This window comes from Grampus griseus, assembly GCF_964374135.1.
Source record: "Grampus griseus genome assembly, chromosome: 8".
Taxonomy (NCBI): domain Eukaryota; kingdom Metazoa; phylum Chordata; class Mammalia; order Artiodactyla; family Delphinidae; genus Grampus; species Grampus griseus.
In genome coordinates this window covers 109,932,657-109,993,604 of record NC_139002.1, presented here as the reverse complement: position 1 = coordinate 109,993,604, position 60,948 = coordinate 109,932,657, and the positions used below count along the sequence as shown (strand labels likewise).

At 64.5% G+C, this 60,948-nt stretch overlaps 4 protein-coding genes across 12 annotated transcripts in view; 2 read left to right on the top strand and 2 right to left on the bottom strand.

Moving 5' to 3' along the window:
- Positions 1–305: 305 nt before the first annotated feature.
- On the bottom strand, positions 306–1,803 carry POLR2L (RNA polymerase II, I and III subunit L). The gene is made up of 2 exons (XM_082661357.1): positions 1,645–1,803; positions 306–577 (listed from the first exon to the last, which is right to left on the bottom strand). The coding sequence occupies exons 1-2, from the start codon at positions 1,737–1,739 to the stop codon at positions 469–471; spliced, it is 204 nt and encodes a 67-aa protein (XP_082517483.1). The 5' UTR covers positions 1,740–1,803; the 3' UTR covers positions 306–468.
- Positions 1,804–1,902: 99 nt separating this feature from the next.
- Positions 1,903–21,806, top strand: TSPAN4 (tetraspanin 4; the record flags this gene model as incomplete). Of its 6 annotated transcripts, none has more annotated exons than XM_082661346.1 (9): positions 1,903–2,060; positions 6,673–6,768; positions 10,086–10,165; positions 17,691–17,882; positions 19,146–19,220; positions 20,115–20,216; positions 20,314–20,445; positions 20,516–20,599; positions 21,347–21,806. In XM_082661346.1, the coding sequence occupies 7 exons, from the start codon at positions 10,103–10,105 to the stop codon at positions 21,413–21,415; spliced, it is 717 nt and encodes a 238-aa protein (XP_082517472.1). In that variant the 3' UTR covers positions 21,416–21,806. The 6 variants fall into 6 exon arrangements, with proteins under 6 accessions (XP_082517472.1, XP_082517473.1, XP_082517471.1 ...); XM_082661347.1 differs by lacking the exon at positions 1,903–2,060 and adding an exon at positions 2,103–2,393; XM_082661345.1 differs by lacking the exon at positions 1,903–2,060 and adding an exon at positions 3,295–3,367.
- A 2,242-nt stretch (positions 21,807–24,048) lies between these two features.
- On the bottom strand, positions 24,049–47,024 carry CHID1 (chitinase domain containing 1). Of its 3 annotated transcripts, none has more exons than XM_082659989.1 (13): positions 46,929–47,024; positions 44,179–44,332; positions 43,521–43,670; positions 43,130–43,262; positions 42,530–42,574; positions 41,648–41,754; positions 41,173–41,234; positions 38,248–38,340; positions 33,060–33,161; positions 32,374–32,529; positions 24,596–24,676; positions 24,377–24,419; positions 24,049–24,221 (listed from the first exon to the last, which is right to left on the bottom strand). In XM_082659989.1, exons 2-13 carry the CDS (start codon positions 44,287–44,289, stop codon positions 24,123–24,125), a joined length of 1,182 nt encoding a protein of 393 aa, XP_082516115.1. In that variant the 5' UTR covers positions 44,290–44,332; positions 46,929–47,024; the 3' UTR covers positions 24,049–24,122. The 3 variants fall into 3 exon arrangements, with proteins under 3 accessions (XP_082516115.1, XP_082516116.1, XP_082516117.1); XM_082659990.1 differs by having other exon boundaries at positions 46,902–46,935; XM_082659991.1 differs by lacking the exon at positions 46,929–47,024 and adding an exon at positions 46,817–46,840.
- Positions 47,025–55,519: 8,495 nt separating this feature from the next.
- The window catches only part of AP2A2 (adaptor related protein complex 2 subunit alpha 2), a 63,572-nt gene continuing 58,143 nt past the window's right edge, over positions 55,520–60,948 (top strand). For both annotated transcript variants that reach the window (XM_082660455.1, XM_082660454.1), the window contains exon 1: positions 55,520–55,716. In XM_082660455.1, coding sequence (XP_082516581.1) covers positions 55,650–55,716 — 67 coding nt within the window. In that variant the 5' untranslated portion in view covers positions 55,520–55,649. The remainder of the gene's footprint in view (positions 55,717–60,948) is intronic.

The following is a 60,948-nucleotide window of genomic DNA, read 5'->3' as shown; positions in this document are numbered from 1 at the left end:
CAGGACAGAGGCCTCCGAGAGGCAGCGCTCCGCTGGTTCACAGGGTGGCATGTCAGTGCCTGGGGCACCGAGAACCCATCCAGCCCAGCCGGAGCGCCCCCGTGCCCCCAGCCCAAGCACTCCCGACATCTGTGCCTTGTGTGGAGCCGAGTGCGAGCCCTGGAGGAAAGCAGCCCCCGGCTGAGCGCCTCCCTGCGGATGGCCCTCCCCCCTCCCAGGCCGTGAGGGCCGCACCCACCCCAAGCGGCCTCATGCTCGAGGCAGGACACAGGAGCGGGCAGCGGGGAGCCTCACAGAGCCAGGCCAACTGTCAGGACCTCCTTGTGGTCCTCAAAACCATTTACTGGACGGTTCTTTCCAGAGAGGGAGACCCATGCCGACAGGGCCACGGGTGGGCGGGCCTTGCTTCCAGCTCCCCACACCTCCAGGGAACGAGCCGTGGGCGAGACGCGGCCTGCCGGGCAGGGGTCACTTCTCCAGGGGTGCGTAGTTGAGCAGCTTCTCGATCAGGTCCACGTGGGCCAGCAGCATGCGGCGGCAGCAGTAGCGCTTCAGGCCCAGCGCATCCAGAGCGTCCCTGAGGGCGAGGAGAAAGCTGGCTGCAGCCTGTTTGTCCTGGCAGATGGAGGACCTTGCCCCGGCTGGAGCAAGCCCTGCTCAGCTGCCACGGGCTCTGCTCCCCATGTCGGGGAGGGAGACACCTCTCTCATTTCCCAGAGACGCCGCCCGTCACCCTCAAGGCCTCTGGTGTGCAGACGATGCGGTGGCTTGGGAAAGGGGAGGCCAGGTCGGGTGGCCCCTGCTTGGGGCATCCTGGGGAGGGGTCCCGTGCAGGCTGCCAGCATTCACTTGAACTCTGGTCATTTCAGCAGCCTCCTCGGAACTTGGCGCAAATACTAAGGCCATCTATCGCTTCCCCGTTCATCCGACACACTTGCACTAAGAGCCTACGCCTCCCTGGCACATCCCGGGACCCAGAGGTTCAAATGTGATGAGGATGGGGCTGTCCACACAGGGGCCCAAGGTCAGACTCTAGTCCAGGGTAGAGACTCTGACAGGCACGGTGGTAACTGCAGTGCTAAGGGGTAAGTAAGCACAGAAGAGGGACCCCCACAATAGCCTGATGATGAGGCCTATGTGGTCAGGAAGCTTGTCCTATGTCCTAAATAAGCCAGTGAGTCTGCAGTACACGGGGGTGGGCCTAACAGCGGGGAGATGTTAGGGAGCAGGTGGACAGAGGCGGCTGAGGGCTTATTTGCCGTGGAGGTGGCGAGACTCGCCAGGATACCTAGGAGTCCCCAGACGGCAGCAGCTTGACGCCCGACTCCCTCCCCTCCCCAAACTAAGAGGTCGGGGCGGGGGGCGCTTTCCTGAGAACAGGTCCGGAGAACAGGGATGGAAAAGACTCCGAGACTGACAGCTCCCCCGCCCAGGGTCACCTGGAATCTGATGTGAGTAGCCCCCGCCCCCGCCCTGCAGACTGGGACCCCCCGACACCGGCCCGACACACCGACCCCGCGGGCCGGGACCCGGCCCCCCAGGCCCCTCAGGCCGGGACCCACCCGCCCTGCCCCGCAGGCTGGCGGCCCGGGGAGCGCTTCCCGACCAGGCTGGAGGCCCTCCCGGGCCGGCCCGGCGCCTCACCCCTCGGTGTACTCGGCCTGCAGCAGACCCAGGTAGGCCTCCCACTTGTTACCGACGATCTTGCCGCACGTGAAGCAGCGCACAGGGATGATCATGGCGGCACCGGAGCAGCCAGCGGCCAAACTCCTTGATCCTGCGGCGCTTCCGCCCTCGGCTCCGGCCCCGCCCCGGGCGCGCCCATGGCGCGGGGGGTGCCCGGCCGTCCGCCCGCCCTGGTGCCGTTGCCGTCCGCTTCCCTCCGCGACGAGTTTCCGAGGCCCGTGCGGCCGCGGCAGGAGCAGGCGGCGCCCCCCGCCTGCCACATTGGTACATCCCGGCCTACGGCGTCCGGGCGGGGCCGTAAGGGCCCGGCGGCGGCGTTCGCGTTTCTCGTGTCCGCATGACTGACAGCTGCGCGACGAGCTGACTGCCCGCAGGTATAGCGCCCCCAGCGGGGATGCAGTCCGGGTCCCGCTGCCCGCGCGCCCGAGCCGGGCCCAGGCCCAAGCCGAGCCGGCGCGAATTTCAGGCCCCGAGCGCAGAGCACGATACGAGTCTCAGCAACAAGTTGCGGGCCGGGCCGGGGCGCGGCGACCCCGCTGCGGGCGAGGAGAGCGGCTGACCGGCGGCCAGTGGGGACCAGGAAGGGGGGAGGGTCTCTCCACCTGGAGCCGCTGCCCGTGGACACCCGGGGGTCTTTGCGCTGAGTTTGGAGGACCCTCGGAGTCGCCGCCCAGCCCGATCGCCCGCACAGTAACGGTCCCGGCCCGGTAGTTGCCCGTATCCCTGATGGCGGGAGGGCGCGGTGCGAGTGACCCGGCGGGTGGCGGGCTCAGCCGGCCGCTCCAACCCCCAGCGCCGCTTCGGTCCGCTTCGCCCCTGTCCCTCCTGCCTTTTTCCCGGGGGAGGGGCTGCGAGGGGGTGCGGGATGGGGCTGGCTGCACCCGTCCCAGGCCAGGCTCTGATGAGTCGGGCGCCTGCGATCTGGGAGCGTCGGGTCTCTGAGGAGCGGAGGGTGGTCAGGGGGTCGTCGTGGAAGTGGTGTCCTTTGAGCTGAGCCTTGACAAGGGATCCCGAGTGTGTGTGAGGGAGCAGGACAGATACCGGCAAAGGGGACCCATGGGCTGAGGCCTGGAGGCTGTACTTGTGGGACAGAGTAGGTGTCGGAGCTGGAGGTGATGGAGCAGGGGCCATGAAGGATTTAAAGGGAGGGGAGGCTGTGTCTCTGGAAATGGCCTGGGGTGAGCCCCCTGATCCTGTGGCTGTGTGCCGTGAGAAGCAGGGAAGTCTCCCTGGAGGAGGTGAGCTTTGGGCTGAGAAAGGTAGATGTGTCTCACAGTGGCCCCTGTAACTTAGGCACCTATGCAAAGTCTGGGCACATTTGCTGGTCTGGGGCGTCTGGATTTCTGGTTGGGGTGGGTGGGGCCTGACAGTCCTCTCAGGGTGGGTGACAGAGTCTGGATTTAGTTGAGGGGCAGGGAGATGGGGGTCCCCAGTGTCCTGGAGAGGTTGATCAGAGCTTCTGCCCGCCTGAAGTCTGGGCCCTGACAGCCTCCCCAGGGACGTTTGCCATCCCCCACCCTGCCACGTGCGGAGCCACGAGCAGAGGCCACCTCCCTGCCCAATACCCCCCCTTCCCAGGCTGACGGGACACATCCTGTCCCCGGCGGGGGCAGGGGCCTTGAGTCACAGTGGCCTGGGGTTGGAGCTGGGCTCAGCTGTAGAGGCTGCCGCACCTGTGGAGGTGAGGGGAACAGGGATCTGGGATGCCATCTGGGTAGCTCTTCGGTAACGGGAGCGGGTGTGGGCAGAAGGCTTCCTGGAGGAGGGGCCCATGGTCCGCCTCATCCTGCTCTGGCCCCAGAAGTTGTTTACTCCCAGAGACTGAGGGGCCCGAGAGCCAAGTTGACATTCCTGGAATTCTGAGAGCTGTGTGTAGATTGGGGGGAGTCTCCTCCCTCCAGCTCCCTGATTTCCCGGGAGAGGCCGTGGGGAGCAGTGTGGCTGCCTGTGTGCAGGTCCCCTACACACATGTGCACAGAGGCCCCTTGGGGCACTTGACCCTCTGTCTCCACTCTGCCCTGGCTCAGGCCTGGCCAGGCTAGACCTAAGGACCAAGCGGAGCCTCAGAGGTCAGCCCTGCCCCCTGCTCAGCTGGCCCCCTCGTGTGTGTGTGTGGGGGGGGGCAGGCTGGGGCGTGGGCCTGGCTCTCCTCAGGGTGGGCAGGGGCAGGAGGGTGCCCCGGGAGCCCAACACACAGGGTCAGGGGGAGCGGGGCCAGGCCTGCCTGCAGGGGCAGTGGGGTGTGAGCACAGATGTGGCCCAGACCTCTGGGAAGGGCCGGAGGTGGGGCAGGGAGAGTGAGGCGCTTGTTTTCCGAGAATGGGGTGTCCTGCCCCCAGGGGCGGGGGCACAGGGAGGGAGGGCTGTGCTTACTTGTGGTTTGGAACCCAAGAGCCCTGTTTCCTGCTAGAGGAGGGTCACTTCAGGGCAGGCAGGGGACAAGGGGAAATCAGCGATTGAAGTTTTAGCTGCAGACAGCCTCTGGCCCTGAGTGTTGTCCTGGAAACAGGCTGGGAGTCAGCTGACCCTGGCCCCTGGTCCTGGATCACAGCCTCCGCTTCCCCATCTGTGAAGCGTGGGTGGAACCAGACACTGCCCAGCTGGAGGGTCCCCATACTGGCTGTGTGGGCCTGGGGGTCCCAGGCTCAGCCCGGAGCCCCGGCTGCCTTGGGTAGACTCGTGCTCACGCGGTGGGGTGAGCGGGGTGCTCGGACGCTTCCCCAGGGTCCGACGGGGTCACCCGCCTGCAGCATCTACGGTAACCCTCTGGGCCCCAGCCCCCGGGGTGGTATTCGAGAGTGGTGGTATTTGCAGGCATGCTTGAGGCTGAGCTGGCCCAGCCTAATGACCCTGTGGACAGGCTGGGCCCATGGCCTTTGGGAACGTGATCATGTGATTTTCTGCCAGCCTGGCCCCACATGGGGCTCCCCGAGGGCACCGCTCAGGAGGGGGCGGGTGGGGTGTCAGCGCTGAGGTGGGGCACGTACACTGTGGGCACCGGAGAAGGGTGCTCCCGGGGCCTGGGGGCGGCGGGAGCAGCAGGCTGGCAGGGGAGGGCCCTGAGCTTGGGGTTGGCCTCGGTGGGCCCAGGGAAAGCCTGGGGCCCCCCGCGGCCTCTTCCTCGGGGACCCCTCCCCTGGAGGGGGTGTCTCCCAGCCCCAGGGGCTGCAGCTTGGGTGGGGGGAGGCGGGAGGGGGTGCGGGCCTGGGTGGGCTCTGGGGCCTGCGGGGGTCGGAGTGGCAGCAGGAAGGCCGACACCGCGCGGCCTGTGCTGCCCGCTGGGGTGTATGCTCCGGGCCGGGCCCTGCTGCCGTCCACCCCCGGCCTCCAAGGCCTCCGGGGCAAGCTCTGTTCTGGCGTTCGGGGAGGTCCTTCTCTGAGTTAGACCCTGGTCTGGCCAGGTAGGCACCCACGACCTCTGTGTGGCTCGCGCTCCCCCAGGTCCCTGCCTGCCCCCGCCCTGGGGCCCCGGGGAATTCAGAAGGCCCAGCCTAGGGCTGGACGGCTGCGGGAGGGTCTGTCACGGGCTTCTCATTCAGCCCGCATCCTGACTGCCGGCTGCACGAGCCATTCCGGGGGACGCAGGCATGTCGGAACCTGTGCTCAAAGGAAGCCCAGAGCAGGGTGTGGGGCAAGGAGGCTTCCTGGAGGAGGAGGCTGGGCCTGTGGAGGGAGAGGGCCAGCCCGGTGCTGTCGGGCCCTGCACCCATACCCTGACTGCAGGCTTGTGGCTGGGCTGCCCAGGATGCGGCTGGGGGCCCCGGACTCATGGAGGGGCATTGTGGGGGCCAGGAGGCGGGGAGGTTATTCATGGAGGGTCCAGGGGTGCCTCTGGGGTGGGGGCCAGGAGGGGTGCTGGTGGAGCTGCCCAGTAGGGCCTGGCGCCCGGGTCTGGGGGTGCGGGGTGTGCAGACGCAGCCTCAGGCCTGGAGGGGTGGTGGGCTGCGATGCGTGGTCTTCTGCTTCTGTGCTGTGGCTATGGGCTTTGGGCCCCTCAGCTCCTGGGCAGGGTTCATCAAAGAACACGGGAGGGGCGCGTCCCTCCCACTCATTGCCCTTGATGTGTCACTGGGCCTGAAACCCCTCCACGGACGCGTCTTCCCCGGGCACAGCGGTTGCTGGGGGGGGTGGTCCCGGGCCCTGGGCCCACGTGCCTCCTCGCCCCACCGTGGTGGGTGCTGTTCGTTCCCCTAAATGAAGGGACAGGTCTCACGTTGCTGGGGCCTCCATCCGCTCAGCGGCTTCATGTCTGCCCCAGGTGTGGGTTTGAGTGGACTGGCTGGCAGTGGGCTGCCCACGAGGGCATGGCTGTGACGGGGTGGGCATGTGCCAGTGTGGCTGTCCCGTCCTGCCCCTGAGCCGCTGGAAAGACACCTGCTCCACCCCCAGGCTGCAAGGAGCCTCTGGTCTGAGGGGTGAGGTGTGATGGGCGGGGCGTGTGAGCTTGCCCCCCCCCCCCCGCCCCCGCAATCCCTGGCTGGTAGGGGAGGACAGAATCCCCCTTCCAGCGCCAACGGCAGATTCACGGCCCCATGTGAGTCATCGCCTGTTGGCTCCCTGGGGAGAGCGTAAGGCTGGTGGCTCATGGCATCTGTCTGCTGGGAACCCAGGAGGGCGTGGGGTGCAGGGCACCTCAGAATGAGTGGACAATGCCGGCGGGTCTCAGGGCTCCAGGACCGCTGGGGGCTGGACGGCCCTCAGTCCGTGTGTGTGTCCCCAACTCTGAACATGTGTCTTCTCTGTGTGCATGTCCGCATGTGGGTACTCTCGTGTCTGCCAGGGCATCTCAGAAGGCTGAGTGACCAGAGGGTGGGGATGCAGCCCCCCGGTCTGGGCCGCTGGTTGGTGCTCTGGCCCCCTGAGTCTGAGTGCACCACCACTCAGCCCCCACTGCCCCTGCAGGGACCTGGTCCTGAGTGGAGAGCCCCACAGAGGCTGGGAATGAGGTGCAGCACGGCCTCCATTCTGCCCGTCTTCCTTCCACAGAGCTCCGGCTTTGGCCTTGCTGACTGCTCACCTGCCGCCTGGCCAGCCTTCAGGGGCGCCGGGCACCGCCTACCTTCTTCCCTGCCGCAAACCCAGGTACGTCGCGGCCCGTGGGGCAGCGGGGGCAGTGCTGGGTGGCCTCCTGGTCTCCCCCACGCCTGGCCCAAGGGCCTTGCTGGCTGGATACTCTCCTGGTCCCGGGACAGACCGAGGCTGAGCCAGCCAGCTGTCACCCTCTCAGCATGTCTCACCGGGGTCCCCTTGCTGGAGGAACGGCTGGACTTTGAGGACAGGGTTCCTGGGGGCTGGGAAGCACCCCACTCGTGGCCTTGATGTGCTCACGTCCTCATTGCCATTGTCCCTGGCGTCCTTGGTGGTTTTCTGGTTTAATCTCAGCTCAGACTCACAGGCTCACTTGGGGTGATGGGTGCAGGTTTTAGAAACAGAGGGCTCGGCAGGAGTTCTGGGGGCGTTGGCCTGGTGTTGGCTGAGTGAGGCTGGGGAGAGGGCAGCCTGGGTGCCGGGCCCCATCGTGGGGACCCAGGCCATCCTTCCACCCCCGCCCTGAGCTGCAGTGTGATGAAGCAGAGGACGGGCAACGGGGGGAGGACCCCACCCTTGTCCTCAGAGGCCCTGCCTGTGACCAGGCTGGGGAGACAGACATGTCCTTCAGCCCTCGTCAGCTCTCCTGTGTCCAGTGTGCATCTGAGCGCAGGCCCTCTCGTGCGTTGCGACCCTCGGGGCCCTGAGTGTCCATCCCTGGCTTGGGTGCGTGGGGCTGCCTGAGCTGGGCCAAGGGAAAGACAGCAAGAGGCTGCTGGAGTTCCCCAGGATCTCCAGGGGTCACCGGCTGCCACTTGCTCTCTGGGCAGAGCTGCGGCCAGTGGTCTCTACGGGGCCCAGATGGGGGCCCTGCAAGGCTCACTTCTTCACTGGGCCCCTGGCGCGTGGGCACCGCTGTATCCCTTTCCAGGGGTCCAGACACGCCAAAGAATCCTTGGCGGAGGACAGGGTGGAGGGACTGTGGGAAGCCCCAGGCTGGCTGGCATGTGGGCAGGGCGGGGATGCTGGGGCTCTCCTGCCCCCACTCCCTACCAGGGCCAGCTGGGCTCAGGGAGGACCTTGCAAGGACACCGCCCTGGGGGCTTGAGCTGCAGTTCTCCTCAGAGCCCGCCGGGGCAGCGCAGGACTGGTGCAGTGGTCCTCAGGGCCCCGCAGGGCTGCCAGACCTCACTGGGCCCCCAGCCCAGCAGACATCCCCCAGACATGCTACCTCGGGCACCTCTCACTCTCTCAGTCTGTCACTTTGTCACTGACGGGCCTCCCCCCCCCCCACCTTCCTCCTCCTTCTTATTCCCCGACTTCTTTTCCTCTCTTCTCCCATCTGAGTTCTGCTGACCTTGGGCGAGTCCTTCCCTCTTTGGACTTTAGTTTTTGGGACCATCCGATGGTGTGGACGCCACCAGTGGGCGGCCTCAGTGACTGGGAAGACCCAGTCCAGGGTGCAGGCTACATCCAGGCCTGTGGCCACTCTCCCCCAAGCCTGGCTCCCCTGCTGAGCTGAGAGGCCCAGGGCAGATGGGGAGGAGGCATCTGGGCCCCATGCTGAGGTCCTCCCCACACGGCCCAGGGCCTCCACCAATGGGTGGGCTGTGGAGGCACAGCTGAGGGGAGTCTCCCCACCTCTGACTTCTAGGCTGCGCCTGGCGTGTGTCTGTCTAAACGGCAGCACGTGTGCACACCACACCGCCGGTGCAAGGGGCCTTGCAGCATCATGTGTCCCTGTCACCTGGCTTGTGTGGATGTGTCTGGGAGGGCCTGGTGCCAAATGAAGTTCAGGGCCTCTTGGTCAAAAATCACGGAGAGGGCTTCCGTGGTGGCGCAGTGGTTGAGGGTCCGCCTGCTGATGCAGGGGACGCAGGTTCGTGCCCCGGTCCGGGAGGATCCCACATGCCACGGAGCGGCTGGGCCCGTGAGCCATGGCCGCTGAGCCTGCACGTCCGGAGCCTGTGCTCCGCAACGGGAGAGGCCACGACAGTAAGAAGCTCCCGTACCACAAAAAAAAAAAAAAAAAAAAAAAAAAATCATGGAGAATTTCAAGACAGTGGCAGCAGAGCGTCAAACCAGAGAAGGGTCCTGTGTGACATGTGTCACGGGCACATGTCACATGCCGGTGAGGCCGGGCCTGCTCCCTGCCCAGGGAGATGGGACCATGGCAGGACAGGGGGGCCTGCGTGAGCTCTGGGCCTGGAGTGGGCCGCCAGCCTTGCATGCGGCCTGTCTCTGGGTGCCCAGTGATGACTCCTGCACTCCTGTGTGTCCGGCCCCTCCCTTTAAGTCTGAAAACCTCCCTTCATGCCTTACAGAGTGACCTACCCTCTGGGCACCCAGGGTGCCCCAGAGCACCCTCCCCGCTTGTTCTCCCTCGCCCTGGCCCCTCTGAGGGGCTTGTCCTTCAAACCTCAACTCTGCTGCCTCTCCCAGGACCGCCCACCAGGTTGGATCCCCCAGGCTGACCCCTGTCCTATGTGAGCTGCGGGAGCTTTGGGGTCCCCGCGCAGCGCTCGCTCAGCCCAGGGTGGGCCGCTGGAGAGTGTGCACCCCCGGTGGGTTCCAGCTGCGTTCCCCGCGCTACTTCGATCTGGGCCAGGGGCCCGGGCCGGAGATGCCGCTACTCGCCACCAGACAGCAACTGGGTCACCCCTTATTTGTATAGCGCGTTGCGTTTCGCTTGCGGTCGGAGGCCTCAGAGCCCGGCCGGCATTGGGGTCCCGGCGCGCTGCGGCTTCTGGGCAAGGCCCGGCCCTTCGCAACCGGGACTGAGAGCTGCTTGGACGCCCGCCCCCAGTTCCCTACCGCGCTTCCCGGGCCGGACGGGGAAGGGGAAGGGAGCGAGGGACGCAGGCGCGGGCCGAGGGCCGAGGGCGGCGCGGGGGCACCGTCCCGGGGCTGCGATTGGCCGGCGCGGGGCGGAGCGGTCGGATCTGAGGGGCGGGGCGGCGAGGCGTGGAGGGGGTCCGCGCGGGGGCGGGGCCTTCGAGGATTGGCAGGCGGGCGGGCGGGCGAGCGCGGGGCGGGGCCGGGGCCGGGGCCGGGGCTGCGGCGGGCCGGCCGGTGTCCCGGGCCCGCCGCGGGTCCGAGCGGAGCGGCGCGCCCGGTGCCACCGCGGGCCGGGGCGCGGAGCGTGGGGCGGCCCCGGCGGCTCCGCGCGATGCGCCGCTCGAGCACGGACGAGTCCACGTACCGGCGCAGCCCGTCGCCGCCGGGCAAGGAGCCGGGCTTCGCGCGCGGCGGCCCCTTCTTTGGCCTGCACGCCAACCCTGGCCCCAAGGCGGCCCAGGCGCGCTACACGTCGCCCAAGGGCAGCAAGTACGTGGTCTTCTACTTGGACCTGTCCTTCATCTTCCTCCTAGAGCTGAAGCGCTGCAGCATGGCGCGCGGCTGCCTGCAGGGCGTCAAGTACCTCATGTTCGCCTTCAACCTGCTCTTCTGGGTGAGTGGCGGCGGGGCCCCGGGGTCGCTGCTCGCGCTGGAATGGGGGGGGGACACCCGCGACGCGGACTGGGGGGTGTGCCTGGGGTCGCCGGGGGCCAGGGCTGGACCGGCCCCTGGGGAGGGTTTCCGGTGCCGCTGGGGTCCGCCGGGCCTCTGCCCTGTGGGCGGCCGCCCCGCGTCCTCTCCCCTCTCTGTCTCTTCCTGAGACCGGCCGTGTCCCGCACCTGCCGCAGGTCGGCGTGGGGCCCTGCGCCTGGCCTCTACCGGGTGTGAGCTCCTGTCCGTGCGCTGAGCCGCTGGTGCCTTCCTCTCCCGCCCCTTCCCTTCCTCCTCGTGGGCGCAGACCATGTCCTTTCTGCACTCGCCTCCCCTGCAGACCGGCCTTCCTGGCTCCAGGGACCGCAGTTGGGGAGGGGCTGGGCGGGGGGTAGGGGAGACGGCCCCCAGCCTCCCGAAGCAGGGAAGGGAGAGGGTGTATGTGGGTGAACCCTCCGGCTGGACCAGACGCTGGGCGGGATGAGGAGTCGGCGGGAGACCGGGGCTTTCATAACTTTCGCTGAGGTGGGTTGGGTTTGCTCAGAGGAGGTGCCTGTGTCCAGGGTAGAGGTATTGGTGCTACAGGGTGGCCCCCGTCCCCCCAAACCGGAGGACACAGTTGCCACCCAGACCCAAAGGGCAGGGAGGGTGTTGGGCTCGGGCTGTGGCAGGTGTCACACCTGAGCAACTAGAGCATGCCTGGCCAGGCCTGGGCCCCACTGGCTGGGTTGGGGGAGGGTTGGTGGAGAGCTGATGCCAAGGTCACTTTCTGCTCCCACCCTTCTGCCACAACTGGGAATGAGGGGGCGTGGCTTTCTCTCCTGCCTGGGCTCTGGACCCCAGAAGGAGGCTGTCAATTGTAAGCTCATTTGCATGAGGTCCAGTTAAGGCGAAATGCTCAGAAACCGGGCCGCATTTCTGCACATCCCTTCTCTCCTGGACTCTGGCCTGGGAAGTGGGAGGGTTGCTGGGACGGGTGGCCAGCCTGGGGGGCTCCTGCCCCAGTTGCCCCCTCCCGAGGCAGTCACCCGAAGAGTTGTTCTCTGCAAGGGGCTCCTGGGAGGGGCAAGGCCCGGGCCCAGAGCGGAGGAGCCCCCCGAGAGGCCAGGAGCCAGCAGCAGAGGTGGGTACAGCTGGAGCTGTGTCCAGGCATGTGCAGAGGTGACTGTTTTCTCTTGGCGGGGGACATTGACCAGATGCAGTGGGCACAAGCGTAGTGAGCAGTGAGCTGCTGGCAGGGTCAGTGTGCCTTAGGCAGTGTGACCAGAGCTGGCAGCCGTAGGTATGATGGTGGTGAGCAGTGAGGGTGGTGGACTGACTGGGGGATGGGCAGTGGGTGTGGGGGATGGTCCCAGGTGGTGGGCAGGACCTGCTTCTCCCCTTCCCTGACCTCCCCAGTGACCCGGGTACCTGTTTGCCCGGTAAACGAGAGGGGGCCCCTCGAGGGGGCCTGTGCTCTGAGAGCAGCCCACCCTTATGGGCCCCCAGGCCGAACTGTATCTGCCCTGTGAACCCTGAAGGAGCCTCCGTACCAGCTGCAGGGCGGACACACTCCACTGATTCCTGCCGTGGATGACGTCCTCATCGCAGGAAAGAACAATTCAGGAACCCCCTGGGATCCCCTCCTGGGCTAGAAAATCCAGTTCCCTTTTATTATCCAATTACACTCCCCAGCCAAGCAAACTGGGCCCCTGCCAGTGTGCTGTCTTGGTCTCTCCACACCCCACCTTTGTGCCCAGAGGGGTTCGAGGCCTGGGAGTCAGAGAGGGGGCCCATGGGAAACACGCCGAGGCCGGGGTGGTGAGCATGGTCGGGGGGCTGGCGGGACATCCATCCCCCGGGCCCTGTGCAGCTGTCAACTAGGCCCTTGCTGCTAGAGCACCCCTTCCCCCAGAGCCTGGCTCGTTTGCTGTCTGGGGGTGCAGAGTCCCCGCAGGAGGGGTAGGTTTCCCGCCCCCCCCATTTCCCACTTGGGAGGAACTGAGGGGAAGTGGGAGTGAGGATTCCAGCCCATGGACCTGCTTGGAGGTCAAGATGCAGTGACCTCCCCGTGGCTTCCTCCTGCCCCCCAGCCCGTGCTGGGCACCCCTTTCCTTCAGGAGTCACCTCAGAGCCCCCATTGTCCATAGGCAGATCCCCCGCAAGGCCCTGTCACTCACACCTGGCCCCATTGGGCACCTGCACGCCTGGCAGGTCTCTCTTCCCAGGCCTAAGCTCGCCTCCTCCAACGCCAGCCCGCCCCTCCCCCTCCGTCCCCAGTGCGGGGCAGCGCCCCCGGCTGAGGATGGGGGAGGGGCGGGCTCTGAAGTTAGTTGACTCTGTGCGCCCTGTTTGCGGGGTTTTCCCTGGGGGCTTCTGGATGGGGACTGGAAGGGCAGGGTTGAGGCCTCCAGCCTCAGGTACCACTGGCGCTGGAAAGCATCACCCATCTGTACTGGGGTGGATCTGCCTGGTCCTGCGTGGCCTGTGGGTCATTGGCCCATCTCGGGAGAGGAAACACGCCTGCCCGTTGTCACCAGGGACTGCAGCTCGGGTGCCCTGAGACAGGGAGCCAAGAAGGTGCCGGCGGGCAGCAGGGGGCGCCCAGGGGAGGAGAGGTCCCCGTGCCAACTGACCCCCAGACCTCCACCTGCCCTCCTGCGGCATCCAGGCCCTCACAGGGCAGGGACAGCTCCACTGGGGACACAGCTGCCCTCCTGCAGGCGTGCACAGGTGGTGGGCAGCTTAGGGCCAGGGTCCTTGAGTCAGGGGTGTCTCCTGGTGAGTAGGGCTGTGTGCGCCCCCTGGGGCGCTCTCCCTCCCCCTCTCCAGCTCTGGGTGGGTGCTCAGGGCTCCCCCAGGGGCAGTTTCTGTGGCCCCAGGGGCGGTCTTGTTGGTCTGGGGGCGGTCCTGGGCAGAGGCAGGGCTGGCTCTGAAAGGGGAAGGTGCTTCTGGGCCCCCCTGGCCGGGGGGCCGCACCCAAGCCTCAGCCGTGCAGCCCAGCCCGCACCTGCCCAGCTGAGGGCCCGGCTCCCTGCTTCCCTGGCAGGCGCGCCTCCTGGTCTTGCATCTGGGCCCCTCCCTGCTCCGCCTCCCCCTGCAGTGTGGCCAGGGTCTGTCTGTGTGGCTGGGCTGGGGGTTGAGCCCTGCCTGCCGCCCAGGCTTCTGGGCAAGTCCTGCCCTCCTGGGGTCCTCAGTTTCCCCAGCAGCACCACAGGGGGGCCTTGGTTTTCCCCTTTGATGAGCTACAGACCGAGGCCTGGTCTGCTGTCGCTGGCCTCTGGGCAAGACGCCGAGACCGGTGGAAGATGCTGGCAAAGGGCTGTGCAGGGCTGTGGGAACACCTCCCCCAGCCCCGCCGCAGTCGGGGAAACAGGCACGTGCAGGGTGCCCTGCCGGAGGTCCCGGCGCAGGCCGGGGGCCTGCAGACCTCAGACCCCGTGACTCCTCTTGGCCCCAGCCTTCTGGAGGTGCTGAGGGCGTCTGTGTGTTCTGGCTCCGGTTTCTTCCTGCAACAGGCTGGGGCAGGGCAGTGGGGGTCCTGCTGCCTGGGGACCCCGAGCCGGGGTGGGTGGGCAGCCCGAAGCGGGGGTCCTTGGCCGTCCTGGTCAGGTCCGGGGTCAGTATGCCACAAGATGTCGGTCCCGCGTGAGCATCCCTTTCTGAACCGTCCCGCTCCCATTAGGGCGTGGGTGGCAGCAGGTGGTCGGGGGCTCTGGGAGTTCTGTCTGGGGCAGAGAGGTGTGGCCTCAGCCACTAAGCGGGGCCGGGGGCAGGGGAGAGGCCTGGGGGCCCGGTCGCACCTCGCCATCGTAGGCCCTGCCCCCTGTCTGCTCCCCGGCTGCCCTGAGGCACCGCTCCTCCTCCTTGGACACCAGCCTCAGGGGGTCCCCGGTCAGTGGGGCCACCTACCTGATGGGCTGGAGCCTGGGGGGATGTGGGGCTTGCTGGAGCTTAAGGAAACTGATTACAGTCGTTGCATAGATGTCAGTGGGCAGCTTGAGGAGATGTCACCGGGGGAACGGCACCCAGCCAGGATGGTCCCTGAGCCCTTGCATTCAGTCCCCCCAGCCCCGGCCTTGGGCCCTTGCAGACGTCACTTCTGGCACAGGGGATACATTTTGCCATTCTTGAACTTCGTAGAGATGTGTTCTCCCCGTCTCCTGTGGCTGTTCTTGGCTGGGAGGGGCGTGTCACCCCACCATGCCCGGCCCCCACCCCAAGATTGTGCAGGCTGCCGGGGGAGGAGCTTCTGGACACAGGCTTGGCCCCTGTGGGCACCCAGCCCTCCACCCCGTTCCAAGGACCTGGCCAGCTGCCCGGCCATCTGCTACCCTGAGCCATGTGGCTGGAGGGGCAGCAGTGGAGGGCCGGCTGGTACCCTCCCCACATGGGCCTCACCAAGTGGCCCCACCTGTCAAGACCTAGGCCAGCCCCCAGAATGTGTGGACAAGAAGAGAGACAGCAGGAAGTGGGGAGGACATGCCAGGCAATGGGCTGGGTTCCGGTGGGGACAGGTGGGCAGGGTGTGCGCCCCAGGTGTGTGCGAGGGAGACAGGGAGGCCCCGGTGACCGCAGGGCTGGGACGGGGGACCCCGGTGGGCGGGCTGGGCTCGTCTCCCAGGCTGTCGTGGGCTTGGGGTCTGCTCCTGGGCCCCGCCTGGGCCTCTGTCTGGCCCAGGCAGCGATGAGTGGGGCTGGGGATGTGCAGCGTGGGACACGGGGAGGGTGGGGTGGCCCCACTGCTGACGTCCCGGCCACCGTGTCCTGGGAGGGACCTGGAGTGCCCAGCCTTCCCAGGGCTTCAGCCCCACTTGTCCTGAGTTGGATGTCCTGAGTTGGATGTCCTGAGTTGGATGTCCGGTCTGGGTCCAACAGGGCCCACCCCCCGTACTTGGAGGCTGCAATCTTCCTGCCAAAATGTTTAAAAGCTGCCTATGCAGATTTCAAAATCACAGGTAGTTTTATTAGCCACGCGCATGCGTCCCGTGAGTGCTGGGCTTCTGGTGACTGTGATGTGCTGGAACAAGGGGCGCCTGGGGCTTCGGGGCAGCGCGTCGGTGACGTGTGCGCGTGTTTGGGTGAAACTGTGTGATGGTGAGGGACGTGGGCTGTGTGTCCGCGTCACAGTGCGTGTGACGGCAGCACCTGGGTGAGAGCCGGCGGGTGTCTCTCCTGCCACCTCGGAGCTGGAGGTGAGGATGCTTTGTGGAGTCTTAATTGAAGAAATCTTGTTTCCACCGAGGCTGGGGGCAGCGCCCAGCCCCTCCAGGATACCCCCGACCCGGACGCCCCCCCCACCGCCTCCACAGTGACTTTGCCGTGGTATCCTCCCCGTGCCCTTCCACGCGTCCCCACGGGGCCAGGGAGCTCGGAGGGGCTCATTTTCCTGCTGACTGGAGCCATCCGCGCTGCCCTTGAAGGCAGAGCCAGCTGGGCAGCCCTTTGGTTTTAAATAACAATTCTCCTCTCTGCTCAGAGGCAGCCCCACCCACCCCGCTGGGTCTCTGGCCTGGGGGCTCAGCCCGGAGACGTGACCCTCCCAGAGGGGGCGCTGCTGGGCTCTGCAGGGGACGGACGTGTGTGGGCTGGGCGAGGGCCCAGGACAGCCTGGCCGGTCGCTGTTTCCTGCAGCCAGAGTGGCCCGACTTCAGCTCCCTCCAAGGGGAGGCTGCCCCCACGCTCGCCCTCCCTGGCCTCTGCCCCAGGGTCCCTCCCCTGCCCCAGTCCCGGCCAGAGGCCAGGGGAGCCCTCTGCCTGCGCAGGTCTGCAAGGGCCCCGCTGGCTGCTCCCAGCTCAGCCTTCCCCCCGGCGTCCTTGGAGAGCTCCCCGTTCCTCACCTGCAGGTCGGGTGGGAGGGTTGAGGGAGCCAGCACGTGTCCCAGCCTCTCTGTGTCCCATCACGGCACCCCCTGGGCAGGTGTGGGTGCCCAGAGGCGCTGGTGGCCAGCCTTGCTCCCTCATGGTGGCCTTGCCAGCGGCCAGCACCGTGGACAGCTCTGTCCCCGCACCGCTGGCCGGGGCCTGCCACACGGGGGTCATCCCCATCCCACAGGTGGGGGCACACACATCTCCGTACAGCCAGCAGACCCCACCATACCTGGGGCTGTGCCCCAGCCCAGCTCTGCGGTGAGGCTGGATCCTCGGGGCCGTCACCCGCTGCCAGTGCCCCCAGCCCGGCTGCTGGCCCCCCAACGCCCCCCACCCCACCCCCGGGCACACGCCCGGAGCTGCAGCCCCCACCCCGCCCGAGGAGGGCTCAGATGGGATGCGGGCCAGGGCACGAGAGCCCTGTCCTGTCTGGGATGCTTAGTGCTGCCACCCAGGCCCCACCCTCAGCCAGGAGCGTTCAGAGTGGGTGGTTTATAATTTTTAGACAGAAGCTCTTGTTTTTGGTGGAAGGTGCAAAGGGGGATGGGGTGGGGGTCAGAGAGGAGCCCTGTGTTTGCCCTAAGCTGACCAGACCCCCACTGGGGCTCTCCTGGCCGGCTTAGCCAGCTCCGGGCGAGGCCCAGAGGGACCTTAGACGCCAGCGGGAGGCCTGGGCCAGAGCCCCGGGCGCGCCCACCCCTCGGGGACCCCGCGGCTGCTGCTGCTGTTGGGCTGGGAGCTGCACCACCGCCCCCCGCCCCATAATTGCGGTCTCTTGCTGGCCCGGCTTCACGCACGGTGTGTGCTCCCCGGTGCGTTAGTGAGAGCGGAGCAGCGTCCCCCATCCCCACCCCTGTAGCCAGGGCTGCCTGCTGGTGGGGGTGGGGTGAGTGAGTACACGAGGGGAGGCCCACGGGGAGGTGGAAGCCTCCTCAGGCAGGGGTCTCAGGGCCCATCCGGCCTGAGTCTGGGGTGGGGGGTCCTTGCCAGGGTCAAGGCCAGATATCGAGGAGGCTTCTGGGCCCGGGGGGTGCGGGGCCCCATGTGATGCCCAGTTTTGAGTGGGGCAGGGCCCCCAGGGCTGCCAGCCCGTAGGCATCAGTTCCCAGGTGGTCTCCCAAAGCCCAGGATGCTGTAGGTCCAGGGGTTGGTCAGCCATGTGTGGGGGCCGCCTGCCCGCGGCCCAGCCTGGACACGTGCTCCCGTTTCATCTGGAGACGACCCAGAGGCTCAAGAGTCCCGGGGTCTGGAGCCATAGCGCCCTCGGCGCCCTGCTGGCTCGCCCCTGCCCCCCCCCTCCCCAGGCCAAGAGCCATCCCCGCATTCATCACCGCCTGCCCTTCTCTGCCTCTTCCTCCTGTCTCAATCGATTTTTGTAATAATGAGCAATTATGGAGTTCAATAAAAGCTCCAGTGGTCGAGGGGAGGGGGCCAGGGAGCGGGCCGGCAGGAGCTCCAGGGACTGCACCTCCTAGGGAAGAGCTGGGGCCGAGGGTGTGTGGGGGGGATCCAGCCCCCATAACAGGACGAGACTGGGAGGTCAGCAAGGCAGCGAGGGTGCCCGGGCTCGCCCACAGGGATCTGGTGGGCTGCTCACCTCCTGCCCCCCTGTCCCTTTCGCCCTGTCCTGGGCCCAGCTGGGAGGCTGCGGCATCCTCGGCGTCGGCATCTGGCTGGCGGCCACGCAGGGGAACTTCGCCACCCTGTCCTCCTCCTTCCCGTCCCTGTCAGCCGCCAACCTGCTTATTGTCACCGGCACCTTTGTGATGGCCATCGGCTTTGTGGGCTGCATCGGGGCCATCAAGGAGAACAAATGCCTTCTGCTCACTGTGAGTCCGGGGGAGGGGCACGCCGGGCGGGCCGCGGTGGGGGGGTGGTGGTGCTCGGGGGAGGCCTCCCCTGAGGGACACAGACACAGACACACACGTGTGCCGGGCAGGGCCCCTCCAGCCGATACTGGGCCTGTTTCCTCCAAGATCCCCTCTCCCACGACTCCCTCTCCAGCTCCTGTCCAGCCCTCTTGGCCCCCCAGGACCCTCAGCTTTGGAGATGGATTTAGAGGCGGGAATGTTAATCACAGATAATGGAGGAAAATGATCCCTGGGCCGGGCTCCCTACCTATCAGTGTGCCCAGCACAGAGGCCTCTGGCTGCCACCCAGGTCCTAAATCACCTGCTTCAAATGGGGCTTTCGTCACGGGTGGGGCCTCCAGAGGGTCTCAGAGGGCACGTCCCCATCTGTGCAGCTTCCGCAAGTGTCCAGCACGTGCCAGATGTTCCCGTCGGGGCTTGGACCCCTCGGAGCAGCGGGTAGGGTGTGGCTTCGGCCCCTTGGATGAAGGAGGAAGCTGGGGCGCGGGTGGGGCCCCGACCCTGGCCTTTCCCACGGGGTGACTTGGAGTTCGGAGGCTGGTGCCTGCTGGGGCAGTGTGGGCCCAGGTTGAGGGGGGACAAGATCGGGCACCCCAGGAGAGGACCGGGCCCGCTCCCCTGGCCCTGTCCCTTCTCCCCACTCTGTCCAGGGGCCCCATGGGGCCAGTGGGGCTTCGAAGAGCGGTGTGCCCCACTTACCCTGGCTTCTGGCCCTGCCCCCCGCCCTCCTTTCTGGGGGAGCGATGTGGCGGGAAAGGAGGTGCCGGCAGGCTCCACTGCTCAGCCTGGTTGTGGCGTCAGGGCTGTGCCTCTGTGGGTGCCCGAGTGGAGTCTCCCACTCTGTGAGCTGTCTGAGCAGTCAGGGGTCATGGCTCCTCCAGCTTGGTCCTCCCTGAGTGGGCACTGCCCCCCCCCCGGCTGCCCTTGGGGACGTGACCTGGGGGCTGGGAGGGGTCACTGCAGTTGGACCCACTCCCTGGATGGGGCCTCCCGGGGCGTCCCTCCACCCGGCTGCCCATCACAAGGACACAGGCGCGGGCCACACACACGTGCTTAAAGGTCAAGCGAGAGACGACGGCCCCTGGGATGGAGACGGGAGGGTTCCGAGAGAGGTGGCGCAGCGGCCAGGGGCCTGGCGGTCCCCAGGCTGCAGACCTGGCTGGGGGCGCCTGTCGCAGGTTGGGGGCTGGCCCGCTGAGGCTGTGGCCTCCCCACCCTCAGTTCTTCGTGCTGCTGCTGCTGGTGTTCCTGCTGGAGGCCTCCCTCGCCATCCTCTTCTTCGCCTACACCGACAAGGTACGGCTGCCTCTGCTTCGGGTGTGGGTGTGGGTGTTACCCCCCCCCCCACCCCCCAGCGAGGCCCAGGCGGCGTGGGCGGCGAGGAGGCAGGAGGGGCCGAGAACCCACGCCAGGGACGCCCAGCTCTGCGTGGACAGACACTGGGAGCCGGGCCGTGGGTTTGCTTCTAACTGCAGCCCCAGGAGGCCGGGCCTGGAGGCTCCAGAAGGGTGTCTGAGCTCCCAGGAGGCCCGGGCTGGGTCCCCCGCTGTCTCAGCTGCGTGTCAGCTGGAGGGGAAAAAGCTCCCATCCCCCACTCCCCTTCAGTTGCTCACTTACACAAGTGAGGGCTCATTTACGTGTGTTTGTTTTATCCTCTGGGTTATACTCCAAGACAGTTATTTTTTTGCTCATCCGGTTTGGCTTTGGCGGCTGGAGCTCTGTCGGCTCCCGCGTCCCTTACGTGCCTCTCAGAGCACCTCCCTCCTTTCTGGTGGTAGAAGACGCTCCAGGCCCATCTTGGGGGTTCCCTGCCCCAGCCCTGGAATCGGCCATTTCTCCAGGGAGCCTGGTTCCTTTATTGGAGAACGAATGCTCTTAGGAACCAAGATCCGGGCCCTCTCGGCTGGCAGCACGGAGCCGTGTGGGTTGTAACCGGTGTGCGCAGACACAGCCCCGAGGGTCTCTGTGCCCGTCCGTCTCCATCTGTACGTTAACTAACGTGTCTGACTTGGATCCCGTGCTCGGCACCACGGGAGGCCCAGGCAGACCTTGGGGCAAAGGCCAGAGCCTGGTGGCACTTCTGGGAGGAGGTGACCGCAGGGAGGGGGACAAAAGGCACAGGGGGCCGGGGCGGGCCGGGGTCGGGACGAGGCAGGTGGAGCTGGCCACAGGGGCCCTGCTGTCCTGCAGATCGACAGGTATGCACAGCAGGACCTGAAAAAGGGCCTACACCTGTATGGCACCCCCGGTAACGTGGGCCTCACCAACGCCTGGAGCATCATCCAGACAGACGTGAGTCGGGGCGTGGCCGGGCGTGTAGGCGGGGGGCGTGGCCGGGGCAGGGGCGTGTCCCCCTCCGGCGCACAGTCCCTGCTCACCTCTCCCACAGTTCCGCTGCTGCGGGGTCTCCAACTACACTGACTGGTTCGAGGTCTACAACGCCACGCGCGTGCCGGACTCCTGCTGCCTGGAGTTCAGCGAGAGCTGCGGGTTGCACGCGCCCGGCACCTGGTGGAAGGCGGTGAGCCTGGCCCCGGGACTGGGGGTGGAGGGCCGGCCTCGCGCCCCCGTGACGCCTGCTCTTCCCGCAGCCGTGTTACGAGACGGTGAAGGTGTGGCTCCAGGAGAACCTGCTGGCCGTGGGTGTCTTCGGGCTGTGCACAGCACTGGTTCAGGTGCGCGGGGACCCGCCCCGGCCCGGGCCCCGGTCCCCCAGCATGTGTGTGAAGGCCCTGAGCGCAGGGAACAGAGCAGCAGACGAGTGTGGGTCCCCAGGCGGAGGTGGGGCTCACAGGGATAGTCAGGGACGATGTCCACGGGGAGGTGACCTTGGACGCCTCAGAGGACAGGCTGCCCCAGACTCCTGAGCAGAGGGCCTTGCCGTCTCCGCGTGGACGGAAGCACAGACTGGACGCCTCTACTAAGGGCCCACGTGCCAGCCCCATTCCTGCAGGCCCTACCCAGTGGCCGTGGTGGGTGGTGGTCACAGGACTGCCCAGTGCAGAGTGAAGTGGGCAGCCCAGGCCCTGGTGTGAAGTCCAGCCAGCCCGCCTCTGCTCCCCAACCCCCATGCAAGACCCCAGTGCCAGGACCCTGGGGGAGCTCCTGTTTGTGGGGTGCAGACAGGGGTCCCAGACAGACACTCCCTAAGGGGTGAGGGGCAGAGGGCAGCTGCGGGGGCCCTAGCCTGGAACCCGTAGGCCCTGAGACCACCAGCGGAGCCCAGGGTGGCCAAGCCCAACCCAAAGGGAAGGCGGGTCTGGGGCTGAGCCCAAGGGGCCCGTGGGGGGCAGGCTCTACCCGAGGCTTCCCCAGGGAAGGGGGCTCCAGGCCACCTGGGAAGCTGTGGTTTGGGGTTGGGGTGCCTGCCGCGGGCTGTCGTCCCTGGAGCAGCCCTGCCCAGCCCCCGCCTCGCCCCACAGATCTTGGGCCTGACCTTTGCCATGACGATGTACTGCCAGGTGGTGAAGGCTGACACCTACTGTGCGTAGGCTGCCGGCTGCCCGCCACCCCTGCTTCGCTGCCGAAGGACGTCGCCCCTGGGGAGATGACCGTGTCCCCACCTGCGTCTCCCGCTACAGGACCTCTCACCAGCCCAGGCATGGGGGCGGGAGGACCGGGCAGCCAGAGCCCCCAGGGCTGCCAGCCAGGCCTGTGAGCGCCGCCGCGTGGCCGGGGCGGCAGTCGGGAGGGGCTTCTGACGCTTTATACCCAGGTACCCTCCAGAGCAGTGTGCTCCCCCTCAGCCCTGTGCAGGGCGGGGGGCTGGGGTGGGAGGTGGGGGACTGACCACTGGTCCTGGTGCTTGAGGCGGGTCTGCAGCCCCGTCCACCCACATTCCACAGCGGGGCCGCGGCCGGCTCTGCGTGCGTCTTAATAAAGTGTGTGGGCAGCAGCCCCCGAGCCGTGTCTCTCACTGCCCTGACCCCGGGGGGGCCACACCAGGCAGGCCCTGTGTGGCCGTGGATCCTCTGGCCACCGATACCGGCCTGGTGCCCGGAGTGGGGCTCCGGGATGTGCGTGGGCCCAGCAGGGGGAGCTCCCTGGCCAGGCAGACGGTGGCCCCTGCGCCCGCAGAGGATGGCAAGAGAACCTCAGTGAGGCTGGCTCCAAGCCGTGGCAGAGAACAGCCCTGAGCCTCACTGACCCGCCCACGGCCCGTGCTGCGGACACCCCTCTCCCAGCGTGGGGGGGCCCCCATCCAGCCTCAGGGCCTCCCCCTCCCCCAGGGGTGTCCTCCCAAAATGGAGCTCAGCTCCATCTTTCCTGTTCTCTTTCTATTCCTGTTTCGTTCCTGGGAACTTTGTCCCTTAAGTATCACTCACGGATTTTGCAAGTAAGTAGGCTGTTGGCAGTGAAGCAGTTGTCACAAGGCCCAGAATCAGAGAAACGGTCAAACTGTGTCAAACCACCTCAAAGGTGGGGCGGGGCTTCCTGAGGACAGAACTGACGGGGAGTGAGGAGGGTGGTGGGTCTGGGGGTCCAGGCTGGGGGGTGGTCCCCTCCCAAGGGCCTCACAAGCTGTGGGGCATCTGACCCACCAACTGGTACCCCATACTCTCAGTTTCCAGCCCATACTCCTGCCGGCCCCGCGGCCCCACCCCCTCTGCATCCTTGCTGTGTGGCAGACCTGCCTGGTGATGCCTAGCAAGGCACTGACCCCGGCACAACCCAGACCACCAGGGTGCCCGGCCCCTCCTGGCCCTTGGACCCCCACTGCACGCCCCACCGGCCTCCCCTGTCCTCACTCCACGGAAGCCACCAGAACGCCGGGGACCGTTCCAGCAGAAGTCAGAGTTAGTGGTTCACGCACCAAAACCAAACTGTCCTCAGGCACGACAGCAAACAAGCAGGAAGGAAGTGAGCACAGTCCAGCCAAGCTGTCCCCCAGCCCTGCCAGCGCCCTCTGCCCTCTGCCCAGGTCCCCGTTCGCACCTCTCCGGCTCTGCTCGGGGAAAGCCGCTGCTCGCCTGTGCTCGGTCATCCCCGCGCGCCTCAGGCGCAGCCTTGCGGGCACCAGACCCTCACGCCCAGCCCTGGCTCAGCTTCTCTCATGGCCCCCAAGCTGCCCTGGCAGCCCCGACTCCACTGAGGTCCCACTGGGACACGCGGGGCCAGCCCTGCCTGCTGCCACGTGCTGGCCCGCGCCTCCGTGGGGTTCCCAGGCCCCCTCCCCCCTCGCTGGTTTCCCCGTGCTCCAAGCTTAGGCTGAGGAGCCTCCCAGGCACCCGGCATCCGGTCACCCAGCTGGCTCCACAGCCACAGACACCGAGCATGCTGTGGGCCCACAACCGGCCTCGCCCCCTCCTGCCCCAACTCCTGCAGACTGCCCCGCACCACAGCCCAGCGCCCACTCCCAGTGCAATGGCCTCCTGCTCCCCTCCCGACCAGGCCCTGACCCCGAGGACAGATACATGTCCCTTAGGACCCTCCCCCAGTCACGTCCCACAGCCGCTGCACCCTGGGCTCACGCACAGCGTCTGACCAGCGGGTCCAGCCAGCAGCACCATCACGTGCAGATCCATCTGCTTGGAGCCAGCGGGCCCACCGAGGGGGCGAGGGCTGGGGTCCGCTGTCCTTCAACTCCTGGCAACCCAGGGCTTCTCCCACTGCTCCCTCCTGGGAGCACGGCCGTTCCCAGCAGGCAGTGGGCCTGCGGCAAGCTGTCGTTCCGCAGTGACCACACAGCCCACAGCACCACCGTGGGACACGGCCAGCCTCTCAGAGCCCCGGTCTCCGCCGTGGTGCCCCCGCCCTCGCTGTGTGGTGCCCATCGGGCTCCCAGGCAGGCAAGCTGAGTCAGCACCTGCAGGGGGAGGCCAGGGCCCCTCTGCACGGCCCTGGGGTGACGCCCACCGGAGTGTCTTAAGTGTCGGGGAGCCTGGGGCTGTCCCGGAGCCTCCAAACCCACAGCGATCTGCAGGCCGTGCAGGACTCCCTGCCAGCCTGTGGGTCTCGCCGTCACCGGCCACCAGCGGGCAGACAGCCAGGGCTGGGCCAGAGGGGCCTGCATCCTCAGGGCCTGCTGCCCCCCACCCCCCGGACTGCCCGCCCCATCACTGATGAGGAGCCTGGGGTCCCAGGCCGCCCTGACCCCGCCCGAGGCCGCAGCGCACACAGCACGGAAAATGGAAGAGTGTATTTTGCCTGTCACTCTCTCTGTCTCTTGGAAAAGCTCAGGCCGGCTCCAGGCCAGGCCTACAGCAGGTCGTAGAAGTAGTCCAGGCCCTGGCCCAGCTCCCAGATGGACAGCCCGACGCCCAGCTCCCTGGCCAGCTCTAGCCGCACCTGCAAGGACTGAAGCAGTGGGAGTGTCGGCCCCGCCCTGCCCGCCTGCCCCACCGTGGGCCACCTGCCGACCCCTGCCCACCACAACCAAGCTGAGGGCCAGGGTTGCTGGGGAAGGGCTTGTGTCTGCTGCCCCCATGCCCAGCGTCAGGACCCACACGCACCTTCAGTGTCGGGTAGAAGACGATGTGCCTCCCACCGCGGCTTCTGCAAGACAGCAGAACCCTCAGTCCGCCAGCCCGACTCCCACCTGCCTCTGCTCCTCCCAGCCCCACCCCCCTCCAGCCAAAGCCTCAGGTGCCCCTCCTCGGGCCAGGCTGGCCCTCAGGGGCAGAGGCCGAGCTCGAGGCCCGCATCACCTGGGGCTGCCCCCGGACACTCACTTCTTGTACTCGAAGAAGTGCTCTGCGGCCTGGCTGTCCCATACCATCTGGGGCCGGTGGTCCTTCAGCGTCTGGATGTACCTGGGGGAGGCCGGGTGTGGGTGCGGGGGCCCTCCCCTGCCCACCCGAGCACCTGGACAGGGTGGAGGTGGTCTCTGCCCTCACGGAAGGGGTGAGGCCACCAGAGGGCAGCAGGATGCGGGGTGTCATCCCATCCCCCGATGGTCTGCGGAGTGCCTGCAGCACACTGGGCCAGGTGGGAGGGCCACGCGTGTGGCCAGACACGAAAAAAAGTCAGGAAGCAGGACCATGGGACGGGGTCTGGAACACCCGGGCCAAGGCTGCAGCAGCCGGGTCCTCACTGGGGGTAGGAGGAGGACAGAGACCCCGAGAGGCTGCTGAGACGTGAGCAGAGGCCGTGGCCGTGCTTCAGAGCTCACGCCGCACCCTGAGCTGGCGGCATGGCGTGCGGGTGGAGCGCAGACCCCGTGCTGTGGGCGCAGCGCCTGCTGGGCCGGTGGTGCGGGCAGGAGCTCCTGGGGTCGGCCTGAGGGAGACTGCACCTGCTGCAGGAGAAGCAGCAACTTCTGCAGTTGCGGAGGAGGTTTGGGGCCAGCTGCAGGCCTGAGGATGAACGAGAACTGGGGGCAGCCTCGGCACTTCCACCCCCCCGCCCCCGGGGTTGGGGGACAACAGTCCAGGGCAGTGGTTTCCGGGCCCTTTCAGAGGCCAAGTTGTTCTCAGCCTGCCTCCTTGCTGTGGACACAGCTGCCCCAAGCCCACGGCAGGCCCCACCTCACTGCCAGGAGCAGGGGTTGAGAATCCCTCCCCGCCCAACAGAGGACACACAGAGGACAGGCCGGTGCCTAAGGTGCCGCATGGCCAGGACAACTGGGGTCTCCAGCTCACCCCGTGTCTTCCTGGCACGCAGCCGATGACCAGACAGGCCGGAGACCTGCAGCCTGGGCCCAGGGAGGGGGCTGCGGTGCTCCAGGCTGCACCTTGCACATCGGCAGTGGGTCAGGGCTGGACAGAGCTCCCCATCAACCAGCTCGAATCGTCCAAGATTATTGCGTTATACTTAATTAGCACAACGCTCTTGGGATGCTTGATGTCATCTGCAGCTTCTGATCCAGCGTCGGCTACGTGGCTGAGACAGGTGTGGCATGTGCGGGGATGGGATGTGTGGGGAAGGGTGAGGCATTCCGACCCAGCCTGTCCCTGAGCCCCCGAGGCCCAGGGCAGATGCTGGCGGGCAGGTGGCTCTGGGCCCTCACATCTGGGGAGCTCTGGCTGTGCACTCCTCCTCCAGGGCTTCCCCTCAAAATCTGCTACCTGCTGGAGGTGGTGAGGCTGCGGGGGCGGCTGAGGCTGGGGGTTCAGCCAGACCCCTGAGAGCACCTGGTCCCTCCCCTCTGAAGGCCGAGGCTTGGCGGTGCCAGGGCGGGGACCACACAGGCCCTCACACTCGCCTGGGTGCAGCCCCGGGAACGTGGAGCAGCAGAGTGGGGTGTGAGCCAGGGTGGGGGCAGAGGGACAGCTGTGCGGGGGGCTCCCAGGCAGGCGGTCCAGGAGGAAGAGCAGGGCCACGGGCGCTGAGGGTCGGGGTGGCAGGGGCCTGCCTGGGAGGAGGAGGAAGCCGGGGCGGGGGGGGGATGAACGGAGGGAATCGGTACCGATGGGCCCTGAGCGTTTCCCTGAACTAAAGCGGAAGGCCTCGGTCACACGCCGGGTGACTCTGTTTCCACGAAATGTCTGGACGAGACGAGTCCACAGGCAACGCAGATTAGTGCCCCGGGGGGGGGTGAGGTGGGGGGCTGCTACCAAGCGTTCTGCAATTGGAGGTGGTGGCTGCACAACCCTGAGAACGGACTAAATGCCGCGCAGGTGTGCGCTTTGCAGTGGGGGGTGTACGGTGCGTGACTCATACCGCCCCCACTCAAACAAGTTCTCGGGCTTTGGAGTGAAGGGTTCAAGGAATGGCAGACAATCGTAGACGAAGGCACACCAAACGGTGGGAGGAGGGTTCAGGGCACCGGGACGAGGTGCACGTCCCCCAGTTTCCAGAGGAGTGAGCAGAGACCAGCCGAAGAGAGGTGACCAGGCTGTGTGGGTGAGCTGTGGGTGAGGGGGAAGAAGGGAGCTGGGGGGGCGGAGGAGGAAGGGGACACCCCGCCCCAGGAGGAAAGCCTAGCGAGGCCTCTGCCTCGGCTGGCGGGGCCTGCGGTGCCCCGTGCTCTCCGCTGTGACCCCACGAGAACTGAAGGGCCTGACCTCATCTGGCCAAGTCTGAGCCACCTGTGTGTGCCCTGGGTGGAGAGGCCGCCGGCAGCGTGACCCACAGCTGCAGCCTGCCCCAGATGGCACTGCTTCTGAGCCGGCCTGAGGGCCTGGGCTGGGCATGCCCCGGGGGGCACCTGACCTGCTGGCCCACCTTCTGGGCAGGTGACCTTCCTGGGCACCGAGAAGGGCGTTCCGCCCTGACCCGGTTTCCCCTGCAGCCCCTGCAGCATGCAGCCAGGACTCCACGGCCCCTGGTGATGGCCTTCCCAGGCTGGGCCGGAAAGGGGCGTGTGGAAGGGGTAGGGCCCCGCCGCCGGAGGCCCACACGGGGGGTCCAGTGGGTGCCGCTGCGGGTGACGTAAGGAGGTGCCCCCACCCCTGGGTCCCAGGCCCCCACCTGCAAGCAGTGGGACCGTTCCCAGCTGTGCCTCCGACACAAGGGCTGGCAGATACCCTGAGCAGAGGCACTGTGAACGCGGGCAGGGTCAAAGGTGCATGGGGAGACCCCGGCTGGGAAGCAAGAGCAGGATGCTTGGAGAGGACCAGGACAGGCTCCGAGATCACACAAGCCAGTGAAAAAGCAAAGGACCTCAGTAAAGAGCACGGCGCAGGGACGGAGAAGGCCCAGAGCCACGGGGGAGTGGCGACAGGCAGCCCTGGGACCAGGCGCCACCAGTCGCCCCGAGGCAGAGCAAGACCCCGGCACAGGACACACAGGGAGAGCTTCCCCGAGCCTCTGTGCCCTTGACCTCTGGTGTCCTGGCCCTAAAAGAGGCCTCTGAGCAGGGGCAGGGGTTCTGCCAGCCATGGCCTGCCCTCGGGGGTCCGTCTGGCCGTGCTCTGCTGGGGCTGGCTCTTCCTGAGGCCCCTGGGAGGCAGCGGCAGGAGAGGCCAGGCGGGGTGGGGCTGTGGGTCCCAAAGATGCAGGAGCATGGCTGCACACTTGGCTTGAGGGCACTCACGGGACTAGCCGGGCACCCTGGCCGCCAGGGCAGTGGGAGGGCCTCCCAGAATGGGGGCTCGGCAGCCATGGGGACCCACGGATCAGCACGCAGAACTGCACGTGGGGTGACGTGAGCCTGCAGGCGGGGGAGCCCTGGCCCCTCCTGGGGTGTTTCTCAGTTGCCCAGACGCCTCAAAGTTGGGAAGTGACGAGGCCACGCACACAGGAGCCTGGCCGTGGTCGTGATGGGGTCTGCTGTCACCCAGGGAAGGCCAACAGAGGCTGGGGGGTCAGTGGAGAACCCAGAATGTGCACACACAGCCTGCCCTCCGCCCCTCCCCCTGCGGCAGGCACAGAAGGCGGGCCTGGCTGATGGAGGCCAGAAGGCCAAGCCCCGGCCTGACAGAGCTGCCAGCCTCCCGCCCCTGCTCCGCGGGGCGGGCGAGGGAGCAGATGGTGCGGCCGCTAATCCCCCACTGCCTGAGGGGGCCGGGGACACCTGCCACAGAAGGCCAGGGTCTCAGCGCTGGAGACGCTGAGACGGGAGAGCAGATAATCCTGGGCCAGGCTGGCCTGAGCTTCTGTCAGCGAAAGAGATGGAGAGACTCCGGCGGCCATGGGGCTCACCTGCCCCTCACACCTGGCCTGTCATCTGCTCAGGGACAGAGACTGTTGTAGTGAGTTCCGGGGTGGAGACCGGCTGAGGGGTGCATCCTGGTGAGCTGTGTTTCTGGGGGGGCCGGACCTGGGTGAACACGCTCACCCCCTGCAGAGGCAGCCCTCCCCTCTCCTCCCTCCCCTGAACAGGCATCCACTCGCAGGCGGCCTCGTTAAGCCTGCCTATCTGGTTCCCCAGATCCGAACTACCTGGCCCTGGGAGGGGGAGGGCTGCTGACCAGCCCTGGGAGAGGCCTCTCCCCATGACCCCCAGAGCCCCAAGGCCCTGAGCCCAGGGGTCAACCCTGCCCTGCCCACCGGGGAAGGGCTGGAAGAAATCAGGCTGTGGACAAAGGAGGTCAAGTGCAACCCCAGGGGCCAGCCGGGGGCCCCACCCCCTGTCCAAGGCTCACCCAGGGTGCGGGCAGCAGGCGGCAGATGGCCGGCCAGGGCCCTGGGAGGGAGGAGGAAGCGGTGGGGTGGGGGCACTCGGGCCGCGGGAGGGTGAAGCCTTGGTGCGGGCGCCGGGTGTGGGGGGTCCTGCGGGCCCACCCACCACGGGATGAGGAGCGTCCGGGAGCCGCCAGACCTGGTCTCACTGCACCCGTCCGAACTAGGCCCCATTCCGTGGGAGGGCTGAGGCCTGGGGAGGAGAGGAGCTCGGCGACGTGCCAGTTCCCCAGCTCAGGCCGGCAGCAGCCCCGCCGCCCATGCATGGGGGGGACTCTGGGCATCCCCACACCATGGCACCCCCCAGATGCCGACGCGATCCCCGGAGACAGCAGTCAGCCCTTCACGGGCCTGTCGACTCCACCCGGGCCCCCCTCAGCCCCTCCACAGGACAAACTCACCGGGTAGGACCCAAGCGGGTGCCGCTGCCTGACCTCCATGTGCCCCTGAGGGGGGGAGCCGCAGCCCTGCCACCCGGCACTCAGCCTGCTCGGCCCCTTGGGCGGCCCTGCTGAGCCGGCACCTGCTTGGTCCAGGTGAGGTGGATGGCGGACTCCAGGAGGTCTGGGCTGGGCGGTCCCTGACACACAGCCCAGCCATGCCCCTGGGCCTGGGGGAAGCCTCTCTACCGCCCCGGCACAGGCCCACCTCCCTCCTCTGCCTCCAGGCCTGGCTGTCATCAGTGGGGGCACGTCTGGTGGGGGGGACACGCTCAGCTGGGGTGGGGCCCGGATGAGGCGATGCAGCCTTCCGTCCCTGGCTGGGGGCAGCCTGTATGCGTGTGTGTACGTGCGCACCTGTGCTCTCGCTAAACACACATCTTCATAACCAGACTCCCCCCTCTGCCTCCCAGCCCCTCCTCAGAACCGGCAGGGGCCGTGTGGTGCCTTTGTCGCCGGGCCCCACGAGCTGGGTTAATGGCTGCAAAAACTCCACCTCATGAGCTACTGCTGGGCCCACATTTAGTAAAGAAATTACAGCTCTTCACTCCTCAGGCAGTGTTAGAGATGAACCGTGTCCCCCCAATTCATATGTTGCGTCCTAACCCCCAGAACCTCAGAATGTGACTATAATTGAAGGTAGGGCCTTTAAAGAAATGTTTAATGTAAGATGACTGAGGTACCCTGGGGTGGCCCTAACCCCACAAAACTGTGTGCTTATAAGAGAAAGTCAGGAGACAGACCTCCACAGAGCAACGACCCCGTGAGGACACAGGGAGGAGACGGCTGTCTACACGCCGAGGAGAGAAGGCCTCAGGAGGACCAGCCCTGCCCACACCTGGGTCTGAGACTCCAGCCTCCAGGGCTGGAGACGACACTTCTGTGGCTCAAGCCCGGCCGTGGTACCTGTGTGGCGGCCTGAGCAGAGGTGGGTGGCACCTCCTGCCCTGCCTGTAGGCCCCAACACCTCCTGCCCTGCCCGTAGGCCCGGGCCAGCAAAGCCGGGGGCTGGAGCAGAGGTGGGGCGCCGGGTCCCTCTGGCTCTGCCTCACGCGGGCGACCCTGGCTACTGACCCCACCTCTGCAGCAGGAGAAAACACCCTCCTACTCCAGCTCCTGAAGCCCTAGGGCCTGGTGCTGGGAGCCCGAGCTCCAGAGGCAGCTCTGCCCGATGCCCCCCGAGCCGGGCACCCTGTCAGGGACGCTCCGAAGAGCCCCACGTCTGGAAAGGCTGTGGTGGGGACGGGGCAGCACACAAAGAACAGACAGCAGCAATGACAGGGAGGACAGATGGGCGGGGCGGATCCAAGGCACAGGCACCGGGGGCCGAGAGCCCCTCTGCTGCGGGGACATGGGGTAGGCTTGGGCTGCTCCAGGGCAGCGCCCGCCAGCGCGGCTCCCGCCATCCACAGGGCTCCCCCAGCAGAGGGGCAGGCCCCAGGGAGGAGGGGCTCCCAGGCCTGCGCTGGAGCCCAGGCCCTAGCACCAGCTGTGCGCACCGGGCAGGGTCGGGGAGGCACGGCTGACTCCGACATCCCACCCCTGGAGGGGCCCAATCCGCTTCTCCTCGTCCTGGAGGCCCTGCCTCCAGCACAAAAGGGACCCAGGAAACGGGAGCCCCGCCCCACTGCGGGGGCAGGCCGGGAGCAGCCCTCCAGGACCCACGAGTCCAGGCACGGGCCAACCCAGCAGCCTCTGTCTCTCCCCCAGGGCAGACCTGAGAGAGTCACTGTGGACGACGGGCGCGGACAGCCTGGCGGGCAGCTGGCATTCGGCGCCTGACCCCTGCCTGGGCTGACACGCGTGTCCCTGCGGCAAGCAAGCCTGCAGGTGACCCTGCAAACAGTGGGGAGCAGTGGGCACACGCGCTCAGGTCACAGCCTCGGGACCGTCTCTTCTGACGGAACCAGGTCCCTCAGAGAAGCGAACAACTCTTGGTGTCCAGGGGACGTGACGGCACCCAGAGTGAAAGCAGAGGGTCAGGAACCCCAGATGCCCAACACCTAGCCAAGCGAACGAAACTCACAGCATCCAGCCCGGAGCAGAGGCCCACGGAGAGCTGGCTCGACGGGACCACGGGAAGGGGACAGTGCTGACTGGACCCCAGGCGGGCCCAACGCCAGGCAACCGGTCTCACACAGTGCTGAGAGGACACGCAAAGGCTAAGCCCCAAACGCACTGCCTGACAAGAGAGCTACTACGACACATGGGAAGGAAAAGCCCCGGACGAGACGCGACCAAGAAACGGTCTGTGGGCTTGAAGACAGCAAGGAAAACTGAACAGAAGAAAACAGAGACCAAAAAAATAAAATGAGTGTCAGCGGATGGGGGGACAAACAGACTGGCCTAACACACGAGTACTCACGGGCCCGGAAGAAGAGAAGAGAAAGGGAGGGACAGAAAAATCCTGGAAAAAATAGACTATAACCTTTCCACGTATGATAAAAAGGATAAATACACAAATCTAAAAAACTCAACGGAAACCAGGTGGCAAAAATGTAAAGAAGCCTGCGTGGAGGCACCTGGTGATCAGAGCGCGGGGGTGCTCGGCGGTGATACGTGTGGAGTAACCGGGTGACGAGTGGCTCGTGGGACAGAACGCACGGGAAGATGGCGAAGCAACACCGTCGAGGTCCTGGAACAAGCGGGCAACCCAGAACCCCACATCCGGCACAAACATCTCCCCAAAACCCAGCAAGCTAAAACGGAAGGGATTCCACACTGGTAGAAATGCACAGCAAGCAACACAACGGGCGTCCTTCAGGCTGAAGGAGAGGAGGCCGGGGGGCCGCGTGCTGCTCGGGCCAGATGGGGGCCGCACCCCCGCCGACCCAGGGGAAGAGAGGGCACTGGGACAGCACCCTGCAGGCGCCTGGTACGTGGTCAGACCCTGCCAGGCCTCCTCCTCGCCGCACCCCCTCACTTCTGGGAGACACACACCTGACACAGGGTGCCGTGGCAGACGGCACAGGAAGCCACCTGGCTTGGGGCAGCCGCTGGCTCACCTGGCCCCGATGACAGGCTCGCGGGTGTCCTTGGAGGCGGAGTAGTCCATGCCGTAGAAGTTGAGTCCCAGCAGGATCTTGCTCCGCCACTTGGACTTGGGGTCCAGGACCTGGACGCAGGCTCGCACCCAGGACAGCGGTGCGCTGGGGCCGGCCCTGCGGGGCCAAGGAGAAGTGGGTTCAGCAGCAGGCAGAGGCCTCAGACGCCCCAGGTTGGGGTGGGGCCCACACACGGAGTGGGAAGGACGGCAGCAGACAGGCGGGCCCCTGCAGTCAGCTGAGAGGCTCAGGTGAAGCCTGGGATGGACAGAGGCAGCAGCACGACGCCCCCGGCCACAGGAGCACCTTCTCCTGGGCAGCGAGGCAGGCCTAGCACCACAGCCACCATGTGGCGGCCAGGATCGCATAGGCGTGGATGGAAGCCCGGGATGGCATTCCCATGGGGGTGCCCGCTGCCCTGTGTCACGTGACTCCAAAAAGGAGAAGGTCGCCCAATGCAAGGCCAATTGCGGGCTTTGGGAAGACGAGACCGGGCCCTTCCTGTGCCTGGAACCGCGAGCTGACAAAGCGTGGCCCTGAGCAGGCTCGTGGGAAGCTGGACTTTGCCTGAGCGTCTAGGCCCCCGGTCGTGGGAGCATCTCTGCGCCAAGCCAGAGCGCACGGGGCCCCGGGGTGCCCCCACTCACTGCTGCGCCGTGGAGTAGTCATAGGTCATGAGGCTGAAGCCATCCAGCACGGGGGCCAGCTGCTCAAGCTCCTTGTGTGTGAACATGCCCAGCTTGTTGGTCCTGCAGTGAGACGGCGTGGTCACCACACCCAGCTCGCACAGCCCCTCCAGCCCCGCCCCAGCTGACACCTGGGCTCAGCAGAGGGCACGGCAAGCCGGCCGTGTGGGCTCCCAGCTCACGCCCCTTCCTCCCACGCCAGGAAGACACCTCAGGTCACTTTCCCTGCAGAGTGGCCCAGCGCTCGGTCACAGGGGATGGCCCGCAGCTGGGTCCTGACAGGCAGAGCCTGCTGCTGGAGGTCCAGCAGAGGCCCGGCTCCCCTCCTGCCCAGTGCACTGGAGACCGCGGTTAGCCCAGCTCCGGGAGGGCCCATCCATACGTGGGCACAGGTGCCCCAGGCCAGCCCCGCTTCATCTCAGCTGCGAGCACGCTGCTATGAGCAGAGCGCCCTCCCTCCCAAGGCCTCAGGCCTGGGGCAGGCGGGAGCCCAGGTGCCCTGTCTGCTAGACACACCTGGTCTGCTAGCCCACCCGCTCTGCCTGCAGCAGCCCCTAGGACTGCAGCCTTGTCCCAGGGGGGTCGGGGCCCTCTGCTCCCCCCAACATGTGAGCAGAGAGAGAATCCCTCTTCTCAGCCAGCACCTCCAATCCCTGGGCAGGGGCAGGGGGGCCCACCATGTGGACCTGAGCCATGGTCACTGGTTCCACAGGGTCCAGGCAGCCCGGCCCAGGTCCGCCCGACACATGAGGCACCTGTGGGACCTGACGACCAGCAGCACCAGCCAACGACCCCAGGACCCCAAAGCCCGCCCCCGAGGGGGGTAAAGCGACCCCAGAACCCCGAAGCCCGCCCCCGAGGGGGATAAAGCGACCCCAGGACCCCAGAGCCCGCCCCCGAGGGGGATAAAGCGACCCCAGGACCCCGAAGCCCGCCCCCGAGGGGGTAAAGCGACCCCAGGACCCCAAAGCCCGCCCCCGAGGGGGTAAAGCGACCCCAGGACCCCGAAGCCTGCCCCCGAGGGGGTAAAGCGACCCCAGGACCCCAAAGCCCGCCCCCGAGGGGGTAAAGCGACACTCAGTGGTGGGCACCTGCCGCGGCAGGGAAGCTCGGGGACACACCTGGGGAGCAGATGCCCTACCGGGCAGTGACAGCCATGCTCCCTGTGGCCACACTCCAGACCGGCCCTCTAAAGTCAGCTAGAAGGCGCCAGGCCCGGCAGGCGGCGTTTTCCTCCCGGCTCAGCCCGAGATGGAGACGGGCCTGTGTGAGGAGGGCCTGGGACCTCGGGGCCTGGTGCACCCCACAAAGAGCGGATGCCATCAGCTCCAGGAAGATGTTTCCACAATTCAAAAGCTCACCCGTCCTCAGGTGGACGTTCGCTCAGGAACCCATGGACACCCAGCCCTACCGTTTCTGGATTTGATGGCTCACAAGGGAAGGCAGGGTTGCGAGCGGAGCAGTTCAGTGGCCCAGCAGGGAGTATGCCCCTGTGCCTCACGTCCTGGTCACTGCAGCACCAGGGCCTTCCAGGAGACATTCCCTGCTCAACTGGGAGAGGGGATTCCACCCCCAGGGGTCCTGGAAGCGCTGGTACCAGGTGTGAAGGGGAGGCCGGCGAGGGACAGGACTAAGGCAGGCAGAGGGGCAGGAGCAACGAACTCAGCGGGGGGAGCGGGCACCAGGAGGCCTACTACCCTACTGGCCTCACTCACCCCATAAAAAGAAACCCTTCTGCTCAAACCTGCTCAGCACAGCAAACAGCCTTACTTTCACTGGCCGATTATTTCTTAGACAAACACTCTCAACAATGGCCACGGGGGCCAGGGAGAATGGAGTTTTCCAAGCCCCTTCTCCCAGTCACACTGTTCCAAGAAGTCCGCTGCTCGGGGAGGAGCCTGGTGCAGGCTCCCATCCCACACGACTCCCCGAGCCGTCACCTTTGCTGGTTTCAGCTGCAGCCCCGTCAGAGGCAGGCTCTGCTCTGTGCAGCCTGCGCCCACTGCGCTGGGGGCCGCGGCTCCTGCCGACATCAAGTGCACGGTCCAAAGGGCTGCAGGGGCCGCCCTGGCCCACCAGCCCCTCTGCTTTCCAAGGCTCTGACCACCTCATGGCCTCTGGCCACGCCTCGTGTCTGGGCACCCGGGGCTGCCAGGTGCTTCTCACTGAGTTACTACCCGTCTGACTGCAGGCACCCCTCCCCTCCAGAAGGCCAGCCTGCCCCACGGGATCCTTCCCCCTGAGACCCTGAAGCTGCCAGAGGCGGGGCTAGGGCAGCGCCCGTGTCTCCTCGGGGCGTTGCAGGATGAGGTGGCCCTGGTAGACGTCATGTGGCCTGGCCTCCCCTCTCCACGTGGTCACGGACAATGGACACGGCGTGGCCTATAGACCAGGGGTCCCCAACCCCCGGTCCTTGGACTGCCACTGGTCTGCGGCCTGTCAGGATCGGGCCACACAGCAGGAGGCGAGCAGTGGGCAAGTGAGCGGAGCTTCATCCGCCACTCCCCGTCGCTCCCACTACCGCCTGAGCCACCCCCGCCCCTGCCCGTGCAAAAACTGTCTTCCACGAAACCGGTCCCTGGTGCCAAGAAGGTTGGGGACCGCTGCTCTAGACAGTTTCCCCCCAGACACGAGGAGGCTCGCCCAGAGAAGGACCCCCACCCGTCTCCTTCCTGACTGTGGGGAGATGGCCTGCCCGAAACCATGGGAAACCACGGGGGTGGCCGCAGCACCCGTCAAGGTGGGCACCTGCCTGTGAGGATGCGAGCTCACCGCAGGGCAGGTCCTGGGAAGGAAGCCAGCCCTCCATGCCTGAGGCCAGTACTTTCCTGAGGGTTCCGGGAGTGCTGGATTCTCAGAAGATACAGCCTGAGAAGCCGGGGTGAGAACTAACTCAGAGCCCCCTCCGGAGCGAGGACGGCCCAGGGCTGATTAAACCAGCTGACTGGTGCTAGAACGTCAATGGGGGCCAAGCCGCGACCTCGGGAGCAGGGCTCAAGGTCAGAATGGCCGCTGTGCCAGCAGCCCCTGGAGGGAGGCCCCAGGCCAAGGCGCACAGCAGCAAAGGCGCGCCGGCCCTGGCGCAGCACACACAGCCCCTCCTGGGGCGGCTGTTCCCGTGGGGGGCAGCGCAGCCTTTGTGAGGCGACTGATGCTGCAGAAAACCCCAGAAAGACTGTTTACGGCTCCCTGGCTCCTCTGCTGGGGCTGCTAGCCAGAAGCATGGCAGAACAAGTCAACGATGAGACCAATTCCGAGGCCGCCAGAGCCTCTGGAGAGAGCAGGGCTTGCTCGCCAGCCGGGGGCATGCAGCCCAGGCCTGAGCCCCCCCCAAACACACCCCTGGCTGCCAGCAGGGGCAGGCCAGACTAGGCCACAGCTCAGCGGCAGTGCCCAGGACCCGTGCCTCCAGCCCTGGCCATGGTCTCCTCCCTCCGGTCACCTCCTCGGCTGCCGGGTGGAGGGTACTTCCTCCCCTGGCCACCGCAGGGTGAGAGAGCGGCCCTGGCTCACACCATCCACTTCCTGCCTAGGGGACAGGAGCTCAGGCTAGACGGCTGGGCAGAGAGGGCGGCGGTCAGAGAGCCGCTCCCCACCCTGCCCCAAGCCCTCCCGCCCTTCCAGGCCTCGCCCAGAGACCAGCCCCTCCATGGGTGTCTCCCGCCCTTCCAGGCCAAGCCCAGAGACCAGCCCCTCCACACACACACACTCTCCAGCACATGGGCTGGGAGTCTGCTCTCTGCTCCCGTCAGAAGCTGCGAGGCCCAAGGCCCTGGGGAGTGGCGGGGTGTCAGCAGGGAGGGGCTGCAAGCAAGGCCTCTGGGTCCCACCCCCGGCCAGGCAACCAACCTCTCCCCAGCCAAGACTGAAGGGCTGCCCCAGCTTCCGAGGAGCTTGTCTCTGCCGACGGCCCCTGACTACAAAGGGCAACCGGGGCTCCATCGGCCACAGCACCCCTCCCCGAACCGTCACAGAAACCAGCAGACCCCGGAAACGGGTGCCCACGTCTGCAGCCGAGCCCACAGGCTCTGTGAGTGTCTGCCACCCCTGGCTCTTCCAGAACGGGGCCCCCCATCCTAGGAGGACTGGCGGCCCCTGCTACCGCCAGCCTATCACACGCGTGTGTTGCACACAGGAGCACACACGAGGCTGAGGGCCCTGGAAAGATGGGGAGAAGAGTCGGGAGGGAGGCCGAGGCCTTTGGGCTTGGGTGGGACCACCGCCCAGGCCTCTGGTGACGTGTGCGGGCTCTGGGGGCATGAGGGCCAAGCAAAGGGCGGGCAGCCAACCTGGGAGCGGCAGGTGCCTGCTGTGGTGGCTGCGGCCTTGGCCTTGGAGCGCCCGCAGGCTCCTCTGTGTGGGGCTATCGGCCTGTGAGCGTCAGGGTCGCCAGATAGCTCGGGTCCCAGAGCTGCCCACCCGCTCCTGTTAACTGGCCCGCGCTGCAGAGCGAGCCGACAGCCGGGGTGACAAGATGCATGGACAGCGGTCCTTCCAGAGCAGTCCACTGAGGGCCCAGGCTGCCCTGGGAGCCAGCGGAGACCAGGCAGAGCACAGGCAGCACCCCTGGGCCTCTGTGCGCCATCGACCCGCCACTTGGCTCTGAGCTGCCCTCAGTCCTCACTGTGCGATCTGGCCTCCTCCGCGCCCAGCACAGGCTGGACGTGGGAGCCAGGCCACCTGACTTGGCACTCGGGCCCCGCACCTCCCTGTCCCGGGGGTTCTGGAAGAGCTGCCTCACCGGGCTCTGCGTCCCGGTGTGTGCAGGGCCGGGGGTGGCTGTGCGAGGGGGCTGGGCTGGCTGCCGCCCTGGGGTGGGAGGTCAGGGCCCCCTGGGCACAAGCCCTCATCTCAAGGCAGGATATGAACAGCTGGGCTCAGCGTGGGAGCCGTGACCTCCTGGGGCCTAAAGCGGCACAGGCCCTGCACCGCAGTGCCCGGGGCCTCGCCAGGGACCAGCGGGGGCGGGGAGCGAGTCTAAACGACACGGTGTCAAGCGCTCAGGTGTAAGGACGCAGCCTTGACCCGCTGACGCATGAGGGCACGCTGAGGCCACCGAGGTGTCCGAGTGTGCTGATGAGGACCCCTGTCACACACGCGGTGGCCAGCGTGTACCTGGACGGGGCTGGCCAGCAAGCACGGCACTTACCCAGGGGCGACAGCGGGCGGGATGACCAAGAAGGCTAGCAGCCAGGCCTGGTGCAGGGCCTCGGCCACGTGGGTGAGCAGGTGAATGAGGCCCCTGCAAAGAAACAGAGGACAGGTCAGGGGCAGCTGGGCCAAGGCCCGCTGCAGGCAGACGCCCCTCACGGCCACGCTCTGCCTTGGAGGTACGGGCTCCCGGGTGGGTGCACCAGGGGGCCTGGAAGACACCGCGGGGATCGCCCTCCACCTAGACTGCCTGCCCAGCCCCCATCCTTCCTCACACTCAAGCCCCCTCCCTTCCCACAAGAGTAGGGTGGAGAGCAGAGAGGGATCGGTGTGGTGCCCCATCACCTCTGGACCCTCCCAGACACACAGCCGGGCAGGGAGTCAGGAAGGACCCATGTGGACCTGGCCTGCTGGCCTGCTGGTGGCCAGGTCAGCCTGGGCCACGAAACACCTCAGGCCGTGCTGAGAGCCCTGCTGCACCCGGGAGGTGCCTTGAAATGAGGACTTTGGGGCGGCTCCATTGATGAGGCCTTGTGCCCAGGGGGCCCTGACCTCCCACCCCAGGGTGGCGGCCGGCCCAGCCCCCTCGCACAGCCACCCCCGGCCCTGCACACACCGGGATGCAAAACTCTGTGTGCCTTGGCCCCAGGGGGAAATAAGGAGGGGGCACCGGCGTGTGCTCGACCAGGAGTGCCTGGAGGCGGGGGAGCGTCTCTGCAGGCAGCGGGCCACCAGGCAGGGGGCAGAGGAGACAGCAGTGTCACGGGGTCGCCTGGACCCTAGGCGTGTGGTAGGTGGCAGTATCTCAGAGCTGGCGGGCAGCACGTCCGGCGGGACAGTGGCTCTGGCACCACCTGGGAGCACTCGTCAGGACACCCCAGTCCCGGAGGCCACCGTCACCGTGCCTGGGAGGCTGTGGGCCCAGTGACCGACCTGGGTCCTTCGCTGCAGCCCCTCAGGAGCCCCCTCCGTCTGGAGAACAGGCAGCAAGTGCTCCCCGCCACTACCAAGTGCAGGAGGGTCAGAGGGGCTGCCCCGGCCCCCAGCCCAGAGCAAGTCCGCAAAGAGCAAGGGGGTGGGGCAAGCACAGCTGCCGGTCATCCTGCCAAGGCCGCCATGGGGCCTGGTGCGCACTGACCACTGGACTGTGGCAGCCTCTCAGAGCCTCCCAGGTGGCCCCCACTCAGCGGGAGCGATCCCGGTCACTCCACTCTGGCTTTGACTGTAGGTGGTCAGGGGCGCCCTCGGGGGAGCACACGGGCTGGAGGGGGCCGGCACCTCCCTGAGGCCAGAAGCTGTCAGCACCTGTCACTGCTGGGTGCCTTCCTGGCTTCTGGGACCACCCAGGGGATTGCCTCTCTGTGAGAGGGGGGAGGCGGCCTCATGGCCCAGGGGAAGCACCTGCTCGGTGGGGACCGGGGGCAGTCTGCTGGGACGGAGTCCCTGGGGTTTCCCCTCGGCTGCCCGCCCGCCCGCTCGCCCGGTGTGAATGCAGGAGACGGGCCTCTCGCCAGTGCCGGGCAGCCCCGCACGCTCCTCCCCGGGAGGCTTTCATGAGAGGGCCTGGGGGACCCGCAGCCCAGGGTGGCACGTGGACAAGGTGCCATTGCCTCGCATCACACCAAACAGGCCTTCCCAGGGTGACCTGGCGCTTTGGGTAGGAAACAGAAGCCTCAAGAGGGTGACAAGTGGGCACAGGAGCACGGACGCCCCTGTCATGCCCGCCACGGCCAGGCCTGTCCTCGGAAGCAGCTCCCAGGCAGCAGTGTCCAAAGCCATCTACCAGGCTGGCCAGCCTCCGCCCTCCTCCGGGCCCCCCGCCAGGAGCCCCCGGGGTACGGAGGCGCTGCCAGCTGCTCCGGCACCTCCTTGCCCAGCTGCACCCCCTCCTCAGAAGGCGCCATAAGGCCTCCTCAGCAGGGCCACCACCCAGCAAGGACGGAGGCAGAGCCGAGGGGGTGGGGGGATTGTCTCTCGGCCAAAAGCGTGCAGGTGCTGCGTCGGCTCCCAACAGACGTGGGTATCCTCCACGCTCTCAGCCTGGCTGTCTCCACCCATCCTCCTCCTGAGCTCCAGCCTTGGGGCCCTCCCAGGGCAGGTGGACAGAGAGGGAGCCTTTCAGAAGCACCCACTGGGGCGGGGGTCTGAGCACCGAGAAGCAGGCACCGTGGCCGGGGGCCTGGGTCCAGGCCACCCCTGTTCCCGAGGCCAATAGTGGAGTCTCCCTACCCCCACCCAGGCAGAGAGGCCCCGGCACGCCTGGCTCCATGCACAGCTTCCTCTGGGTCTCGGGCAGGAGGCCTGTCCCCCTGCACAGACCCCTTGACAATGCGCATCCCCCTGCATTGAGAGGCAGGAGACCCCACGGACGCTGTCTCCGAGCAGGCAGAGCACCGCCTGCAGCTGCAGGAGGGTAGGAGAGGAGCCCTGCCCAGGGCTACCCCAGGGGTTTGGGACACGTACAGAACCAGGAGAGCGGCTCCTGCAGGGGACCTGCCCCTCTCCCGCCCTGCCGGGTCACTCTGGCTGTGAGCCTCATGTGCAGGGTGGACGCTGCGAGGGGACCACGCGGCATCCTCCCAGGCCGGCTGACGCAAAGCCCGTGGGCCTGGGCGGCAGATCCCTTTCCCAGAGGACTCTGTGGCCACCTGCTCCAAGGGCCCCTGGCCCTGCACAGCCACCTCTTCTCCAAGTCCCCTGGGGGCTCCATCAGGCCAACCACGTGGGTGTCTCAGCTGGCCACCTGCCCGCAGCTGCCCCCGGGCCTCTTGGAGCCACTGTCCGACTTTCTCGGGGTGCCATCCCCACCCCCAGGTGCAGACTGTGGGAAGCAGGCCCTCCTCCCACACGAGGTCCCCCCACATCCTTCCTCCAGCCTCTTCCTGACCCCTGGGGGCCCGCACGCTGCCCACAGCCCACTCACACGTGCTTCTGGATCAGCAGCTGGTTCCAGACCTCCACCACCAGGCCGTCAAAGTGCTGGCTCTGAGAGGAACGGGGGCTGCTGAGGAGGGCCCCAGGAGGAAGGGGTGGGAGGGAGGCGCAGAGGCAGCCCCGCTTCCTCCCACCCAACCAGGCCTCAGCCCGAGGGCCAGGCTGCAGGCCTGGAAGCCCCTCTCTGAAGGTGGCGGCGTGGGGGTCCCCAGAGGAGCCAGGAGCAGAGGAGCTGGGGCTCTCGCGTGCCCTGTCCACTGGTATGCCTCCCCCAAACCTGACCCCAGGGCCCTGAAGGGTTCTCCCCTCCCCGCAGCCCAGCACCAGCTACCAGGATGGGTTCCCTCCCAGGAGGGTAGCCGGCAGCTGGGCACTGCCCAAGGGAAGCCCCTGCCCCCGAGATGCATGGTGGCCAGAGGGAGCCCACGGCAGCCGGTGGTGGCTGTGCAGGCACCGGGCGTCACCTTGGCCACCTGGACGACGGTCCTGCTGAGCTCCTCTATCTCGTCCTCGCTGTCCAGGACATTCTGAAAGTCTTCGTACGTCCAGTCCTCGAACCGGAGCCGAGGCACTGGGGACAGACCCGCAGAGACTGTGACCCTCTGTGCCGGCCCTGCCCACAGGCTGGCCCTTGGCCTCCAGAGCAGAGTGACCACAGCCAGGCACCCAGTGAGGTCATCCCAGTGCAAGGTGGCTGGGTGAGGGAGGGGCACCAGGGGGCGCTGGGGAAGGACAGAGGTGCGCACCCTCTCCTCCCGGCACACCAGGCCCCCGAGTGCCCGGATGCTGGCCTGCCCGCCGCCTCCTGCCTGCCTCCGGCTGGACCAGCCTCCGCCGGCTCCCCGCTGGCCCAGCTGCAGGCCCCCTTCCTCCTGTTCAGCTGTTATGTGCCCCTAGACCCCCAAGCCTCCCTCCCCAGCCCCACTGCACTTTGCAATGGGTCCCTTCCTCGCCAGCCACGAGCTCCAGGACGGGCAGGGCAGGGTGAGCGTCACCCTTGGGAGCAGCCCCCAGGTGCCCTCGATAAACACTCCTGGGTGAATGAAGCGATGGGAGGGCAGGACCACAGGCGAAGGCGGGCTGGCCTTGGCGGGCTGAGCTGGGTGGGCGGGAGGGCCAAAGGGCTCTGGCCGGACTGAGGGCCATGAATGCCGGGCTGGGGCGGCCTCACTTCTGAGCCATTGGGAGAGTGACCAACGTGCCAGGCAGCACAGCCTGGGTTACCAGGCAGGCAGGTGTGAAGACCCCGGGGCCACTGACCCACCCACAGGGAGCTCCAGGACCTCCACCCGTGGCATATGGCCTAAGGGCCCCCAGCCCTGACCCCGCAGGCCCACTGGACTCACCCACACGCAGGCCCCTGGCCTGCTTCCTGACGGCCCGCATCCACCCTGTAGGACGTGGAGAAGCCAGTCAATGTGGGGACACAGCCGCCTGCCCACGTGAAGACTTGCCCTACCCGCCAGGAGGAGAACAAAGGGAGGGGGGCAGGGGAGAGTCTGCAGGCCCTGCACTGCCCCTCCTCCCCCTGCAGGACCGCCAGGGCCAGGGGCAAGTGGCTGCTCTGGGGACGACGACTCCGAGGCGCCTGGGACCATCTCTCAGAGCTGAGGGGAATCCAGGGGCCAGGCACTGACGCTGCCCGGCCGTGTCCTCCAACACACTGCCCCCCCAGCTCGGGGAGCCCCACCACCAGCTAACACCTCCTCTCTCTGAACCCAAAAGGAAGGACATCTGTGCAAACACAGGTGCAAAACATGGCTGTCAGGACAGCCAGGCCTCGCGCCCTCCTGGACACTGTCTTGGACGCCTCCTCCCTGGACGCTGTGTACAAACCCCCAAGGGCAACGGGGATGCGGGTCGATGCTAGGTAGGCACCACGCTCGCACACACTCACACCCTCCCAGACCCCTGGGGTGAGCGCAGACGAGCAGCGGGGCGAGCACCTTGGTCCACGTCGTCAAGGCCCGTGACCTCAAACATCTCACGGCCGTGCCTCTTCAGCTGCAGCCACACGGGCGCGACGTGGGTGAACTTGCCCCCGAAGATCTTGGCGACATCGTAGCCGTGCCTGTTCCACTGGCAGAGAACGGAGAATGGGTGAGCCTGCTTGCAGCTGGGGCAGAGGGTCTGAGGCCACCTTGGGATGGGGGCACTGCAAGGCTGCCCGCACCATGGGGAACAGGACGCTTGGCGCGATCCCGGCCACTCCTCTGGGAGGCATGGCTCCCGCCACACCCCCATGGCGGCAGCAGCCAGGGGAGGTGAGAACGCAGACAGACCTGAGCAGCCACCTTGCCCTTGGGACCTCCCTGCCCACCCCAGGGCCCGGCTTACTGGCGTGACGTAGCCCAGGATGTCCCCAGCAAAATGCCTTTTGTGGGCCTTCGCTGAGCAGTAGCTGCGATGCTCGAGAACCACATCCTCGGCTCTGAGGTCTGTCACCACCAGACCCCGCTCCTGGACGGGCTTGCTTGAAAACTGAGTCTGAAACAGAAGGAGCAGGGAGAAAGCTTTGAGGGTTCGTCCCCAGGCAGAAGCCCAGGGACAGCAGCGGTCCTCTTGTTCAGCAGGGGTGTGTCCCAGGATCAACACGGAGCTGCTGAGCAGGAGACCGCAGGGAAAGGCCTGCCTTGAGGAGCTGACAGGCCCCGAAGACTCACTCGCCTCCCCAGGGCTGCCCCAGAAAAAAGGCACAAAGACACAGCCAAAGCCGGCGTGGCTCCTGTCTGATCTGCTCAGTGAAGCGGGGAAGAGCGCAGGGGTCGAGGCAGGGTGAGGGCGGAAACGTGGCACGTCACAGAAGGTTGGCCCAGCGGGGGCAGGCGCACCCTCGGGCCCCAGCACCAGAAGCTGCTCCCGCCAAGGCCAGCCAGCCAGAGCCCTGGGGCAGCACAGCGCAGGCTGCCCAGAGGCCAAGCTCTCGGCTCACAGCCCCAGCGGGCAAGGAGGCGCGATGGCTCAGCCCTTTGGCCCATCTCCAGACTGCCCTTACCTTCTCCAGCAGCGTCTTCGAGGCAGCCTTTTTGGCATCTGACTTTGACAGGGTGGCGTGAACAGAGCCGCAGGCCAGGGCAAGCCAGAGTGTGCCGAGGAGCACCTGCATGGTGGGCGTGTCACAGCAGGGTCCAACCTCGGGGTCCAGGGGGCTGCAGAGAGAGCAGAGCCCGTGGAGACCCCCAGCAGGAAGGGTGTCCCCTCTGCCTACTGCAGCAATGGTCCTAATGGTGCCTGGGGCCTCCCAGCCCTAAGCTGGGCACTGAGCCAGCCCCAATGGCCAGAGTCCAGCTGTCAGCACCGCTGGGCCCTGGCATCCCTCAGACACCCAGGAAGGGCCTTCCTTGCTGCAGGCCGGTGAGCCCTGCCCCACTGCCTCGGGGCCGCCCTAACCACAGCCGGCCAACTAGGAAAAGATTGGCTCTCCACCCTCCTCAAACCCAAAAATATTCTGGCTACGAGCTACTGGCTTAAGTGCAAAATAACAGGGCTATGGAAAAGACTAGAAGAAAACTTGGGTGCCTGTGTACGTAGACTCAGGGACAAGGACTGGAGAGGGGAGGCTTTTCCACCTAAGTCAGCAACAGTAAAGGTTATGATAGGAAACATCAATAGAGTTTACTACGTAAAAACGTGAAGCTTTCACTTAGGAAACAAAAAGCAAATTTATTTATTTGCTTTAAAAAAATATTTATTTAGGTTGTGCACGGTCTTAGTTGCGGCACGTGGGATCTTCGTCGTGGCATGTGGGACCTTTTAGTTGCAGCATGTGGACTTCTTAGTTGAGGCATGTGGGATCTAGTTCCCTGACCAGCCATCGAACCCGGGCCGCGGCACAGGGAGCACGGAGTCTTACCCGCTGGACCACTGGGGAAGTCCCAACGAAAAGCAAATTTAAAGAAATAATACGCAAAACAAGAAAACACTTGGAACATACTTGACAATGAATTTCTATTCCTCATCTACACGTGACACGCAAAGAACTCTTACAAACTGAAAATAAAACACTCCAATAAAAAATGCCCCACTATAAAATACAGAAAGGACGTGAAAAGGTGTCACACACAGACACCCCATAATACAGACCCCCCCATAACACACAGACCCCACCTCCACCATCACCAGCAACCAAAGGAACGGACGCTGAGATAAGACAGCGAGCTGTGCGTTTTGGTCCCCCCACCCCCAGGCACTGGCAAGGACTAACAGATTGATGCGACCTGACGACCTGGGGCAGCTTCACTCTCAGAGCTGTTCCTGAGAATTCATGTTGATCAGACCTTTTCGGGTGACAACGTGGTCACAAATATTATACTTTCCAACATGTGTTTCTTTTTTTTCAAAAATCCCACTTTGGGGGACATCCCACTTTTGTCGAAAACGCTCCAAGATGCTCACTGCAGCGCTGTTTAATACCCTGCACTCCCAGACGCCAGAATACGGAGGGCACCACGGTGCTCATGACCCCCTAGTACAAACGTCACAAAGTGCACACGCACAGCAGGGTCCTGTTTTATTATAAATTTATTTATTTATGGCTGCGTTGGGTCTTCGGTGCTGTGCGTGGGCTTTCTCTAGCTGCGGTGACTGGGGGCTGCTCTTTGTTGCGGTGCGCAGGCTTCTCATTGCGGTGGCTTCTCTTGTTGTGGAGCACGGGCTCTAGGCGCACGGGCTTCAGTAGTTGTGGCATGCAGGCTCAGTAGTTGTGGCTCGTGGGCTTCAGTAGTTGTGGCACGCGGGCTCAGTAGCTGTGGTGCACGGGCCCAGCTGCTCTGCAGCATGTGGGATCTTCCCGGACCAGGGCTCCAACCCGTGTCCCCTGCGTTGCCAAGCAGATTCTTAACCACTGTGCCACCAGGGAAGCCCTCCACTTCATTCTTAAGATACTGGTTTTAAACCATCAAACCCGTCTCTGCTCAGTGATGTGCAATTTGAGAAATGCTGACCATCGTGCCCTGAGCGACCATCACCAACACCTGGCAGGACCCCGAGCCGACTGTCCCGTGAACAGAATGCTGCCGTCCCCACAGCGGGGGTAAGGTCCGTCACAGATTCTCGCCCGTGAGCACAAATTCTGGAGCTAGCTGTGTTCCTGCGGGGAGGGTCGAGTGCACTTGGAAGTGAAGGCGTCGTAAGAGCAGGAAGACCCCAGCCCCGGCGGACGTTAACCTCGGGTTCTGTCCACACTGTGGGCCACCGTCTTGTTCCCTCAGCGGAGGAACCCTGAGGCAGCCTGCCATGCGCAGGGGGAGCGGGGAGCGGAGGATACTAGCGGGTGGAGGTCAAGAAGGAGCCAGCCCGGCGCGGCCCATCGTGCCCCGGGTCCCGGCCCCACGCCGGCCACGCCACGTGCTGCCGCTCGCGCCCGCAAGCTCCCGCCCCGCGTCCTTCGTCCACACCCGCTCTTACACGCACTCACTCACACCCGCTCTCACATCCCCTCTCGTCCACTCCCGCTGTCACACCCACTCACACACCGCCTCTCGTCCACACCTGCTGTCACACCCCTTTCTCGTCCACACCCGCTGTCACACCCACTGTCACACTCCCTCACACCCGCTCATACCACTCCCTCTCGTCCACACCGCTGTCACACCCGTTCTCCCTCGTGCCGCGCCTCCTGCTCTCACACGCACCCCCCGCGCGCTCACTCCGCGGAGAGGAACGGAGGCCGTAGGAGGCGGGGAAGCAGACGCCGGAACGCGGGACGCGGACACCAACCCGGCCAGCCGCCGCCGCGGCGCTCACCTTCATGTCCCGGAGACCGGACGCTCGCGAACGCCGTCGGAAGTCCCGCCTCAGGAAGCCCGCACGCCGCCGCCGCCGCGCCACGCCAGCTTCCGGGCCGCCGCCACGCATGACACGCTGGGGGCGGGGCCGAGAGGGAGGGTGGGGGGAAGCCGAGGGGAGGAGCCTAGACGGGGAGGGCGGGGCCGGGGCAGAGGGGCGGGAATGGGGGCGGAGCGAGGTCGAGGGGCGGAACCGGGGCGGGGCGGAGCCTGGTGGACAGGGCGGGGCTGATGATGTGGGCGGAAAGGGGCGGGGTGGGCCGGACTGGCCAGGGCGGGGAAGCGGGCGAAAAGGAGGAGACCCGCCCGGGGCGGGTGGGGTCCAGACTTGGGCGATGGGAGGATCTAGAGGCGCGCGCCGACCCCGGCCTTCCGCGGGACCCGGAGTCGCCCGGGAACCTAACGCCCACGCTCGACAGCTGGCGCGGGGGTCTGGGTTCGGGGGAGCGCGCGGTCCCCACGCCCCGGCAGCGCACGCTCGGTGGAGGGCTGGGTTCCCGGTGCGACGTCCGCGTTGCGACCACGTGGGTGACCACGAGGGCGCGCCATGGGTTCCAGGGCCGCAGGTGGCCCGGAGAGCCGCGCAGGTTCGACATCCGGAATTCCACGTTCTCTCTTGAACGCGGGAATCGCCTCTCCAGGCTTTCCTCCTACCGCCTGGTGGCCGCCCGCCAGCCTAGCCCTCCTCCGTCAGCCCCCATGTCGCCCTGGGTGAGCTCTTCTCACTCTTTGGTTTTGGTCACCATCCAGGGGCCGGTGGTGCCCACAACGCTGTCTGGAGCAGGGACACGTGCTCCAGGCCCTCTGGATGGCCCCTGAACATCGTAAATCCCACATATTCTAGAGTCAGTGCTCTCTCTGTCCTCGCCTCCAGGAACTGTGGCACTTCTCACATGCAAATCCCACAAAGCTGGAACCCTCCAGAGGCTAACAGTAACCGCCCCCGTCCCCCAACCTTTCAGCCCCAGCAAGGGGAGTCAGTGCGCCTCTGGGACAGATTGAGGGCACAGTGGCCAGCGGTTTTAATCACAAGGCATTTTACACCTGATACATGCTGACAGATCCTCCACCCATCCCTAGCTGTTCCCAGCAGTTTCCTGCAGAAAACCGCATAGCCCGTCCCTGCTCGGCCAGCCCTGGGACTTGCTGCACGGCTGTTTCCCCATTTCTGCTGCTCAAGAGGTTACTCCCTGAACTGAACTTCGTTCTCTGTCTTCCTACTCAGGTTTCCTTCTTTCTTTTCCTCCTATTTCTACCAGACGACCCCCACGGTCTTCCCAGGGGCTGGGGGCTGGTGGGTGTGATGAGGCATGTCACGTACCAACCGTCAAGTGTCACTGGGCATCTCTGTGTTCCTGGCACCCAGCTCAGCCCTGAGGCCTGACCTTTGGGTAGTGACCCCAGGTCAGGCAGAGCTCTGGAGAGAGCCCCAGGAGGCAATGCTGGATGCAGCCCTAGGAATGCCAAGGAGATCCCAGCAAGGGCAAAGTTCTCTGAGTGAGGAAGATATTTAGTCGCCTTAGAATCCCTTGAGAGCAGAGATATTTGGAGCTAAAGGACTGCAAAGTTGGACTTCCCTGGTGGTCCAGTGGTTAAGAATCCACCTGCCAATGCAGGGGACACGGGTTCGAGCCCTGGTCCAGGAAGATCCCACATGCCACAGAGCAACTAAGCCCATGCGCCACAACTACTGAAGCCCGCGCGCCCAGAGCCTGTGTTCTGCAACAAGAGAAGCCATCGCGATGAGAAGCCCGTGCACCTCAACGAACAGTAGCCTTCACTCGCCGCAACTGGAGAAAGCCCAAGTGCAGCTACGAAGACTCAGGGCAGTCAAAAATCAATCAATAAATAAAAATTTTAAAAAATAAAAAAAGAATTGCAAAATCCACTCAGGGGTCACTCTGGTCCTGCACGGCATACCCCGAGAGCAGGCGGGAAGGAGGGACACCGAACCTGGCGCCAGACCCCCTCTTCAGAGCCCCCACTGGGCAGGGTTTGGGGGTCTTTGGAGTTGTGAGCACAAAGCTGTCAGCCTCCCAGCTGGCAGAGCTGGTGCCAAGGGGCCCCAGCACCTAGGTTGAAAGCTGGCTTCTTTAAATGGGTCCAGCCACAGGAAGATTTAGAATGAGGCACAGGAAGGTTTAAGAGAATCTGAACCGGAGTGTTAGCATTTACAGATGAGGCGAAACTTGAACACGTTTGGCAGTGCGTGTTCCTGGAACATTTGAGGCAACTTGGGGTTCACCATTTTAGATATTTAATCTATCGAGTGCATGAGTTCTTGAAGCACCCGAGATTTTGTTGTCAGTTCAGACAAGCTAGAGCACATAAATGGAAGTGAAAGACACTTAATTTATCAGCTCAGTGTGAAATGCTGAAAATGCTTGAGATTGTTGATGGCACAGAATATTATGCAGAGGCCCCTTAAAAACAACCGTAAAACCTGCTAGGCTCGTGAAGGGCATAAGCGCTTGTAAAACGGAACTTAGCAGGTTAAAAAATTAGGTTTTGAAATTATAACTTTAATAAGTCGAATCCTAATTATTTAAATTTAATGTAAATCTGAGTATAAACTCCTTGCTCAGGCCCGAAACCCTAACCCTCAGCCCCCATCCCTGGCCCTTCCTCAGGCCCTGGCAGCCTGAGGAGCTGCCTGCCCTGCCAGGTCCACGCTCTGCGCTGCGAGCCCAGGTCTGGCCCACGCTTGCTCCATCCTCCTCCTTGCCCCCCGCCTGTCGCAGTGGGCACCAGAGGACACGCAAGGGCAGATACAGGCCCCGTGGAGGGGCCTTCAGAGGCAAGCTCTCCTGCTGCCACTGGGCCCCTCCCCCATGTTCTGGGGACACCTGCAGGGCCAGAGCACCCCACTTCGGGGCCACCCGGCCAGCCGAGGATCCCCAGTCTGAGGCTGCCTCTCCAGGAGGGCCTGGATGGCATCTCTGTCTTACTATGGGGAGCCCAGTACCTGGACGACACCCCAAGAGCACTCATACTTCGTTGCTGGAGGTGCCCGGTGGCCGTGGGGCTTCTGGGGTCAGGCCTGTGTCTTCCCTGGGGTGGCCAGTGCTCCCGGGTAGGGCGAGGATGGGGTCCCTGGCCCCGTGGGCAGCCCTGAGCCTCTCTTCATTTGCCAAGTCAGCACAAGGTAAGTTGTTTTCCTGGCAGGGGCCACCCGTGACTTGTCCTATTTTAATGGGGAAGGCTTGGCCGGGGGTCACGCCAAGGGCAGGGCCCAAGCCACTATCACTGTCCTATCACTCCTGGGCCAAGAAACATTCAGCTTCGAGGCCGGAGGGCCAGGAAGAGGGACGCATGCAAGGATTTCCTGCTGCCGAGCCCTTCTCCAGCTCATGGATGGAGACACCCTCCCTTGGTGCTGGGATAAGCAAAGTCCAGAGCAAGAAGGGAGAGGGAGTAGGGCGTGTCATGTGCAGCGGAAGCTTCCAGATATGGCTCCAGAGCCAGCATAGCAGATCTGCTGTGTCCCACCCCCACCAGCCCATCTGGCCGGGACCGGGGTGACTGCTGTGACTTGGGCATCTTGTGCTGTCTGGCATGTAGGTGTCCAGTCAGTGGCCGGGCAGGTGCTAAGCCCTGAGGTAGGCTTCTGCGATGGGCAAGTGGCCGTGCACAGGGTTGTGTGCTCTGTGGTGTCAGTCATGGGTTTTAATGCTTCTCGTCATCCCACAACCCACGTGAAAATACCCCATAATGAAGGGGAGGGGTGGTATGTGTGTCAACGAAGCCAAATGGGCAGCATTTCTTGGTGGCTGTCATGGGGCACGTGGAGTGGTGGACCCTGGGAGGCTGTCCACGTCCCTGCCACAGCATCTGTGATGGTGACCTTTTTTGGAAATAGAGTCTCTGCGGATGTGACTTAGGATCTCGGGAGGAGTTCATCTTGGATTTAGGGTGAGACCTCAGTCCAATGACTGGGATCCTTATAAGAGGAGAGAGAGGAAGGTCCAACATACAGGCGCAGGGGAGAAGGCCACGGGCTGAGTGGTCCCGCAGCCACCAGAAGCTAGACGAGGCGGGAAATGGAGTCCCCCTCAGAGCCTCCAGGGGCACCAACCCTGCACACATCTTGATCTTGGACTTCCGGCCTCTAGAACCGGGAGAGAATCCATTTCTGCTGTTCCTAAACCATCAGCTTCGTGGTTATCTCTTATAGCAGCTGCAGGAAACTACTCTAGTGGTGCTCAAAGGCCTGAACTGATATTTTTAGGTATGTTTTCTTTCCTAAAGTTGTTTTTCTCAGGCTAATCTTAAAATTGGGTTATATTCCATCAGCCCACCCTGGCTGGGCCCTTAGAGGAAGGAGCTGCAGTGGGTGAATGTCGGCCTGAGATGCCACAAAACACCCTACAATATGAGGCCCATTCAGTCTGGCTGGCTAGCTGCCAGCATGGCTGATCCGGCCTTTAAGGTCAAGGGGTGCATTTTTCAACAGGTACCTTAGGGAGACCGGAGGTCATGGTTCCCTGCTCTGGGGGTGAGCAGGATGCCTGAACTGGCAGCGTCCTGGGGGGATGCTCCACCCCTCCCGGGTTGGCGTCATCAGCTGCGTTGCTCCTGAGGCTGATGATTGACAGTGCTTGTAGGGCCCCTTCAAGCCCAAGGGGAACGGACGTGAAGTGGTCTTGATGACAAGCCACAGGACAGGATGGTGGGGGGCATCCCGACCTGTCCTAGGCCCCTAGAGCACCAGAAACCCCTCGGGCATGGGAATAGGTGTCAATTAGTATCTAGGTTCAGCCGGTGTAGCAGAGGCCCCAGCCACTGTGGCACAAACACGGGCAGCTTGCGAGCTAGCGCAGTGCAGGGTGTGGTCCAAAATGGAGCTCCAGCCATCAGAACCGTGCTCCAAGTAGGAAGGATGGAAAAGGAGGGGCGAGGATTCAAAATCATGTCACCAAACGTGTGTTTTGGGTTGAATTGTGTCCCCTGAAAGTTCACATGTTGAACTCCTCAGAATGGGGCCTTATTTGGGGTCGTTGCAGATGTAATTAATACAGATGAGTTCCTGCTGGGTAAGATGGGCCCCGGGTCCAACATGACTGGTGTCTTTGTTAAAAGGGGAAATTTGGACACAGAGAGAGATATGCATCGAGGGAAGATGGTGTGAAGAGACACAGGGCAAAGACGGCCGTCTACAAGCCGAGGACAGAGGTCTGGGGGGGGTGGTCAGATCCTCAGTTACAGCCTCAGAAGGAACCAGCCCTGAGGACACCTTGATCAACAACTTCCAGCCTCCAGAACTGGGAGATAATACATCTCTGAATTCCTTTCTCTACATCATATGCAGGAATTTCTGGCATCTCAACCTTGTTTTAACACAGGGCCACTGAGTCCAGCTTCCAGGCAGTTGGCTGCCCAGGCAGACTCAGCTGACCCAGATCACTGGGTGCCCTGTGGGACTGGTCCACTCTCTTAGAATCCATCCTACACACATTCTGCAGAGTTCGGTCAACAGAAACTCAACTTCCTGCAGTTCTCCTGGCAGCTAAGCCTTTCCAATCCGGGTCTGACTTTTTTTTATTTTAATAAATTTATTTATTTATGTATTTATTTATTTATGTACGTATGTATGTATTTTTGGCTGCGTTGGGTCTTCGTTGCTGTGCGCAGGGGTTACTCTTTGACTCTTTGTTGCAGTGTGTGGGCTTCTCATTGCGGTGGCTTCTTTTGTTGCGGAGCACGGGCTTTAGGCATGCAGGCTTCAGTAGTTGTGGCACGTAGGCTCAGTAGTTGTGGCACACAAGCTTAGTTGCTCTGTGGCATGTGGGATCTTCCCAGACCAGGGCTTGAACCCATGTCACCTGCATTGGCAGGTGGATTCTTAACCATGGTGCCACCAGGGAAGTCCCTGGGTTTGACTTTGTGTTGGGACTTGACTCTCCCAGGTCGTAAGGGATGGAGCCGGGCCAGGGAGCTTTGCGGGGAGCTGACTTTTCTCTTACAAAGTAACCCCTTCAAGGGATGTCATGACATGGTCTTCAAGTATGGGGACAACTTTGCCCAGAGAGGGGAAAGGGGCTGTGAAGTGTGATGGGGGCTCCTGGAAAGTAGGGGTTGGGGTCCCCTGGTCTGCCATATTCCCCCTACCCCCCTTCTCTGGGCCCCACCAGTGTGCCAGCTTTTACTGAGCGCAGCGGGGGAGGCCATAGATTCACCTTCTGTGTCTCTCTTTTTTTTAAAATTTATTTATTTATTTATTTGTTTATTTTTGGTTGTGTTGGGTCTTTGTTGAAGTGTGTAGGCTTCTCATTGTGGTGGCTTCTCTTGTTGCAGAGCACGGGTTCTAGGTGCATGGGCTTCAGTAGTTGCAGCACATGGGCTCAGTAGTTATGGCTCATGAGCTTAGTTGCTCTGCGGCATGTGGGATCTTCCCGGACCAGGGCTCGAACCCATGTGCCCTGCATTGGCAGGTGGATTCTTAACCACTGTGCCATCTGTGTCTCTTTTGTAACAATCCGAATCTGCCGTGTGTGGCTCTGGGCTCAGTTTTATGGCTGCGAGAGAGGAGACCCGCTGTCATAGGCAGGTTCCCACCTCCCTAAGGTGAGCGGTCAGGGGCTTGAGCCCATCCCTGTCCGCTAGGTGGTTGGGCTTCCTTCGAAGTCCCCACCCACCACAGAGTTCATATCATTGTCATATCATTCCTGGTCAACACAGGTAGCCACTGGGGCCCCAGGACGCCACATCCTGTCCCTGAACACGCATGGCTGCTCAGGGCCTCTAGCCATGCCTGGACCAGGCTGCCAACCCCAATTTTCTGGAAGGTTATTGTCTGCAACGCACTCCAGAGATTATGGGAAGGAAACTGGGTCACTCATAAAACTGACAGGCCCAGGTACAAGTGGAGACACAGCCAGCTAACGCCACAGGAGCCCCCTGGACACCATGGCTCTGGGCTCAGGGCTCCCTGGCTTTCATTTCTTCTCCTTTACAATGCAAGTGTTGGGGCCCTCCCCTCCCGCTAGACACGGAAGGAGAGCCTGGGAACCAGCAATGGCTACAATGGGACACATGTCCAGTTCACACAACCCAAGAAACGAAGCACTGCATGCTGCCGAAAGTGACCTGTCCCTCGCTGAGAAGTGACCGTGGTCAGGGAGAGCCGCATCGACTCAGGCCCGAAGCCTGACGACTAAGTGATCTGCAGGGCGGTGAAGGCGGGGCAGGAGGCAGGAGGCTGGGGGCTTTCGCACAGCCAGCTGTGTGTCTCATCAGGCTCTGGGACCACCCCACAACATACACACACGCTGGTGGGAAGCAATCCCAGGAGGCTTGGGAAGTCCAGGGTCAGCAGTGAGAGGGGGTGGGATGCCTGCCCATCTCCAAGCCCCTCCTCCCAGAAGCCCCTGCACCCTGGGCTGAGCTTGCCCTCTGTCCATGCCCTGCATGAGCCCCTGCAGCCTCTCTGCATTGCCCCGCCCTGTGAGTGGCTGCCAGGGGTGGGTCACAGTCTCGTCCTCTGAGTCCCCTGGCCTGGCTGTGGTAGATAATCTCCCGGCCTGGGGAAGCAGGCCCTAGGGGTCTCTCCCTCAGGAAGCCCTCTGCTGGCCAGCCCTTCGGAGGGTCTTGGAAGGTGGTGAAATTTCCGCCTTATAAGGATTCGGGTCTCCATGGCTTCTGGCTCCCCCCAGGGGTCCCAAAGGACCAGAGCCTGGGGGCTTCGTCCTCCTGGCCAGGGTCCACCCGGGCCTGGCCTCTCAGCGGGAACTGAGGAAGTGAGCCAGGGTGGGTTTGGGCTGGTTCCAGGTACAGGGCCTGGGTGATCCCAGATGAGGAAGGATCCTCTTCAAAGCCATTCTGCTTCATGAAGGAGAGCTCGGCAGGGCCCCTTGCTCGCCAAACTCCCTGGATTCTGTGCCTGCCTAGGGCCCTGCAGTGTGCCGCAGGTGGGCCGCAGTGGCCGTCCTCACCTCCACCTCCCCAAGGCTGCAGAGGTTCGTGGTGCCAACAGTGGCAAAGGGTGTGGTTGGTCAGTGAGGAATCGGATTCAAGACTGGGCCCTGGTCACCTGGTGCTGTCAAGGGATGGCGGTGGAGAGTTTTCTCGGCTCGCCCTCTGTAAAGAAAGGCGCTGGCTCTGCACAGCCCAGGTGATGTGCCGCAGGCCCCCAGAGCTCTGATGGAGACTGGTCCCCCAAGGCCGGCAGCTGCCCCAGGACCTCGGCTGGGCAGGGCGGTGAGAGGTCTGGGGGGAGGGTCGGGGCGGTGGGGTCAGGGCGGCGGTGCGTCCCGGTCAGGGGTCGGGCGCTGAGGTCTCTGGTGGGAGTCAGGGTACTGGGGATCCGGCTCGGTGGAGCCTGGTGGGCGGGATCGGGGGGTCGGTGGCCCCGGGCAAGAGAACCCGCAACTCCCAGCGCAGCCCCGCCCGCGGCGTCGGTCTTCTGGGCCGCACCGCGCCTGCCTTTACGGGCCCGCCACCGACGTGCTCGCCCCCGCGCCGCGGCCGCCATCTGTGGCCGCGCGAGCGAGCGTGCGCGTGCGTGGGGCTGCGAGCGTGCGTGCGTGCGCGCGCGCGGCGGCGGCCCCGAAAGCGGCGCTGCAGCCTGGGGCGGCTCGGCTGAGGCGGCTCCTCCCCGCTCTCGCTCCCGCTCCCGCTCCCGCGGCCCGCGGCTCGCTCCTGCTCCGGGCCCGCCTGCCCAGGCCGCTCCCCGGGCCCGAAGATGCCGGCCGTGTCGAAGGGGGACGGGATGCGGGGCCTGGCGGTCTTCATCTCGGACATCCGCAACTGTGAGTGGCGGGGAGCGGACCCGGCCTGCGTGGGGTGGGGGCGCAGGCCGGGGTGAAGGGCTGGCCGGCGGGGGCCTTCGGGGGCTAGGGTCCGGGGCGCGGCCCTGGCGGGCGGGGGTCCGGGGGTTGAGGGCTGGGGTCCGGGGCGCGGACTTGGCGGGCGGGAGTTCAGGGGTTGGGGGCTGGGGTCCGGGGCGCAGACCTGGCTGGCGGGGGTCCTGCGGTTGGGGGCTGGGGTCCGGGGCGCGGACCTGGCGGGCGGGGGTCCGGGGGTTGGGGGCTGGGGTCCGGGGCGCGGACCTGGCGGGCGGGGGGTGGGTGGGGAGCGAGATGAGGACTTGTCGTGGGGGCGGGGTCAGGGGTGCGGGGTCAGGGGTGCGGGGGTGAGGGCGGCGTTCCGCAGCCGCGCCGGGTCTGTGGCACCGCTGAGGGGCTTCTGGCGAAGGCGCCCCTCCCCAGCATGATGTCATCTCGAGCAGTCGGCCCGTCTTTCTAGCAATGGAGCATTTAACCCAGCGGTTTCCAAAACAGCGTGGCTTTTCCCTGGGAGTGGGACTAGCGAAACCCGCGTCTTGCCGGGGAAGCAGCTCCTTGACCTGGGTTCTGGCGGCTTATTAGGCCCTGATTAAAATGACTCGTTCCCGAGGGAATCTGGACACCGGGCGGTGGGGGGTTGGGATGGCTTAGGGGAACTGCTGCTCTGCTCGCTGTCTTCCATCAGGGACAGGGTTCTTAGCGACATGTGTCCCCTCGGAGTGGAAAAATCCACCCCAAAAAGTGCAACGGCCGGGGGGCCGGTGGGTGTACTGTTGGTCCACCGATACATTTGACTTTGGTGCGCAGAAACTCCTGTTGCTTTTCAGGTAGCTGTCCCCTTTATCTAATTAAAAAAATAGACACAAAGCCAGCTTCCTGTCTGGTTTTATTTCTTGTTTGTTATCCACCAGACGTTTGTGGATTTCAACACCTGAGGTTTCGGTGTATTTTAAAGAATGCTTGTGACTTGATCTACTGGTAAATGCTGTTGTCCTGAACCCTCCCTTGATCCCGTCATCTCCTTAGACTGGGATGGAGGACCCAGACTGTGGAAGGTTAGATTTTCTGTCCCTTCCCTTTCTCTGCAAGAAATCGGTGTGGAAACACACCCTGAGGTCTGTGCTGTTACAAGTCGGGCAGTATCCTTTCTCTCTTTCTTTGCTGTGTAATGTGATTTCATAGACAGTAATATTTGTAATCGTAATGCGTCTTGGAAAGCTAAGTGTGGATGTGCTACTGCTTCAGGAGACCCCTTGGGCCAAAGCTTAGCCGCCTTAAATTAGCCATCACATCTGTCCTTCCATTATGGAAGAAAATTGCACTGGGCAGGTCATTGAGATTGAAACTCATTTTCTTGGACAAGTGATCATCTACAAACTAGATGTGTTCTGTGCTGGGTCTGCCGCATAGTGGAGACTTGGCTGTTGACTGAGTGTAGACAGACTCTCCACCCCGCACGGTGGCGTTTGGGGCCGATCACTTGTGCGGTGCTGTCCTGTGCTCTGCAGCACCCCTGGTCTCTACCGCCTAAACGCTGCAGTTGTGACAACCAAAAATGTTTCCAGCTGTTACCCTGCAGGGCACAACCCAGCCTGAGCCCCTGGTGTAGGCCCATGAATAAGATAGTGTCTTCCTTGACGGAGCTTCTGCAAGAAGAAGATGCGCCTAATCCCTTGGAGGGCGTGGGGGGGGCAGCTGTTTAACACGGCCCCTCCTCAGAGCCAGCTTTCCTCGCCGTCCTGTTACCCCCTCATCAGCTGCGGCGCTGTCCTCTCCCCTCAGAGCAGCGTCAGCAGCTCGTGGCCCTGTGGCCTGCCCCGCCCCCCGCAGTGGAAGCCCCACGGGGTGGGGGCCACGTCTGTCTGGCCCACCACATCACTCCTCCTGGCTGGCAGTGTGGCGTGAGACGACACCCAGTGGATGAGGAGACAGCGCCCAGCTGGGGCCTGCTCTGGCTGAAGGGCATCGCGGGCCGAGGCCGGTGGGTGTGCCCACGGCAGGGAGGAGGAGCAGGTCTGGCTGGAGGTGGGATTGGACAGCGAGCCCTGGTGGGAGCTGCCCCGAGCCGAGCCCTTAGTAGCGGGGAGAGGGGTCCCTGCTGCCCCCCGCCCGGCCGGCTCTGCTTCCCTGTTGTGAGAGTGAGCCAGGTGGCCGGGTTCTGTGGGGAGAGGGCAGCCGGGGCCCTGGCCACGGAGCTCGGTCTCCTCCACTGACACGGACGGGTGGGTTTGGAGCTGAAGTATCACTGAAGCGTTTCAGCTCTAAAATCGCAGCTCCGTTTTCCCTTTCCGCACAACGTAGTCTCTTAAATGTCCCCCTTAGCAGCGAGCTCTGCCTCGGGTTGTGCCTCACTTTGGTATCCGCTGCGGTGGACGGGCTTGGAGGGCTGCGCCTCTTTGCGCTGGTGGCAGTGATCGTGCCCCAGGATTTGAGAGGTGCCCGTGTCCTCGTGTTCCGTGGAGCTTTGTGGCTCAGGTAGAGAACCAATTCAGTGCCCCCAAAATTAACTTGGGGACTTCCCTGGTGGCACAGTGGTTAAGAACCCGCCTGCCAATGCAGGAGACACGGGTTCAGGCCCTGGTCCGGGAAGATCCCACATGCCGCGGAGCAGCTAAGCCCATGAGCCACAACTACTGAGCCTGCGCTCTAGAGCCCGCGAGCCACAACTACCGAAGCCCGCACGCCTAGAGCCCGCGCTCCGCAACAAGAGGAGCCGCCACAGTGAGAAGCCCGCGCATGGCAACAAAGAGTAGCCTCCGCTCACCGCAACTAGAGAAAGCCCGCGCGCAGCAACGAAGACCCAACGCACCCCCCCAATAAAAATTAAGGTTCATTTTACTCTTGTCTGTACATTTAAAAAATGCTGACTTTTTGAAAAAATTGCTCTTCTTGCATATTTTCTTTTGCACTCTTCTGCATAATTTACATTCCTTAGAAACCGATTTAGGAAGTATGTGACGAGGCTCCTGGGAGGGACGGACCACCAGGCTGGGGGAGGAAGGAAGGCTTTGGTCTGGTTGAGTGTTTCTGCCAAGGCTGGTGGTTGCTGCTTCTAGGAAATACCTGTGTATTCTTCCCTGTGTTTCCCTTCTGGCTCTTCTGGAGGGGTGGGGGTGGGTCACTGCTTCTCTTACGAGACGTTGAAATGTCCTGGTGATAAGTGTTCTCATGCCACATACTCAGCATTACTTTTCTTTCCTCTTAAAATGATTTTCACTCTTTTTTTTGGCACCGACACGTGTCAGGATTTTGTAGTTGCGGAATTATTGGAAAGGCTGTCTTTGTGGGATTAAAAGGCATTTCTGAGCTTTAAAAAAATCTAATAGACCCGAGGGTAAGATTCAGAAGTGCCGTGGGAAAAGGCGTTTTGCGTTACTGTGACCAGAGAGAGGGATTCTGGCGGGAGCTCTGAGCAGGAGGGGCTCTGTGTTCCTTGAATGTCACTTGCAGGTTCGTGGGCACAAGGCCGGCCTCCCAGAGCTCAGATTTCAAAACTTCTAAGCCGCCAAGGATGGAAAGTCTTTTTGTGAGTCTGTGGCAGACTTGTCTGGCGCTGTGCTGCCACGAAGCTGTGTGGTCCCTTCCCTGTGAGCTGGCCTCCGGGACGCCCTGGGGGCCCACGGTCACATGCTGTACTTCCTCCGAAAAGCTGAGCGGTTCTGAGTTCCGGGACAAGGTGGGCCTCAGGTTTTGGATAATGGGTGGCATCTGGGCTTGTTGTGGAAATGCTGCTGGGGTTCTGAGAAATGGAGCACGCAGCCCTGGTCTCCTGAGGTGCTTGCAGACAGACAGACAGACAGGGTGGGAGGTGAGTTCCCACCAGCATGTCCGTGTGTATCGAGCACCTCCTGTGCTCAGGACTCCTGTGACAGGCACGCACCCCTCCCATCCTGCCCCTCCCTCTGGTCAGCACGGGCGTTGGACACGGACGCCGCATTGGGAGCTACAATGTCCATGCCTTCTGTCAGCCTCTGGCGGCTGCAGCGCGGAGTAAGTTAAATGACTTCGCTGACAGCTCAGCACGGTAAACGGGATGATACTCGCTGCAAAACAGAAATGAGCAATTTCCACTAGGCCACGTGACGCCTAAAATGTTGGATTACAAAACTGTATTTACTGATTTTGGCGTTTTCCCTCTTCAGAATCTTCCTGACTTTGGTATGAAGGTTGACACGTTGAAACGTGTCATTTTATTAGGAGGAGAATTGCAGGATAGGTTCCAGTGGCCATTCCCTCGTGGGGGTGGGAGCTGAGGCTGTGTGAGGAGATAAGCTCCTGCCCTCTGTGCTGGGGAGAGGGTTGTAAGGGTTCAGCCAAGGTGCGTTGAATAAAGACCTTGTGAGGAGGAAGCGGCCCTGTTTTAAAGCGGTGCCTTGGAGACCGACTTGGGAAGAGGACCTAGAAGGGTATGGGGATGGCGCTGTGGGGTGCCAGCAGGGGAGAGGCGAGGCCCAGCCAGCCCCAGGCGCTGTCACTGCCCACTGGGCACAGCCTCTGCGCAGCACTGTCGGCAGCGGAGGAGGGCCAGGGCTCGTGACCACCTAGATGAGAGCGAGGGAAGCGGGGCCACCGAGGCTTCTGTGGGAGGCGCCAGCGGGGACGGCGGGAGACACTCAGCTGTGGGGTGGGCCCGTGGTCTGGCCCTTGCAGTTTGTGTGAGTCGGGGTGCGACGGATTTAAGGAGGGCAGTGATGCACCTGCAGCTGCCCTGTGCCCAGGAAAGAGAGGAACCCCTATGCAGGGAGGCTGACCCCCTCTTCCCTGGCGCGGCTCTGGCCCCGTGTAGCTCCCTTAGCCTCCTGGTACCTCAGGAAACAGGGAGTGGCTGGCTGACTGCTGGATGTGTTCATTAAGGCAGAAACTTCTGGCCAGTGGTTTGGGTCAGATCCTGATTCTGCCCCTTTTCCTTTCCCACTCTTGCAAATTGTGGCCCTGGCCAGCCTGGAGTCTTCATTTTGCCCAGCATTTAAACCCGGTGAGGGACTGCCCTGGCAGTCCAGTGCTTTCACTGACGAGGGCCCAGATTTGAGCCCTGGTCGGGGAGCTAAGATCCTGCAAGCCATGCAGCGCGGCCATAACAAACAGACAGACAAACAAAAAAACCCCAGTGAGACTTGCAGTGGTTTTGCGTTCAGCCCTCTCCTTGTATTCGGGATGTTTCCCGTGTGCGGTTCTTTCCACCTGCCCCCATCTGCA

Excerpts from the sequence above, each read along its gene's own strand:
- POLR2L (XM_082661357.1), bottom strand. The coding sequence starts at position 1,739 with ATGATCATCCCTGTGCGCTGCTTCACGTGCGGCAAGATCGTCGGTAAC. Across the intron at positions 578-1,644 it reads CAGGCCGAGTACACCGAGGG|GGACGCTCTGGATGCGCTGG; the intron begins GTGAGGCGCCGG and ends CCTCGCCCTCAG.
- CHID1 (XM_082659989.1), bottom strand. The coding sequence starts at position 44,289 with ATGCAGGTGCTCCTCGGCACACTCTGGCTTGCCCTGGCCTGCGGCTCT. Across the intron at positions 41,755-42,529 it reads GGCCAGGGGCCTGCGTGTGG|TGCCTCGGCTCCGGTTCGAG; the intron begins GTGAGTCCAGTG and ends GTCTGTCCCCAG. Across the intron at positions 24,677-32,373 it reads GAGCCTGTCATCGGGGCCAG|GTACATCCAGACGCTGAAGG; the intron begins GTGAGCCAGCGG and ends GGCCTCCCCCAG.